This window comes from Thamnophis elegans, chromosome 14 (assembly GCF_009769535.1).
Source record: "Thamnophis elegans isolate rThaEle1 chromosome 14, rThaEle1.pri, whole genome shotgun sequence".
Taxonomy (NCBI): Eukaryota; Metazoa; Chordata; class Lepidosauria; order Squamata; family Colubridae; genus Thamnophis; species Thamnophis elegans.
Window position 1 is genome coordinate 2,872,276 of NC_045554.1, and position 70,881 is coordinate 2,943,156.

At 46.6% G+C, this 70,881-nt stretch overlaps 1 protein-coding gene across 1 annotated transcript; it reads left to right on the plus strand.

Moving 5' to 3' along the window:
* Positions 1-28,014: 28,014 nt before the first annotated feature.
* On the plus strand, positions 28,015-60,689 carry LOC116517814 (mitotic spindle assembly checkpoint protein MAD1-like). Its single transcript, XM_032230990.1, has 3 exons — positions 28,015-28,234; positions 59,498-59,638; positions 60,612-60,689. The coding sequence occupies exons 1-3, from the start codon at positions 28,028-28,030 to the stop codon at positions 60,687-60,689; spliced, it is 426 nt and encodes a 141-aa protein (XP_032086881.1). The 5' UTR covers positions 28,015-28,027.
* Positions 60,690-70,881: the final 10,192 nt, after the last annotated feature.

Here is a 70,881-nt window from a genome sequence, read left to right on the forward strand (position 1 = left end):
CTATTCTATTCTATTCTATTCTATTCTATTTATTAAATTTACAGGCCGCCCAATCCCAGAGGACTCCGGGCGGCTTACAGAATGTCATCAAAGGGGATTGTGTCACACACACACACACACACACACACACACACACACACACACACACAAGCACCCCAGGGACATGACAACATCATAAGTACGAAAGAGTTTTGCCAAGCATCTAAATTTTGATCACACGATCAGGGTTCCTTTAGTGACGGTTCAGAATTACGATGACACTGGGGGAAAAGTGACTTATGGCCATTTTTTCCACAGTTACGACCTTCATCGCATCCCCGTGGCAAGTAGTTCATACTTACGACCGTTGCTGTGTCCCCAGGATTCTGTGATCCCCTTTTGCAAGATTGATGGGGAAGCCAGATTCACTTAACAACTCGGTGACTAATCTATTGGCAGCAGGGACTCACTTAACAACTGCAGGAAGAAAGGTCGTAAAATAAGCCAAAACTCACTTGACTGTCTCACTTAACAACAGAAATTTTGGGGGCCCAATTGTGGTCATAAGTTGAGGACTACCTGTATATATTTCTTAAGGATTGTGGGTGTTTCTCTCAGCTGCGTTAGCAACATCGTAAGTCTGTTTATAACCAAATAAAACCGATGAATAAATAAAGATTAGGCTTATAACTTAGAATGGGCAGGGAGAACTTTTTAAGAAATTCCTTTGCGAGCAATTCCCGATGAAAAATGTTTCTTCATAAGCAGGGGGAGGCGTTTTTTTCAGACCTCTGCATCACTGATGGAGAAGAAATAGTGTTATATCTATTATTCTGTCATCATAAAAGCATGCAATATTTCATTTTCACTATCCTAATAGTTCTCATACTCTGCTTCCAGCATTCAAAAGAACCCCAAAGCACCTGGAACTCTGTCTGTCTGTCTGTCTGTCTATCATCTACCAGTATCTTATTTTATCTTGTCTTGTCTTGTCTTGTCTTGTCTTGTCTTGTCTATCTATCTATCTATCTATCTATCTATCTATCTATCTATCTATCATCTATCATCTATCATCTATCTATATCTATCTATCTATCCACCCACCCACCTACCCATCTACCCATCAATCCACCTCTATTTTTCTCTATCATCTATCTCTATTTCTCTCTCATCTATTTCTATCCATCCACCCATCCACCTCTATTTTTCTCTCTCTGTCAACTATCTCTATTTCTTTCTCTCTATCTATCAGATTGATAGAAATACATAATTTATATCCATCCATCCGTCTATCTCTATTTTTCTTTCTATAGCAACTATCTATTTCTCTCTATCATCTCTATCTCTATCATTCATCTGTCTGTCTGTCTGTCTGTCTGTCTGTCTATCTATATCATCTATATCTATCTATCTATCTATCTATCTATCTATCTATCTATCTATCATCTGTCTATCTATCTATCTATCTATCTATCTATCTATCTATCTATCTATCTATCTATCATCTATCTATATCTATCTATCCACCCACCCACCTACCCATCTACCCATCAATCCACCTCTATTTTTCTCTATCATCTATCCCTATTTCTCTCTCATCTATATCTATTTCTATCCATCCACCTCTATTTTTCTCTCTCTGTCAACTATCTCTATTTCTTTCTCTCTATTTATCAGATTGATAGAAATACATAATTTATATCCATCTATCTATCCTCTATCTATCTGTCTATCTCTATTTTTCTTTCTATATCAACTATTTCTATCATCTCTATGTCTGTCATTCGTCTGTCTGTCTGCCTGCCTGCCTGCCTGCCTGCCTGCCTACCTACCTACCTACCTACCTACCTACCTACCTACCTACCTACCTACCTACCTACCTATCTATCTATCTAACCTACCTAAAGGAAAAGGGGGGAAAAATCCAATACAGTGCATTCAATTCCTGGAAATACATGTTAAAAGTCATCAAAGGCAGAGTGTCACATACGGTACAAATAATCCGCGGGAAAAGCGATGCCCTTAATGAAGAGTTTTCACCATGCATATTGCTCGACCTGAAGAAATAATCAAGTGGCTACAGAACAAAACAGTCTCAAAATCGATGAGTCGGCAGACTATGGCAGTCACTTACTCAGGGCAAAGAATATTGACTAAGCTTTTCAAGAATAAAGTGACTTAAACCCAGCAGGGCTTCAGGCACTTTAAAAACCCGAGTAGTAAGGGAATAAGTGAAGGTGATCTCAAAGTTCCTTTTCTAAAGGTGCGGGTGGGAAGCATCAAACCGTTTGCACTGCATTTCTTTTGTAACACAACACACTTAGCTAACACTTGATTCCCACAATCAACCAGTCATTAATTACATCAACAACAGTGCATACAATTTTAGAATGCCATGCAGTCGGTGGAAGCCTTTATCTCTGATTTGACAGTAGCAGAATTGGAAGGGACCTTGTAGGTCAACCGGCCTGTCCACGCAGGAGACCCCACTACACCATTTCTAACAAATGGGCAGTCCAGTCTCCTCCTGAAAGCCTCCAGGGATGAATAGCAATAGCAGTTAAGACTTATATACCGCTTCATAGGGCTTTCAGCCCCCTCTAAGCCGTTTACAGAGTCAGCATATCGCCCCCAACAATCCGGGTCCTCATTTCACCCACCTCGGAAGGATGGAAGGCTGAGTCAACCTTGAGCCGGTGAGATTAGAACCGCTGAACTGCAGAACTAGCAGTCAGCTGAAGTGGCCTGTAGTACTGCACCCTAACCACTGCGCCACCTCGGCTCTGGGTGAGGTCCAAAGGATTGAGGCCAGGAGCTCCTGTGAGGAGGGTTGGGGAGGAAGATGGGCCAGTCCTGGAGTCTGGGGAAGTCTTGGATGAGGGCTCTGTGTCGGAGGCAGAAGGGGGGCCAGGGTCGTCTGACAGTTATCAGCTGCCTTCAGAGACAGACATCAGTGAGGCAGAAGAACAGCTGGAGCCTGTTCCCAGTGTGCGCATGCGCAGAGTTGCCGGATGAAGGGAAGAGCTAAAGAACAAGGGTTGACTTGGGAGTAAGGCCACAGGTGGACGGTGAATGGCCCCTCCCAGAGGAAATAAAAGAGGAGCGAAAGGGGAGTGGAGTTTGCAGGAGACCATTAGTTCACAACTAAAACGATTCGCCATCACTGGCCTAGGAAATAGAAAGAAAAACCAGTGTTTAAATCAACTGTCCTAATTTGTTTTGGAACGCAAATGGAAAATATAGCTCTATAAATCACAGTAGAGTCATTTATTATCTTCAGAAAAGCAACTTATCTTGCAAAGGTCAAGTTTGTAAAACCTTGGGTGCTCCTGAGGGGAAGGTTGAGTTTTTGCAGAATTAATATCTCTTGTCCTTGGTGAAATCTGACACATCTCGCTGGGCCCTCATATCTCACAGCTGACCATGTGCTCATTGCAAAGATTTCCGTAGGTATTTTTTGAAGAGTATGGATGACATACTCCTAAATCAACATTAAGAAAACTAAGACCATGGCATCCAGCCCTCTCAATTCCTGGCAAATAGATGGGAAAGAAATGGAGGAAGTGACAGATTTTATTTTTCCTGGGCTCCAAGATCACTGCAGATGGGGACTGCAGCCAAGATATTAAAAGAGGCTTGTTCCTGGGGAGGAAAGCTATGGCAAATCTAGACAGCAGACTAAAAAGCAGAGGCATCACTCTGCCAACAAAAGTGCGTCTAGTCAAGGCTGTGGTTTTCCCAGTTGCAATGAATGGCGGTGAAAGTTGGACCATAAGGAAGGCTGAGCACCAAAGAATGGAGGCCTTTGAACTCTGGTGCTGGAGAAGACTCCTGCGAGTCCCTTGGACTGTAAATCCATCCAACTGGTCAGTCCTGGAGGAGATCAACCCTGACTGCTCTTTAGAAGGCCAAATCCTGAAGAGGAAACTCAAAGACTTTGGCCACCTGATGAGAAGGAAGAAGGACTCCCTGGAGAAGAGCCTCATGCTGGGAACGATGGAGGGCAAAAGAAGAAGAAGAAGGAGACTTCTACCTACCTACCTATCTATCTCCTGAGTCCCTTGGACTGCAAGGCCATCCAACTGGTCAGTCCTAGAGGAGATCAACCCTGGCTGCTCTTTAGAAGGCCAGATCCTGAAGAGGAAACTCAAATTCTTTGGCCACCTAATGAGAAGGAAGAAGGACTCCATAGAGAAGAGCCTCATCTGGGAAGGATGGAGGGCAAAAGAAGAAGGACTACAAGGCCATCCAACCGGTCAGTCCTAGAGGAGATCCACCCTGGTTGCTCTTTAGAAGGCCGGATCCTGAAGAGGAAACTCAAAGACTTTGGCCACCTGATGAGAAGGAAGAAGGACTCCCTGGAGAAGAGCCTCATGCTGGGAAGGATGGAGGGCAAAAGAAGAAGAAGAAAGAAGAAGAAGAAGAAGAAGAAGAAGAAGAAGAAGAAGAAGAAGAAGAAGAAGAAGAAGAAGAAGAAAAAGGAGGAGGGGACTTCTACCTACCTACCTATCTATCTGTCTATCTGCCTGCCTGCCTACCTACCTATCTATCTATCTCCTGAGTCCCTGGGACAGCAATGCCATCCAACCGGTCAGTCCTAGAGGAGATCCACCCTGGCTGCTCTTTAGAAGGCCAGATCCTGAAGAGGAAACTCAAAGACTTTGGCCACCTGATGAGAAGGAAGAAGGACTCCCTGGAGAAGAGCCTCATGCTGGGAAGGATGGAGGGCAAAAGAAGAAGAAGAAAGAAGAAGAAGAAGAAGAAGAAGAAGAAGAAGAAGAAGAAGAAGAAGAAGAAGAAGAAGAAGGAGGAGGGGACTTCTACCTACCTACCTATCTATCTGTCTATCTGCCTGCCTGCCTACCTACCTATCTATCTATCTCCTGAGTCCCTGGGACAGCAAGGCCATCCAACCGGTCAGTCCTAGAGGAGATCCACCCTGGCTGCTCTTTAGAAGGCCAGATCCTGAAGAGGAAACTCAAAGACTTTGGCCACCTGATGAGAAGGAAGAAGGACTCCCTGGAGAAGAGCCTCATGCTGGGAACGATGGAGGGCAAAAGAAGAAGAAGGGGACGGCAGAGAATGAAGCGCAGCCGATGATCCATGAGTCCCTTTTTTGGCCATTTATGACGAGGGTCTGATGGGCGAGAGAACTCACAGGCTGGAGGTCCCAATTCAATACCAGGGAGAAGCCTCAGATACCCCAGGACAGACAGATGTAAAGAACCCATCCCGCGTTTTTGACTTTCAGAAGAGAAAAGGGGGAAAAAAATGCTCGCCCTTTCGATATAAAACCACGTTTGGAAGACAAACAACTTCAATATTGCAAGCTGGGGAACTGGTGGTTATTGCTGCAATTCCCCTCGTCCCTGTGACTGCTGTTCGGTGACCAAAATTAGTGTGTTTACTTGTTTCGCTTTGCCGGAAGTTCTGGCAGCCGGGCCATTAATAACCTATATCGAATATCAATTACTTGAGCGAAAAGATGCAACTCTCGCCGGAGCGGCTGCAAACGAAGTCCAGGCCTTTCAACGGAATCGTTTCCTAATTTAAAAGGAGGAGGAAAGGAAAGGAGGGGAGTGGGGGAAAAAAGAGGATGATTCGAAGTCAGCCTGGTAGAGATCAGGGTAATTAGAAAATGATTCCTACAGCTCGTATCTGACAGGGAGCTGTAAATCTCTCACCTTCAGAGGGGAAGGGTTGGAAAAGAAGGGGATAAATTGGCAGCCCACCGCCCTCCCTTTTTTCCCCCCCCCTCCTCCTCCTCCTCCTCCTCCTCCTCCTCCTCCTCCTCCCGGGGGAAGCAGTTAATTAGGTGATTTTTCTCTCCCTCTGACACGTGTAAATGAGAATCGGTTAATAACCCAGCTGTAACATCAATGATAAAAAATTTAAGCGAAGGAGTCCACTTGTCAAGGCGGTTCAGAGTGAAGGGATGTCTCTGGAGACCTTGGCTACAATTGTTGTCTAAATAAAACACACACACACACACACACACACCTTTCCCACGGAAGGTCTTTGCCATAAATCAGGAACGCAGCGGGAGACGACGTAGAATTAGCCACAGGGACTATCTTCCCACATTACTGCTCCTTAGCCTTTAAGACGGCTAATTTGAATTTGCATCGTATTTCAAGGGAGTTTACTCAACAGCTCTTGGGCGAGACGGCTTCCGAGAGTGGCTGTTTCCATGGAGGAGGCAATGGAGAGAAAGAGGCAGCCTCTTCCCACAAGGGTTTGCCTTGGTGGGAGGGCGGGATTTGAACTCTAGACTCTGGAAGCTGAAACTGAGGAAGAGGCAGTATCTTTCTGCCTCCTCTGTGAGGTGGGCTGGGTTGAAAGAAAGAGAGGCTGGCCCAAAAATCACCCAGTTGGTTTTCGTATTTAAGGCAGGACTAGAACTCACCGTCTCCTGGTGAGTGGCCCAAAGTCGCCCAGCGGGTTTTCATGCCTAAGTCTGGACTAGAACTCACCGTCTCCTGGTGATTGGACCAAAGTCGCCCATCTGGCTTTCATGCCTAAGGCTGGACTAGAACTCACCGTCTCCTGGTGAGTGGCCCAAAGTCACCCAGTTGCCTTTCATGGCCAAGGCGGGACTAGAATTCACTGTCTCCTGGTGATTGGCCCAAAGTCAACCAGTCGGCTTTCATGGCTAAGCTGGGACTACAACTCACCGTCTCCCTCACTTTCTACCCTGGTGCCTTGACCACTAGACCAAGGGTCAGCAACCCGCGGCTCTGGAGCCGCATGTGGCTCTTTCATCCCTCTGCTGCGGCTCCCTGTCCCCGATCGGCTCCACCATTGATAGGGCTTTAGGTTAGGACAGGTAGAGTAAAAAGGACGCCATGCTAGGAGGAGACTCTATGGTGATGGTGTTGGGAAACCGGACTTCCGGTTGGCTCCAGAATTGAACGGGGTGGGGGTGGGGGCTTTCCGGTTAGGACCTTTGTGTCTCTTTGAGTGTTTAAGGTTGCCGACCCCTACAATACACCAAACTGTCCCTTTCCCGTTAATCTGTTGGAGACTTGTTGAATTCACCAAATGGTCCGTCATCCTTCCAAGGAATTTCAGCGCTTAACGGCCTTCTCCTGTATGTCGAAACTTTCCCGGAGCGTCTTCAGTTAAAATGAATTCTTTTAGAGCTCACACTGTTTACATGTAAAAGGAGGAAAAAAATAAATTGTTATCGCCATTAAGCCCAAAACTCAAAGAAATCCCCGGAGGAGCACTGGAAAAAAAAATGCAATGAAAATTCGGCACTGTTTAGTCGTTGGAAAGGTTTCCAGTAATGATATGCAAATGGTGAATTTCATTTCGGTTCTCCTCGGCTGAGTCTCCGTTTATCAATCTATTTGCTTATATTGTTACCCATAAAGAAGATCCGTTATATCTCCCTTGTAAGGGCAGGGGGCGATTTCACTCTGCCTTTTATCCTGATGTTATTTCAGTTTTATTAAAAGCCTTCAGTTTTATTTCAAAAAAGGTCCATCGCTTGCTTTCGGATTAACTTCGTGCCCACGAGCCAAACTTTGACGCGGGTTAAATGAAACAGACTTTGCATGGGGAAAACAGGAGGGGGGGGGGGAGAAGAAACCATGTAGTCCTCGACTTACGACCATGATTAAACCCAAAATTTACACTGCTAAGCGAGACATTTGTTAAGGGAGTTTTGCCCCATTTTTTTACACCCTTTTTTTTGCCCCAGAGAGTGAATCGCTGTTAAGTTAGAAACTTGGTTGTTAAGCGAATCGGGCTTCCCCATTGACTGCTCGCCAGAAAGTCGCAAAAGACGACATTGCAACCGTCGTAGATGTGAGTCATTTGGCAAGAGGTTGAATTTTGATGCGGCGACTGTCGTAAGTGTGAAAAGCGGTCGTAGGTCATAAATTTTTTCAGTTCTGTTGCAACTTTAGTCATTAAACAAGCTGTCATAAGTTGAGGACTACTTGTAATGATTAAGGTGTTGGTCCAAATCCTGGTTCGTTCTCAAACCGAAAAAATGGACGGCTTTGGACAAGTCCTTTCTCAGCCCAACCCACCGTATTTTTAGATGACGTACGTAGCTGCGTAATTTATGGCGATTTTATCTGGAGAAACTTTAATTGAAGCCTATGGAGATTCTCCGTCCTCCGTCCTCCAGGTCACGGTTGTTCTTGTTATTCTTTATTTTTTTTAATATTTTTTTATTATTTTTTTTCTGTGTAAATGTGTTTTTATTTTCCATTTTCATTTTCGTACAGTCACATATATACTGTGCAGAACCGGGGCCATACAACATTAAACAATAAACACAGCCATTCCTCTTGTCAGTAATACCCCCCAAAATAGAAACCCAATGTACCTCTTCGACCCTCCATACACCTCTTTCTTTCGCCCCCCTCCAACTTTCCATCTTCCCTCCATCTTCCCCTCTATCCTACTTCCCCTCCCCCTCTACGACTCCTCTCTCCCGGTACACTCCCTCCCTTCCTTCTCCCCCTCCCTCCAGTCCTCTCTCTCACCCTCTCTACCCCTCTTTCTTCTTTCCCTCTACTCCTCCCTTCGGTGTATTTCTACTATCTATTAGTATATTCAGCTTGCCCTATTTTTACACCGGAATTAAAGAGCAACAGTATACAAGTGCAATCGCGTTATTTTGAAATCTAACACATACTATATATCCCCCCTCCCCCCTAAGACCCCACCTCCCTTCCCCCCCGACTTCCCAGAGCCTGTACACGGTGTAGATTTTTAACAAACACAGTCTAAAATATATTAAGACAAAGGAAATAAAAAAAAAGAAAGTCAATAACATCTTTCTTGACTTTCGATGTTATTGACTTGTTATTCTTTGAAGATGTTTCGTTTCTCATCCAAGAAGCTTCTTCAGCTCTGACTTGGGATGGTGGGGAACGGAAGGATTTATATTCCTTGCAGACAGAGCTGGTCATTTGCATCCTTTTAGAGGGTCGTTGAGGCCACTTGGAGGTTCATCTGTGTCCTCAGGGTCACCTGAGTTGTGCAAATAGGGGTGGAGCCTTCTTGGCTATAGGATGTTTTCCGCCCTGTGTCCTTTCACTGTTGAACACAAGCGCAGGCTGTTGTGTTGTGTCTGCATCTCAAACTGAAGCGCGAATGGCTCCCGTAGCCTGCAATTTTCCTGGACATCCGTTCATACTCTTGCATCCTTCCAAGGGTCTTCATCCCAAATTGCATAGCTAAAAGTCTATAGAGATCTTCCCTCCTCCAGGTCACGGTTGTCCCACCACCGCTTTTCACACTTACGACAGTCGCCGCATCAAAATTCAACCACTTGCCAAATGACTCACATCTACGACGGTTGCAGTGTCCCTGGGTCCCTTTTGCGACTTTCTGGCGAGCAGTCAATGGGGAAGCCCGATTCGCTTAACAACCAAGTTTCTAACTTAACAGCGATTCACTCCTTGGGGCAAAAAAGGGTGTAAAAAAATGGGGCAAAACTCCCTTAACAAATGTCTCACTTAGCAGTGTAAAGTCTTTTCCTTTTCTTTTTCAGAACATTTTTATTTTTTTTATTCTCTTACATATCATTTTAAGTATACAGTCACGTAATTCTTCTTCTTTACATTTATCATTCTTATACATTTGTTATTCCATTTTATAGGTTATAATATAGGTATGCAGTTTGAGTTGCTTTATTTACCGTCCCTTCCTACTGTTGCAACGCCACCTTAAATTCCTTTTATTTCCCCCTCCCTCCTCTACTTTCCTCCTTCCTCCTCTCCTTTCCCTTCCTTCTTCCCTTCCTTTTCTCCTACTCCTGCTCTTCTCCTTCCTACCATCCTCCGCTCCTTGCCTCTTTCTTCTTTCCCCAAAGGGGCTTTTTTCAGGAGGCAACTGGACCTTCCTTGTTTTTTCTTTTGAAGACGTTTCGTTTCTCATCCAAGAAGCTTCTTCAGCTCTGACTTGGGATGGTGGGGAATGGAAGGATTTAGCAATAACAGTTAGACTTATATACCGCTTCATAAGGCTTTCAGCCCTCTCTAAGCGGTTTACAGAGTCAGCATATCGCCCCCAACAACAACCCGGGTCCTCATTTATATTCCTTGCAGACAGAGCTGGTCATTTGCATCCTTTTAGAAGGTCATTGAGGCCACTTGGAGGTTTCTCTGTGTCCTCAGGGTCACCTGAGCGGTGCAAATGGTTCCTGTAGTCTGCAATTTTTCCCTCTGGAAATCCATCCCTGCTCCCACACCATTCCAAGGGTCTTCATCCCAAATTGTACAGCTAAAACTCTGTCAAGATTCTCAGTCCTCCAGATCACGGTTGGCCCAAAGGCGCTTTTTCAAGACTTTCTTTTGTTTTATTCTTCGAAGACCTTTCTCCTTCCTCGTTTTATCGAAGCCTCGTTGCTATGAACTGGCCCAACGGGCAGCATGCAAAGGTTTCTGTGCTTGCGTTCCATTGTTGTGGCTTCTTCTTTGCTCCACAGTCGCGTTAAAATTTTGCAAGCCGTCCCACGAAGCTGCTCAGGGGGCTTAAGATAAATCGGGCAGATAAACATTCAGCAAGTAAAGCAAATAATGGGAATGGCATTCTGGTCCATCCAGAATAATTGCTGTGTGTGTGTGTGTGGATCAGACAGATGCAAAATAATCATTCTTGTCTTGCAAACGAATAGCTGCTACATCCGCTCCCTGCTGCTCTCGCCAATTTCTGCCTTCCTTCCTCGCTAACAAATCGCCCCATTCTCGCAGAAATTCCGGTGTGAGGGCGAGCGCCTCGCTCCTTAATTCGTAACTTTGGACCATCAGTAACTTCTTTCGAAGTTTACCTTCATTAAACTGCATTTCGACGCCTTCTTCCAGCCGGCTGCCAGCATCTCACGGGGTCTTCCCATTTGTCTATCCTAAGTTGATGCTGGGTTGGCAAATATTAATTTTTTTCTTAAAGCCTCCGTGCCCGCCTAGCTGTCCCTGCCGCAGCCTGGCATTTCACATTATGTCAGGAAGGAGGAAGATTGAAAGACATCCCAGTCCTACTCTCTCTCCTTCTCTTTTTTTCTCCCTCCCTCCCTCCTCTCCTCCTCTTACTCTCCCTTCTACCCACCTTTCCTTATCTCTTTCTTCTTCCCTTACCTCTCCTCCACTCTTCCTCTTCCTTCCCTACTATCTCCCCTTCTCTTTCTCTCCCTTCCATCCTCCTCTCCTTTCCCTTCTTTCTTCCCTCTTTTCACTACTTCCTTCCTCCTCTCCTTCCTTCTTCCCTCCCTTTCTTTTTCCATTATTATAGGTGTCTCTTTCAAAGAGTAGGAGAGAGGTAAGGGAAGAAAGAAGGGGAAGGAGAGGAGGTAGGAAGGAAGTAGAGAAGGAAGGGAGAGAGGAAAGAAAAGAAAGAGAAGATAAGATGATGTCACAATAGATGCTTGGGATGGTAAATAATAGAAGCCAAACTGTACTCTATAATCTCTTAAAGAGAATAACGATAGTATAGGATTGGCAAAGAAAAAGAATAACCATGTGAATGTTTACCTGGAATTGTAAGTATATATTGCACATTATAGATAAACAATATTTGGTTATAAATAGCTAATTATAGGGAAGGGAAAACACTAACTGCAAAGAAACCGATACGGAACTGCCGTATGATACACGATGGAACGTATTGTTCCTATGTTGTCTTAAGTCATGGGTTTGTTCTTGTTGATGTGTTCTTGTTGATGTGTTTATGTTTGTAAAATAAAATTTTTTAAAAAAACAGAAAAAAGAAAGACATCCCAGTACTCTTCTCCCTACGCAGAAGACCGAAAATGTTGAAAAGCGAGCAGGTTAAGGAGATGGATTGCAAGTCAAACCCCTTGGGGTTTTGGCTGAGCCACTTAATTGGAGTGCTAGCTTTCCCCTTCTTACTTTGTTTTGATATCCAAAGAGGAATGTGAGCATGGAGTTCTTGGGTTCCCAAAATGTGTTCCTTCGCCTTTAAATACGTTTTAAAGCACCCATACCTGGATTTAGAATAGCAGAGTTGGAAGGGACCTTGGAGGTCTTCCAGTCCAACCCCCTGCTCAGGCAGGAAACCCTACACCACTTCAGACAAAAGGCTATCCAACATCATCTTAAAAATGTCCAGTGTTGGAGCATTCACAACTTCTGTTCCACTGATTAATTGTTCTCACTGTCAGGAAATTTCTCCTCAGTTCTAAGTTGCTTCTCTCCTTGATTAGTTTCCACCCATTGCTTCTTGTCCTGCCCTCAGGTGCTTTGGAGAATAGCTTGACTCCCTCTTCTTTGGGGCAGCCCCTGAGATATTGGAAGATGCTATCATGTCTCCCCTAGTCCTTCTTTTCATTAAACTAGACGTACCCAGTTCCTGCAACCGTTCTTCTTATGCTTTAGCTTCTTAAACTTATTATTTAAAAACTCCAATGTTGGAGCATTCGCAACTTCTGGAGGCAACTTCTGTCCTACTTATTAATTGTTCTCACTGTCAGGAAATTTCTCCTCAGTTCTAAGTTGCTTCTCTCCTTGATTAGTTTCCACCCATTGCTTCTTGTCCTGCCCTCAGGTGCTTTGGAGATGAGTTTGACTTGGAGAATAGTTTGACCTACGCATACTTCCTTGCTTAATTACTTCTGGAAATTGCTCATTAAATGCTTTTTGGAGATTAAGAATCTTCCGAAAGGAAGTGTTATTACATGGGGTGAACTGCTAAACCTGCGTCCTTCTAAACGATCCCAATCGCAGCTGGGGCAAAAATGGCTTTTTCTTGGCTTCCGGAGCTGTAAAACCACTAGAGACCTATGGAGTTCCTATAGGGAACCACCGTATGGAGCACTTGTGCGCAATCCTGGGTCCTTCTCCTTGTCCAGAGACGAATTCCGAGGACCGGTTCCTTGTTCTGCTGTGGGCATCAGTTCCACTCTCAGTAACTTTTTGAGAATGAAGATCTGTCTATCTGTGTGTCACTTTTTGAGATCTCTTGTTCTTAGCAATAGCAATAGCAGTTAGACTTATATACCACTTCATAGGGCTTTCAGCCCTCTCTAAGCGGTTTACAGAGTCAGCATATCGCCCCCACAGTCTGGGTCCTCATTTCACCCACCTCGGAAGGATGGAAGGCTGAGTCAACCTTGACCCGGTGAGATTAGAACCGCTGAACTGCAGATAACAGTCAGCTGAAGTGGCCTGCAGTACTGCACCCTAACCACTGCGCCACCTCGGTTCTTGCCTTCTGTCCGTCCGTCCGTCCATCCATCCATCCATCCATCCATCCATCCATCCATCCATCCATATAATCTATGTGTCAGAGTGTGCACAGTGTGACTACTATTTTGAGGCAACCTAGGAGCAAAATACAGTGGTTTATCTACAAGGCATGCACACACACACGCACGCACGCACGGACACACACAAACACAAACACACACTTACTTACTTACTAGGCAAAGCCAGGCAATCAATCAATCTTCAACTATAACACGGAAGCACACACAGAGAGAGAATAACTGCCCTCACAGGGCCTCTCTTATATAGACAGCCTCTTAAAGTGGCAGTAACCCTTCTGATTCATTCTCATTGCACCATCTCGGTTTACAGCCTTACAGCAGCTGGTCAGCTCTCAAATCATCATTACCTTACCACAATGTATCTTGTCTGTTCACTTTTTGAGAATCGTCCGTCCGTCCGCCCATCCATCCATCGTATCTATCCTTTCCTTTAGAAAGAGAGAGACTAGGATGGCTTAGCCTATAAGCAAAGTTGTGCCTCCGTGGAACTATTCCACTTTTATTACTTTACTCCACTACAACAGTAGCTAGACACCCCTCCACGGAGTATTGGAATTGGAATTGGAATTTATTCGATTTGTAAGCCGCCCTATTCCCCGAAGGGACTCAGGGCGGCTGAACAAAAGCCAAGGGAGGGGGAACAAATACAAAAAAGTAAGACAAAAACAGGACAACGATACAAACGATTTAAAAAACACAGCAAGCACAGCCAATTCGAGTAGGTGGGGGGGAACTCAACCCCAGGCTTGCTGGGACAGCCAGGACTTAACGGCTGTCCAGAAGGCCTGAAGGGTGGTGAGGGTCCGAATCTCCACGGGGAGCTCATTCCAAAGTGGGGACAAACAGAAACAGATGAAAAAAAAAACCCTCAACCTTTTCACAAGAACAAAAGAGCAAGGAAAAGAGAACGCAGTTCAGCTCCGTGCAAACTAAGTAGAAGTTGGCTTTTTTTGGGAGGGCGGGGGGGAGGGGGACGAAGATAAATTGCCCTGCGCACTATCAAAAGTCATGCAAGAGTCGAAGAGAGAGAGAGAGAGAGAGAGAGAGAGAGAGAGAGAGAGCAATTCTTTTCAAGTTATTGTTCCCAGGTTCAAAAAGACTGCGTGCGCACTTAGATAATGAAGGATTTTATCATCCTGTAGGAATATTTGTTTGAAAATGCAGGAGCTAAGCCCCTCTACCCACCCTCCCCCTTGCCTAGAAAGTAGCTTTCCACTCAAAAGTTTCCCGGTCTCCTTGTTCGGATCCCATTAGTGTTTTAAAAACTGTTGAAAATAACAGCAAATTAAAGGAGGCAAAATCAATGCCTCTGTTTGCACATTGCAGCAGGGGAGGGGGGGGGGGGGCTCATGAAAGTGACTACAGATCACTCAAGGTACTGTATTGAGCCTGCTCCTTCCTTCCGCACGCCGCCTGTCCCCCTCCCTCTTTTCTCCTTTCCCTGCTGGTCCAAACATTTCTCTGAAGTCCTTCATTGGCTGTATAGAATAGAATAAACAGAGTTGGAAAGGACCTTGGAGGTCTTCTAGTCCAACCCCCTGGCTAGGCAGGAAACCCTTCGCCACTTCAGACAAATGGCTATCCAACATCTTCTTAAAGACTTCCAGTGTTGGGCCATTCACAACTTCTGGAGGCAACTTCTGTTCCACTGATTGATTGTTCTAACTGTCAGGAAATTTCTCCTCAGTTCTCAGTTGCTTCTCTCCTTGATTAATTTCCACCCATTGCTTCTTGTTCTATACTCAGGTGCCTTGGAGAATGACTTGACTCCCTCTGCTTTGAATATCCCCTGAGATATTGGGAGATTGCTATCATGTCTCCCCATGTCCTTCTTTTCATCAAACTAGACATACCCAGTTCCTGCAACCGTTCTTCATATCTTTTATCTTCCAGTCCCCCAATCCTCTTTCTTCCTCTTCTCTGCCCTCTTTCCAGAGTCTCCACATCTTTTCTACATCGTGGCGACCAAAACTGGATGCAAATATTCCAAGTGTGGCCTTTCCAAGGCCTTATAAAGTGGTATGAACACTTCACGTGTTCTTGATTCTATCCCTCTTGTGTACAATGAGGAACAGTCTTGGTTCCCTTGTTTTTGACAATTTTACTCCTTTAATATCAGGGCAGGTGTGCTAACGAACTTGTTTTAATAGCACTTTTCCCTTTCGCCTTCTGTTGGAATCGATCGGTGAGGCCTCTTAATGCAAGGTAGCTGCATCCGGAGTGAACTTTTTCCCCAAAATACAATATTCCGTCTGTTTTCAGTATTGGCTCTGGATGATGGGGGGGTGGGCGTGGGATATCTACTCTCGCAGGGGGGGGGAGGAATTTGTGGCGGGTCTCTGGTTGCCTTTTCACTTAAAAGCTTGTGTTGTCCGCGAGCGTTTATCTTTAAAAGCCCTCTGCTAATGCTTTATTTAAAAGTTCTCATGCGAAGAAAGGAGGGAAGGAAGGAGGGAAGGAAGGAGAGAAGGAGAGAAGGAAGGAGGGAAGGAAGGAGGGAAGGAAGCAGGGAAGGAGGAGGAGGGAGGGAAGGAAGGAGAGTAGGAGAGAAGAAAGGAGGGAAGGAAGGAGGGAAGGAAGGAAGAAGAAGTAGGAATGTTGTAAGATAAGATGGAGTTATGGGATGGTAAGAAGCAATTTCAAGTATATTGTCAACTGCAGGGGAAAAAATTGTTATAAATACATATTATTAATAACAGTTATGAGATCATATAATTGTGAATGTATATATGAAATTAATAAAATTTTCAAAAAAAATAAAAATAAAAGTTCTCATGCGGTCTCTCAGATCTTTCTCCATTAAGGGATGGATTTCTGGCTCAACGTGGGAAGCTGAAGGGATGCCAAGCCAATAGAAATGTCACGTAGAATCGGTTGATTGGGGATCATAAGGGATCCCCCAGTTCGTGGTATCTTCACCGCAGCAAAGTAATACATTTCCCCCCCCGTATTCATCCTTTGTTTTACTTCCTACACGGGTATGTTGTGCCAAGGTTTAAAAGCCATCTGGATCCCTTCTCCTTGTCTCTTGTTTTACTTCCAAGAGCAGGGAGGTCCAACTCGATTTCTTTCTTTTAAAAAAAAAAAATTAATTAGATAAACATTAAAAACATTGGACATAAAAAGTACGTTAAAAATGGACGTTAAAAGTAACAAACTTAGCAGAGATGGCTAAAATATCAGCATACATCAAGGACTATTCAGATGAGAAATATAAGCTGGAATGGAGAAGATGGATTGATTACATTCAAAATAAATATGGGACTAAGAAACTCCAGATAGCTTATGAATGAATGAACAAGGAATGTTACAACTCATCTAAAGTTAGCTTTGCAAAAGGGGAGTTAAAGTACAAGTGAGGGATAATACTAAAATTAGTTAGTGTATTTTAGTCTATGATTGTTAAATGTTTATACCCTTTATTTGCTCTGGGAGGTTGGGGGGGGGGGGAAGGGATGTGGGATTGGGTGGGAGGGAGGGAAGGGGAAAGGTAAACAATTGTAAAATTTATTAAAACTTTTTAATTAAAAAAACAAACATTGGACATAATGCGACATTTCTGGCATAAAAGTTTTCCATATAGTGATTAGATCTTACAACGATTACATTTTCTATCCATTACATAGGTAGGTGTAGTCAGTCAGATGACCCGTCAGTTGGTCCTTTCTTTTATATATTTACTAATCATACAAATACATATCCGATTCCTACCTATCACACATTCTTAACACCATCTTTTCCAATTCTTAACTTGCCTGTGTTTTTCTGTCCCGTCCTTTTCCCAAGGCCGGGAAAACTCGATTTCATAGCACGGCGTCCTTTTTCCTCTACCTGTCCTAACCGAAAACCCTATCAATTGTGGAGCCGATCGGCGAAAGGGAGCCGCAGCAGTGGAATGAAAGAGCCACATGCAGCTCTGGAGCCACACCTAACTGAAAAGCCCTATCGATTGAGGAGCCAACTGGCGACAAGGAGCTGCAGCAGCCACATGCGGCTTCAGAGCCACGGGTTGCCGACCCCTGGCCTAGAGTTTGGGATTAAAATCCCATCACCCCCATTTTTGGTTCAGGTAGATTTGGATAAAGCTCCTTGTCCAAGTTTAACAAGCATTGCCTAGTTACCTTCCGTGATGAGTTTTAAAATCATTACCGCTAATTGCGTGGCTGCATCGGCGCTGATTAAAGAGGAAGGCTTAAAAAAAAATAATCGGAGGGACTCGGGATTTGCAGAGTTTAAGCAGGTTCTTTTAAGTGATTCCTCCCTCCTCAAAAAAATAAATAAATTCCCGGCTTTCATGAGACAATTAGTTTCCGATGTGTCTTGCTCAGTATGCATCCATCTGGCCCAACACACATTAAAAGTTTGTCTGAAATAAATGCTTCTCTTCACCTTTGTTTATTACGAATATACGGGTTGTGTAGAGGGATCTGTGATGCCTACAGTGTTTGAATGATAATCCTGCAGACAGATGGAGGCAGCTTAAAAGACATTTCCTTCAAAGAAATTATCTGCATAGGAAATTTCTCCTCTCCAATTAGCATGATTTGCGTGCTAGATTCAAATAAATTTTTTCCTCTCTCTTTTTTTGTTACTCTGCAATCCAGAGTAAAGCATTATTTGCTGGGATTCACAGGTAGTCCTCAACTTAACGATGAGAATTGAGCCCAAAACTCCTGTGCTAAGCGAGTTCTGCCCCATTTTATGGCCTTTCTTGAATCCCTAAGTTAAGTCATGCGGTCGTTAAGCGAATCTGGCTTCCCCATTGAATTTGCTCTTCAGAAGATCCCCAAAGGGGGATCACGTGACACCCCCCCTCCCCATTGAAACAATCCAACCGTCATAAATACGAGTCAGTTCCCAAGCGTCTGGATTTTTGAACACGTGTGATCTGCAACGATCATAAGGGTGAAAAACTAGTCACTTTTTCCAGCCCTTGCCGTTTCAGTGACTAAACTGCGAAGGCCGGGTTAGCATTTAACAAATGCCTTGCTTAACAACCGAAACGTTGGTGCTGATTGCGGCCACAGGCCGAGGACATAGCTGCATTCAACTCCGGCGGCATTCTGAAGAGATCATAAATTTTCATGACAAAATTGGAAATCGACTCCATGTTCTTTAAAAAAAAAAACAATTTGGTTTGTCACCCCTTCAAAAAAAAAGAAAATAAAGAACTTTATTCCCCCAGCTGGTTAGTTTTAATTGACAGGCCCGCAAACCGACAATCGGCAATTAATGTGAAGCTTGTAATGAAATCCCTACCAGCCAACGGCTCTAATTAAATCACCAAGGGAATCATCCAAAAGAGAGTATCAAAATCTCCCCATGGGAAGCCGTCCCATTTTATGGCAACTTTTAATTGCCTCGGTTCTTCTGATGTGGCTAAAGGAAGACAGTTGTCTAAGGAGACCTTTGGTGATGGAACGGCACTTCCATCTGGGGGGAATGTAATATTTTGGAAAACCAGGGGTGTCCAAGCTTGGAAACTTTTAAGACTTACGGACTTCAAGCCTTATTAAGTCAACAGTTCTTCAGCTGTTCAACTCTTCACTTCTTGGAACAGTTTGCAAAGGGATGGTGTTGAGTTGAGCTTAACGGAGATGAGTTTAATAAGTTGAGTTTGATGAAAAGAAGGTCTAGGGATGATATGATCGCAATCTTCCAATATTTGAGGGGCTGCCCCAAAGAAGAGGGAGTCAAACTATTCTTCAAGGCATCTGAGTGTAGAACAAGAAGCAATGGGTGGAAACTAATCAAAGAGAGAAGCAACTTAGAACTAAGGAGAAATTCCCTGAGAGTTTGAACAATGAATCAGTGGAACATAAGTTGCCTCCAGAAGTTGTGAATGCCCCAACACTGGAAGTCTTTAAGAAGATGTTGGATAGCCAGTTGTCTGAATGTCAGGGTTTCAAAAAAACACCCCCCAACCAAATAAAACTCCGAGCCTTGTATTTCAGGGCACCGTCGGATGGTGAGACCCACCAAGATTGCTTGGCAATCCCCGCCCGCATTGACGTCTCTTCCCAAGAGGAGGGACAGCAAAATCAATAGGGAAATAAACGAGAAGAATGGGCTTTTATTAATCAAGTCCATTGGAAGCAGAAAGGAAGATGATAACGTGTCGATCGAAGAGCGTGGGGTGCTTAAGCTATCTCCCGGCTGGCTGCTGAAGTGTCGGTATTGATCGGAGGAGATGTGGGGCACGGGGAGATGGGGGGCCGCTAATTGGGAGGTTGGGCTACCATCGCAAGAGGAAAGAAACATGGGCCTTTCCAGACTTTTCCTCCGTATCCTGGCGGCGAAGGCGTTATGGCAATGCTGGCATTGTTGAAGTGCGTCAAGAGTCCTCCAGCCTCTTGTGTGATGACCCTGGGGGTATGGCACAGAGGTAACACAAACAGCTGGCAGTTCAAACTGGCCCTTTTATTGCTCCAAATTTCCCCGAACGCTCCCACGTTTCTGGCAGGTCACAGAGCAAAGTGACCCTTACACACACACACACACACACACACACACACACACACACACACACACACACCTCAAGCAGTCTCTGGCTGCAAATAGTCCAGCCCAGCGCTGTGAACACCAAGGCCGCACAGCAATAAATCCATCAGGGCAAATCAAGGAGTTCAGGAAGCAAAGAATCCAGGTAATGCGTCCAGAAAGAATGCAAGAACTCTTGGGAAATTCAAAAGTCGGCACTCCACACTTCAGGAACTCAGCATTTGTCCCCGACAAAGTCCCCCTCCCCACAGCGTCTCCTCAAGTCTCAGTCCCCAAGTGTGCCTTGTGAAGATGGGCGGGGCACTCTTCTCCCCCAGTAAGCCTGTTCAGTCTGCTCTGTTCTCGCTTTCTCTCCACTCTCCATGCTCTCGGATCAGGAGTGGGAGGTCCTTGCTCCATGCCTGAGCTCTGTCTCTCGTGTTCCTCCTGCCCCTGTTCCTCCCTGCCTACAAGCTGTCCTAATCCTGAAAGGCCCCGCCCTTCCCCATTTTCCTCTGAAGCCAAACTAGAATCCTACAGCCACATATTATGAACACCGACATCTCTACAAAGATGGCCTCAAGCAGACCCAATCGTACGTGAGCACGGCCAGGGTTACCCAGTGGCCTTAACACTTCAAGGTCTTCCCAGCTGAAGGTACCTTCGTTTAGCATCCCGCAGTTTTGTTAAGCCGAAATATGGGATTTGCAATGTTGGCGATCCCAACCTTGCGTTAGATACCCTTGAGGGCGGTACCACTTAATTATTAGACTCGCCATCCTGAAAGTCAACGCCGGAGTGTGTTTAAAGTTAAAACTTCCCCTCACACGTATGTACTAGCCGTTCCCGAGTCTAGATGCCCTGAGTCTTTCGGGAATAGGGCGGCATACAAGTCAAAAAACCTAAACCTAGCGCTCATCTCTGTTACAAAGCCGAGGAGCCGGCGCTGTCCGAAGACGTCTCCGTGGCCATGTGGCCGGCATGACTCAACGGAACGCTGTTCCTTTGCCACCAAAGGTGGTTCCTATTTTTCTACTTGCATTTCCTACGTGCTTTCGAACTGCTAGGTGGGCAGAAGCTGGGGACAAGTCACGGGAGCTCACTCCGTTACGCGTCGCTAGGGATTCGAACCGGCGAACCGCCGGCCTTTCTGATCGACACGCTCAGCGTCTTAGCCACTGAGCCACTTTTGGGAGTTTGTTTACTCGAGTTTAAAGCCTTCTCGTCTGGTATTCAGAACCGGGAAAGGAAATTCCTCGGAGAGCGGTGTTTAATCCGCAAGGCTCTTTCAGAAAATTCTAATTGCGAGGAGTAGCCGGCAGGGTGATGAGAAGCAAAACAAAAGAAATAATAACGAAGGCACGCGGATAAACAAGGCGATGCTAATATCCTGCAAAAGGTCCATAATATGCATTGAAGATGAAGACCGATTATGAAAAGGTCAGCCTGGACCATCCTGTGGAGCGTTTAGTAGCAGCCACGAGTGGCAACCCGGGGAGGACTTTCCGGCCCAGAGGTGGAATGCTGGTTTTTAAAAGGTTTCTTCTTTCTTTTTGTCCTAGTGTGTTTATTTTCCCAATTATTTCTGATTACATTCAAATAGGGCATCGTCCCGCGGTTAACAGCATTTGCAACCGGCTTGTTAGCTCAGCCTTGTGCGATGCCGTCTGCGTTTAATTTTGGGCAAGTTTGTTTTCCCATTAAATGCCTGGCGCTCAATTAAAGCGTGCCACTCGCCCTCCTTCGTTTTCACAAAAAGGTGTGGTTTCTTTTGCCGGGAACCAAAATGGTGTGCCTCAGATTTAAGAGGGTGTAAGAGTTGGGATGCGATGGCTCAGTGGCTGAGCTTGTCAGTCAGAAAATTCGGCAGTTCGGCAGTTCGAATCCCTAGCGCCGCGTAACGGAGTGAGCTCCCGTGACTCGTCCCAGTTTCTGCCAACCTAGCAGTTCGAAAGCACGTAAAAAATGCAAGTAGAAAAATAGGATCCACCTTTGGTGGGAAGGGAACGGCGTTCCGTGCGCCTTCGGTGTTGAGTCATGCCGGCCACATGACCACGGAGACGTCTTCGGACAGCGCTGGCTCTTCGGCTTTGAAACGGAGATGAGCACCGCCCCCTAGAGTCGGGAACAACTAGCACCTATGCTAGTCACCTTCTGCTGAGCCTGACAGTGAGGACAATTATCCAAAGGAATGTCTTGTGGATGCTCTGAAGGTTTTTAAGAAGAGATTGGACAAACACTTGACCCAGATGGTATATACGATCTCCTACTCCAGCAGGGGGCTGGACTAGAAGACCTCCAAGGTCCCTTCCAACTCTGTTATTCTGTTCTGTTGGAATTCAAGACTGAATTCAAGACTGAATTCCAACAGAACAGAATAACAGACTGAACCATGGAAACAATGCATCGGGGCAACCCTCAGTCTTCCTAACCATTCCTAGATTCTACAATCTTTGTTTTTCTAAGAAATGATTTAAATAGACTTTTGTCGCCAGGATTTATTTTGGGTTTTTCCCCAACCCATGAACACAACTTTTATCTGCCGCATTTGGAGGCAACAATGTGAAGAGATTGGCTTGTTGCGCCCAAGCAACAAAACTCATTTTGGGGAGTAAAGAAAATATGATTACAGGTTGAGATCTGATGTGGCAAATTTGATTATTCATCACGGCTTGGACCGAGTTGAAATTTGTGGAAGATAAGATTTCTTCTCCGTGACTTCCAAGGTCAAACGAGAGTATTTACCATTCTCTCTCTCCTCTGTTTATCTTCGGATGCAAATTGAATTTGGTGACTCAAATTGATGAAATGTAAGGAATCTAAAACTCATCAGAAGCAACATGGAGAAAAATTACCGGGTAGGGATAGCTGGTAGCTCCACCAGTCCATGTCCTGGACTTTCTTCTGATTAGTAATTATTTCAATCTTTGTTATTTATTTTCTTTCTTCATTCTCAATTTTGTTTAAGTTGTTTTGATTTCTGTTATTATTATTTTTTGGAAAGCAAAGCGTAATTATGTTCCGAAGCATTTAGAATTGGAATTAGATGGTTGAAATAGCCAGCTGCAGGCAAACAGCTCCTGCTGCAACTTGGGGGGAACCAGCATTTCCCCCTCCTCCTCCTCCTCCCCATTGCAAACACCCACTCCCTTCTAGTACTGATGATGTTACTTAGTTAGGTCATGAAACGTCTGCAGAAAAACAATCAAGCTCAGAGAGCACCAGGGAGTCGTCCTCTTCTTCATCTTCCTCTCTCTCTCCTCCACCACCTCCTCCTCCCTCCTCCTCCTCCTCCTCCTCTTCCTCCAGCTCCTAAAGTTTTCCTAAGATCTGACACCCTAATCAGGTAGCCTCAACAAGAGATTCTCCGTCTCTTATATTTCCAAGGCCACCTATTTCTCTTATATATCCAAGGCCACCTATTTCTATCTATCTCTCAGAATACAGCTGGAAGGGGCCTTGGAGGTCTTCTAGTCCAGCCCCCCCCCCGCTCAAGCAGGCGGCCCTATACCAGACCCATGGTTGTTCAATCTCTTCTTAAAAACTTCCAGCGTGACATTTCTGGCATAAACATTTCCATATCGTTTTTGGATCTTACAATGATTACGTTTGATATCCATTACAAAGGTAGGTGTAGTCCCTCAGATGACCTGTCCATTAATCCCTTCTTTTGCCTGATTACTAACCCTGCAAATACATATCCGATTCCTACCTCTCACACAATCTTAATGCCATATTTTCCCATTCTTAACTGGTCTGCGTTTTCCTGCCCTGATCTCTCTCCCCCTCCCCATTTCTAATCAACGGTACCATTTGTCCCAGAATTCGTGATATTACATCCCATCCTTGTCTTTGAGCTCTGGAGTCAGCCCATCCATCTCTGCACACGTCAGTATCTTCTTTATTATTTCTTGCTCCGAGGGAGTGTCTCTCTTATTTTTCCATTTTTGTGCAAAAACCAGTTTTGCCGCCCTTAAAATACGCAGCATTAAATATAGTCAAACTTTCCCATATTATTTTTCTTCTTGTGTGATCCCTAATAAAAATAATTCTGCCCTCAACTCCATCCTTTGATTTAGCATCTCTTCCAAATACTTCCTTATTTCCTAGCTTTTGGGCATCTTCCTTATCATGTTGATGAAGCTGCGTCCTGTTGGGACGCCAGAATCTCTCTGCCCCCTCAATACCGTCCCCCAGTTTTTCTGTCATTTTACAATAATACAATAGCAGAGTTGGAAGGGACCTTGGAGGTCTTCTAGTCCAACCCCCTGCCCAGGCAGGAAACCCTATACCGTTTCAGACAAATGGCTATCCAACGTTTTCCAACACGGTAGTTAAAGCAGAGCAGACTTTTTAAAATCAAATGCTCTCTCTATCTTCAGGGTGGTCGAATTGCTTCCTAAAAGAAATCCTTGTCGAAGATAAATGAAATTTTGAATATACAGGAGCAAGGGTTTTTTTTTTGGGGGGGGGGGAGAAAGAAGCTATTAAAATGCATGTTAGTGCCTCTCTATTCATTGTGTTCTCTCGTACTTGGCAAGGCTAACAACATTTTTCTTTTAAAAAAAATGGGAGTTTTATCCTCAAAATTATTCCGAAGAAAAAGGAAAAGGGGGAATAAAAATGGACCGCAAGACATTTGCCAGCGACTTAAAAAAAATTCCAAAGTTTCTTCCCCTTGGTTCGATTTTACAGCATCCAAGGACGTTATTGAGGCGATAAACAGGAATGGGGCTTTCCCCCCCTTCCTCTCTCTGTTTTTTTTTTTTTAAGGCCAGAAAAATATACTTTGAATTCACAAAGCCCGCTGAAAATGCCACCAAGGCCATGGTTCAACCGAGCTATCAGATGTAGGGTTTAATTTTTTATGAGTTTCGAAAAAAACAGAAACAAAATGAAGAGTTCAGAGCGTGTGGCCTTTAATGAGTGGGACATTTATCCGGCCCAATAAATGGGTTTCTTCTGTAGCTGTTGACATCCTGTTTTTCGAGCTTTTATATCCAACTCTCTAATGGTTGAATCAAAGAGCATAGAATTCTAGATTTCCCGTCACTTTTGGGGCAGTTTTTAGCCTACATTATGGGACCGAAGGCCAAAAACGCCTGCAGAGGGCTTAGCTAATTACAGAACATTATTTTATCAAAAGTAGAAGTTTCTCACCTCCATCCCGTTGTTTGGTTTGGTTTTTTTTTTAAAAAAAACTTGTTTAATCTCAGTTTAAGGGATGCGGTGGCTCAGTGGCCAAGACGCTGAGCTTGTCAGTCTGAAAGGTTTGGCAGTTCGAATCCCCAGCGCCGCATAATGGAGTGAGCTCCCGTGACTTGTCCCAGCTTCTGCCAACCTAGCAGTTCGAAAGCACATAAAAAATGCAAGTAGAAAAATAGGATCCACCTTTGGTGGGAAGGGAACAGTGTTCCATGCGCCTTCGGCGTTGAGTCCTGCCGGCCACGTGACCACGGAGACGTCTTCGGACGGCGCTGGCTCTTTGGCTTTGAAACAGAGATGAGCACCGCCCCCTAGAGTCAGGAACGACTAGCACAGAGGTGCGAGGGGAAGCTTTACCTTTCACTCAAAAGAGATGCATACCCCAATCCGGACTTTTTCAGATCCTGGCTGTGAAACCTGTTTATTTTTGAAAGTTTTAAATATTTACATTCTTGGGGGAAAAAAAATAAGAACAGCAAGCAATTTCAAAACTTTCAGCGGGATGACAAAATCCGAACAAGGAGTTCTAGTTGGGGCTTCTGCCAGTTCGGGATGCTCAGCTAATCCGCTTCAGCGTCCCGACGAAAATTCCCTGCAAATCCTATTTTGCGTCTGCCGCACACCCGCTCTCTCCCTCCTCTCTCTCCCTATGCTCGGCGGTGTCGTTCCCAGCTAGTTTACCCAGGAATAATCATGCATAAAATTGGGTTCTTCCATCTGTGTTCTGAAATCTTTGCAAGGAAAGTTGAGAAGGAAACGGGTCCAAGGCACCAGCCTGCCTGAAATCCTGCCTTTCATAATAATCTTTAACACAACCCTTACATGCTACTCGGTGGCAAAAGGTTCCATTCTCCGTGTAACTAATTAATTAAAACAGGAGGGGGAGGGGAGAAAGGGGGGAGGGGAGGGACAGAGGCCCGGTCGCGTTGCGGTTATTGAATTAGTCATTTTTCACAGTAGATTTATAGCCTTCGCGATTAGCTTCCCCACCTGACTACAACAGTGGAAAGAATCTATTTTACAGACTATTAAATTGGTGTATGAATGGCTTCCAATTGAGCTGGCGCTTACGCAGAGACCTTTCATTTCATTGAAAGATTTAAGGTGCTTGTACGGAGCAGTTAGCAGAGGGTGGGGGGGAAAGGATTGGATGGACTACCTGCAGGGAGAGCTTTTAGAAATCATCGGGGGGGGGGGGAAGAGAAATTTGGCAAATGGAAGGACAGTTTTTCAGGTATGCATATCAATGCAAAGGACCTGTATAAGCAGAGGGGGGAGGGCGTCCCATAATTTAACAACCGGCTTGCCTAGTGCAGAACTGAAAATGTGAGCACTCACGCCGTTTCCATGCTTGTACGCAGGGCTTCCGGCACACTTTCTCGAGCAGGTGAGTAGGGCAGGCGAGGCGCGGAAGTCAGCTGGGCTGTGAGCCAGAGAGTGAGATACTCTGTTTTCCCGAAAATAAGACCTCCCCCAAAATAAGGCCAAGCGCTTTTTTCGGGGGGGGGGAGAAAATAAGGCCCTGTCTTATTTTCTGGGAAACACGGTTTATAGGATGGGATAGTACTGTGGTGAGTGGGCGTGGCCAGCCGGTGGTCGGAATTGCCATTCGCCTTGCTCTAAAATATATATATATATATTGCCAATTTTTTAAATTTATTTTTTATTCTCTTAAATACCATTTTAAGTCTACATTCACCTAATTGTTGTTCTGCTTTACATTTGTCACTCTTCTACATTTGTCATTCCGTTTAGTAGTTTATTATATACAGTTTGAGTTGCTTTATTTACCATCCCTGTTGTAACACCACTTTATTTTCCCTTTCTTTTCTCCCTCCCTCCCTTCTCTACTTCCTTCCTTCCTCCTCACCTTCCCCTTCCTTCTTCCCTTACCTCTCCCCTACTCCTATTCTTCCTCTTCCCATTCCTACCCTCTCTCCTTCTCCCTTTCATCTTCCTCTCCTCTATCTTCCTTCCCTCCTCTTCTCCTCTCCTCCTCTCTCCCTTTCTTTTCTATTGTTATAGATCCTTTCTTTCTCCCTCCCTTCTCTACTTCCTTTCTTCTTCCTCTCCTTCCTCTTCCTTCTTCCCTTACCTCTCCCCTACTCCTATTCTTCCTCTTCCCATTCCTACCCTCTCTCCTTCTCCCTTCCATCTTCCTCTCCTCTATCTTCCTTCCCTCCTCTTCTCCTCTCCTCCTCTCTCCCTTTCTTTTCTATTGTTATAGATCCTTTCTTTTCTCCCTCCCTTCTCTACTTCCTTTCTTCTTCCTCTCCTTCCTCTTCCTTCTTCCCTTACCTCTCCCCTACTCCTATTCTTCCTCTTCCCATTCCTACCCTCTCTCCTTCTCCCTTCCATCTTCCTCTCCTCTATCTTCCTTCCCTCCTCTTCTCCTCTCCTCCTCTCTCCCTTTCTTTTCTATTGTTATAGATCCTTTCTTTTCTCCCTCCCTTCTCTACTTCCTTCCTTCTTCCTCTCCTTCCTCTTCCTTCTTCCCTTATCTCTCCCCTACTCCTATTCTTCCTCTTCCCATTCCTACCCTCTCTCCTTCTCCCTTCCATCTTCCTCTCCTCTATCTTCCTTCCCTCCTCTTCTCCTCCTCTCCTCCTCTCTCCCTTTCTTTTCTATTGTTATAAGTCCTTTTCTCCCTCCCTTCTCTACTTCCTTCCTTCTTCCTCCTCTCCTTCCCCTTCCTTCTTCCCTTACCTCTCCCCTACTCTTCCTCTTCCGCTTTCTACCCTCTCTCCTCCTCTCCCTTCCACCCTCCTCTCCTTACCTCTTCCTTCTTTCCCTCCTCTTCCTCTCGTCCTCTTCTCCTTCCTGTCTTTCGCTCTAAAGATATTTTTTGTGTGGCGTTTGAGAAGACCTCCTTTATTTATTTTATTTAGCACATAAGAGCTCATGCAATTATGCAAATTTAGGCTCAACATTTCAGCCCTAAAACCAAGAACTCCCATTAGGGGTGCATGAAAACCACCTTACACCCATGTTCAAACCTGAAACACAAAGCATCCGTCAGATGCAACCACTACTATATTCCCAACAGAGCAAGTAAGAGAGGATATTGGGAACAAATAGCAACCATTTCTCACTTCTGGATGCTTTTATCTCCTATGCTCCATGCAAAAAAACAAAACGACTCTACTTTTCCTTCCTTCAGTTTCTCTTCTTCCTTTCTTTAGCGCCCGGCTGTTGGAGAATTCACGGAAACAACTGCAAGAAGAGTTGTTGAAGGTTCAAAGCCAGCTCCTGGATGAGAAGAAAAAACGCGAGCAGCAAGAAACGATGGTTAAATATCTCCAGAAACACATGCAGCTTCTCATCAAGGTAAGCCTCCTGGGTGGATGAACCCAATCAATCAATCAATCAATCAATCAATCAATCAATGCAGATAGAGCTGGAAGGGACCTTGGAGGTTTTCTAGTCCAGCCCCCTGCTCAAGCAGGAGACCGTACGACATCTCAGACAAGTCTTTTTTTTAAAAAAAAAAAGCCTCAAGTGATGAAGCAGCCACAATTTCTGGTGGCAAGCTGTTCCACTGGTTAATTGTTTTCACAAATCAGGAAATTCCTCTTTATTTTGAGTATGGGTCTCGGAATACAGTCTAACAAGAGTTGGAAGGGACCTTAGAGGTCTTCTAGTCCACCCAGGAGGTGATGCTTCTCCTGCCCTCCTCTTCGTGGGAAATCTAGTTGAATTTCTTACTTCCTAGGTGTTCCAGGTGGGAATATGGACGTTAGCCTTCTAACCATCTCTTATTGTTTGTTACCTGTTCTGTCCCCGCTTCACGGCTCTTAACAAACGGCAAGACGAATAAACTTAAAAGGAACTTTCTTTATCAGTTCTCAGTTCAAACTGGCTTCGAGCCCAAAAATAACATAAATATAGTCTCTTAACGAGATAACAGAATACAAAACAACTCTTACAAGCAATGCACTTCTCCAAGTGTAGCATTGAATCAGGGTTACAAGAAACAGAAAGCACTTATCCAAGTGTATCTTCCATAAATCACGATTGATGAGCAAGCAATGTTGCACCAAACAAGGAACGCACGAAGGAACGTTGACTCCTGCGACTAGGGCGTGGCAGCATCCGTCCTTTTATCTCCAAACCTGCCTCTAACAAGCCCCAGCTGCATAATGAATCTTGTATCCCGAAAAGACTCACAGCAGACATCTGCTGAGTCACAACAGTTACCTAATGTAACTGTGTGCCTATGTTTCCCTCTGCCACTTATGGGTAGAGCCTCTTCAGGATGGCTTCCATATTTATTTCTCAACTTGCGACGGGTTTTTCCGGCAAGCGGAGACGTCTAGCCCAGTTCTCTCGTCGAAAGCTTTCCCCCCCCCCCCCCAACCTAGGACAAAAGGTTTTGCTTTAATTAAACGGAGACGGTCGCGTAACCTAATATTAAATTGAGCAAACATATTACCTGTTTAAAAATAATAACTTTGCCCTGGAAGCGTTGGAAGCGAGACGGATATTTAATGATCTAATTAGCATGTCCTACGGCTGGAGCAGTTGATGTAAGTATCGCTAAAAAGAGGGGAGAAGGGAGGGGAAGGCAGGTTGGAAAGCCTCGAGTGTTTTTTTTAGAGACGGTGATATAGCTTGTAAACAATTTCTTTTTTTAAAGAAAAACGTTCTCACAACCTACAACGAATCCGCACTTTCTCCAAATCGCAGCCAAACCGAAGAGCCGAGGTGGCGCAGTGGTTAAATGCAGCACTGCAGGCTACTTCAGCTGACTGCAGTTCTGCAGTTCGGCGGTTCAAATCTCACCGGCTCAAGGTTGACTCAGCCTTCCATCCTTCCGAGGTGGGTAAAATGAGGACCCGGATTGTTGTTGGGGGCGATATGCTGACTCTGTAAACCGCTTAGAGAGGGCTGAAAGCCCTATGAAGCGGTATATAAGTCTAACTGCTATTGCTAACTGCTATTTGAGTCCCACTTCCTTGTCCAAAGGGCTTGTCCCACTACAGTTAGTGAGGTTTCCAGTGGTTGATGGACTTCTGGGAGATATTTGGTTGTGGGAACGAGGATGGTAAAAGGCTTATTTGCCAGGAAGTCAAATCTACTCCACTAGTGAAAAGAGGGACCAGGGGAGACACGATAGCAGCCTTCCAATATCTCAGGGGTTGCCCCAAGGAACAGGGAGTCAAGCTATTCTCCAAAGCACCTGAGGGTAGAACAAGAAGCAATGGGTGGAAACTAATCAAGGAGAGAAGCAACCTAGAACTGAGGAGAAATTTCCTGACAGTGAGAACAATTAACCAGTGGAACAGAAGTTGCCTCCAGAAGTTGTGGGTGCTCCATCACTGGAGCTTTTGAAGAAGAGAGGGGACAACCATTTGACTAGGATGGTATAAGTCTCCTTCCCTGATCGTCTGGATTCTTCTGGAGAACGTCCATGGATAGACACACAGAAAGGTCTTTGAGGATTTCTACAGTCCTCCAGAAATTCAGCCTAGAAATAAGAAGGAATGTCCTCAGTGAGAACAATTAAGCAGCGGAACGTCTTGACTCCAGAAGTTGTGGGTGCTCCATCAATGGAGGATTTCAAGAAGAGACTGGACAGCAGAAGATGTTGGGCAACCATTTGTCTGAAGTGGTATCGGCAGTGATGGCGAACATTTTCGGCACCAAGTGCTCAAACTGTGTGCATGTGTGCGCGTGCCAGAGCTTCAGAAACTCAGCTGGCCAGCTCACATGTGCCTGTTTTTGGGACGTTTTCCAGGACGTTTTTGGGACGTTTTTGAGGCCAAAACCACCCGGAAAAATGGCCTATTTTGGGGGGCAGTTCTGGCTGTTTTTCGGGATCATTTTCAGGCTGTTTTCCAGCATTCCAGCACCCCCGAAGACCGGAAATCAGAAGAGCAGCTAGCAACAGCGCCCACGCCCACTGAGAGGTCTGTGCGTGCCACATCTGGCACGCATGCCATAGGTTTGCCATCACGGGTACAGGGTCTCCTGCTTGAACAAGGGGTTGGACTAGAAGATCTCCAAGGTCCCTTCCAACTCTTGTTATTCTGTAGGCATCAAGCAGCATTTGGGATAAGAAACAGATTCATCCGTAACCATTAACACAACCCACCCAGGATAACTAATATGAGAGATTCTCCATGCATTAATTTTTTTAACAATTATTCTGTTATTTGGGTTCTGGTCTTCTGATGAGCTGGCAAGTTCTCAGGATCCCATTCCAGTCCATTCTCCTTGCAGAATGGCCTCCTGCTTTTAACTCAAGGCCACCAACTCCAGAACGGTTGATAAGTTAGTCACACGGTCATTAAGTGAATCCCCATTGACTTTGCTTGTCAGAAGGTCGCAAAACAGGATCAAATGACCCCGGGAAACCGCCACCGTCATGAACACGAAGCAGTCGCCGAGCGGGTGAATCGTGGGGAGGTTGCAGAGGCCGCCAGTCCCATTTTTCAGTGCCGTCGTAATTTCGAATGGTCACTAAGCGAACCGTTGCAACTACTTGCACCCCAGTAGCTTCTGACTCATTCCTGTAAACCGAGCCAGTTAACATTTTAAGATGTTTGCTTTTGACAATTATGGCTCTTCTTTAAAGGAAAGAAAGAAAGAAAGGAAATGATTGTTATATCATCAGGGAAATGCCCCGTTCGATAGAATCTCTTTTGGTGAAAAGACCTTATGTGTCTCTTGCGCCTTTCAGCGCCTTGTTGCCATAACTCTGGAAGACAGTCAATGGCTTTTTTTTAATTGTACTCCGGGCCGGTGGTGGTTGTGTGTTTGTTTCCTCTCCCGTGTGGTCTCGGTCACTCTCTCTCCCTCTTGGTCCCTCCCTCTCTCCCTCTCCCTTCTCTCTCCTCTCTCTCACTCTCTCTCTCCAGCCCTCCCTCTCTCCCCTCCCTCTCTCGGTCTCTCCCTCCCTCTCTCCTCTCTCTCTTTCCCTCTCTCCTCTCTCTCTCCCCCTCCCTCCCTCTCCTCTCTCCCTCCCTCCTTCTCTCCTCTCTCTCTCCCTTTCTCTTCTCTCTCTCCTTCCTTCTCTCCTCTCTCTCTCTCTCCCTCCCTCCCTTTCTCCTCTTTCCCTCCCTCCCTCTCTCCTCTCCCCTCTCTCCTCTCTCTCTCCTTCCCTCTCTCTCTCCTCTCTCCCTCCCTCCCTCTCTCCCCTCTCTCCCCTCTCTCTCCCTCTCCCTCCCTCCCTCTCTCCTCTCTCTTTCTCTCCCTCCCTCTCTCTCTCTCCCTCCCTCTCTCCCCTCTCTCTCCCTCTCTCCTCTCTCTCTCCCTCCCTCTCTCTCTCTCCCTCCCTCTCTCCCCTCTCTCTCCCTCTCTCCTCTCTCTCTACCTCCCCCCCTCCTCTCTCTCTCCTCCCTCTCTCTCCTCTCTCTCCTCCCTCTCTCCTCTCTCTCTTCTCCCTCCCTCTCTTTCTCTCTCTCTCTCTCTCCTCTCTCTCTCTTACGGTCTCTCCCCCCTCCCTCCCTCCTCTCTCTCCCCCTCTCCTCTCTCTTTCTCTCCCTCCCTCTCCTCCTCTCTCCTCTCTCCCTCCCTCCCTCTCTTTCTCTCTCTCTCTCTCTCCTCTCTCTCTCTTACGGTCTCTCTCCCCCTCCCTCCCTCCTCTCTCTCCCCCTCTCCTCTCTCCCTCCCTCCTCTCTCTCTCCTTCCCTCTCTCCTCTCCTCTCTCCCTCCCTCTCTCCCTCCCTCCCTCTCTCTCTCTCCCCCCTCTCTCCCTCCCTCTGTCTCTCTCTAGGTGAAAATCTACCTGTCAGAATCGTAGAAATGGGCTCTGGAATTAAGGGGCGGCTGGAATGCGGCTGTCCATCCTCTTCTTAAAAACCTCCCTTCTCCCTTCCTTTCTTCCTCCTCCCTCCCTCCCTTCCTTTTCTCCCTCCCTCCTTCCTTCCTTCCTCCCTCCCCCTTCCTCCTTCCTATCAAAGGAAGCCACACCCTCACATTCTCATCCCATGGCTCTTCTCTGCGATCATGAGGACTAGAACCTTTTTCTTTTTAAACGCAAGGAACCCCAACCCAGCCCCCTTCTTTGCTGGCTTCCGTGTCTTATTCATCTGTCTGTTCGGGAGAGCCGGGCGAAACGCCCAGGGAGTCTCTTTCTTTGCAAATGACATTATTTTCCCAAAACGAAATGCACCAGTTCCCAGGTTCATTCTTCGATGTCTTTTTTCTTTCTTTCTCCTTCGTCTGCAATCTCCCATTCTTGCTAATACCTTTTCTATTAAAGCGATGATGAGGCTTCCTTCGCACTTCAAATGTAATATTCCTGTCACTTTCTATCAAAGGGGAATAACTTAGGCTGCCGGATGGCTCATTTCATCATTATATTCATCAGAAAACATTACCTGCCTCCTTGACATTTAAAAGCCTCCTGTTCAAAATGTGCAACAGATATATATGTATATATATATATTTATTCCAGGAGACCTTTATTAAACAACTCCAAGTATAAGTATAATTGTTACTGATAGCTAAGGGTATAATTACCATGGTGAAATATCATGACTATATTAAGCAAATGGAAATTGGCTGCCAGAATTAGGTGAGGACAAAACCATTTTGATCGGGACTGTTTGGAGAGAGGGGGGAAGAGAGAGAGAGAGAGAAGGGAGAAAAGGGGAGAGGGAAGAGAGGGGGAAAAGAGAAGAGAGGAGAGAGAAGGGAGTGAGGGAGAGGAGAGATGGAGAGAGAAGGGAGAGAGAAGAGAGGGAGAGAGGAAAGAGAAGGGAGTGGGGGAGAGGAGAGAAGGAAGAGAGAGGGAAGAGAACAAGAGAAGAGTGGGAGAGAGAAGAGAGGGAGAGGGGGGGAGGAGAAGAGAGGGGAAAGAGAAGGGAGTGAGGGAGAGGAGAGATGGAGAGAGAAGAGAGGGGGGAAAGAGAGAAGAGAGACGGGAGAGAGAAGGGAGTAGGGGAGAGGAGAGAGGGAGAGAGAGAAGGGAGGAAAGGAGAGAGAAGAGTTGGAGAGAGAAGAGAGGAAGAGAGAGGGGGAAAAGAGAAGAGAGGGGGTAGAGAGAAGGGAGTGAGGGAGAGGAGAGATGGAGAGAGAAGGGAGAGAGAAGAGAGGGAGAGAGGAGAGTGGGGAAAGAGAAGGGAGTGGGGGAGAGGAGAGAGAAGAGAGAGAGGGAAGAGAACAAGAGAGAAGAGAGGGAGAGGGGGAAAGAGAAGAGAGGGGAAAGAGAAGGGAGTGGGGGAGAGGAGAGAGAAGAGAGAGAGGGAAGAGAACAAGAGAGAAGAGAGGGAGAGAGAAGAGAGGGGGGAAAGAGAAGAGAGACGGGAGAGAGAAGGGAGTAGGGGAGAGGAGAGAGGGAGAGAAGGGAGGAAAGGAGAGAGAAGAGGGGGAGAGAGGAAGAGAGAGGGGGAAGAGAGAGGACAGAGAGGGGGGAGACAGAGAAGAGAGGCGAGAGAGAAAAAGAAAGAATGAAGAGAAAGAGAAAGAATGAAAGAAAGAACACATTTTTGTTTTTTTTGCAGCATCTCTTTAAGGAAAATGAGCCCTGAGGCACAAATCCTTTTTCCTTCCAAAAGAGGAAGTGGTTTGTTCTTTGAATCCACTTGCAAAGTTTACAAAGCTAAACGCAATTGTGGGTCCATTTCCTCCCGTGGGAAAACAAGACATTCCCACCCGTGGCGGAGAAAACCAACACCCGGAAAGTGGATCTAGAAATGCTATTATTCTGGGAGGAAAAGCCGATTCATTTGGTTGGTAATAGAGGCGAAGCCGTCATTTACTCAGTTCTGTCCCCATGACCTTATCCGGGCGTTGTGCGTAGTAACACTCCAGCTAAGACTATAAAATCCATTTGCTCAGGTCCTGCTGGTGTCCGAGGTTAACAGGGAGGCCTTATTAATAGCAGTGGCGGATCTGAGCTTTAGAAAAGCTCTTGTTTTCCTGGGTGTCTTCTAGAAACACCAACTTTTCTTCCAAAAACCCGTTTAATTTAAATCAGAATAATCACTCCAGTCCACCTCGCAGGGATTTTTTTTTGGGGTCCAAGCCCCACGTTCAAGTTTTGCCTCCCCGACAGATTCTGTTTTGAGCGAAAAGAACATGAATATTTGAGTGTCTAGAAATTATAAGCAAACAAGAGAGAGAGAAGGAGAGAAAGAGAGAAAGAAAGGAGAGAAGAAGAGGATAAAAGGAGAGAAAGTGTGAGAGAAGAAGAGAGGGAGAAAGGAAAAAAGAGAGAGATAGAAAGAGGCGTGACAGTGGGAGAGGGAGAGAGAAAAAAGGAGAGAAAGAGTGAGAAAGGGAGAGAAAGGATGTGTGTGTGTGTGTCTGTCTGTCTGTCTGAATGTTACGTCAAAGCACCTGTTATGCCCAAATATGGGAGGAAGCATACTGCTTCCCTCCTCCCATATTTGGCCATACCAGGTGCTTTGACGTAACACTTAATCATTTCCTTGGCTCAGCTGATAAGGGAGGAGAGCTTGTGGCTTAGAGGCTAATACAACTGCCTAACATGTAAAAACAGCCCAGGTTCGAATCCCAGCGAAGGGTACGGCTAGCTGATGAGAGCTAAATAGCTTGAAATAGATCTATACTAGCCTCCCTTTACTTATTTATCAGCACAAATGCAACATTACACACACAAACACACACACACACACACTGCATTTGTCTATATATAGATATTTATAGTCTTCCCTTATCTACGCCTCTCCTGGGAGACCTCCTCCTCTTCTAAGGTTGAAAAAAGAGAAGAAGTTTTTACATTCGGTGAAAAGAAGAGGAGGATTAATCCAGGGTTACGGCTGACAATTGCAACGCTCCCAGATCAGGTAATTCGGAGGCCGAGCTTTCTCCGAGACTAGTAAGCCGCTTGATGGATCTGTTCTGCTTGGTGGCGAGCCACAGTGGAACAGTCACGCTTTAAGCTCCTCCGCCTTGGACTCGGGTGGCTGCAGGCGGGGATAAGGCTGAGATTTCAAGGCTGAAAAAGATGGAGGGCTGAGGCAGTCAGGACCCCCGAGGAAAGGGAGAGGGTGCTTCAAGGGCCATTGTTCGTGGTGGGAGCTGTGCAGGAGAAAGCTGTTGGTGGGATGCCCAACATCCATCCATCCATCCGTCCGTCTGTCTCCTTCCTCCCTCCCTCTTGCTCTCCCCTTTCACACCTCTTTCCTTTCTTCCTTCACTTCTTTCCTCTGTTCCCATCTCTTTCCTCCCTCCCTCCCTCCTATCCAGCCAGCTGATCGTCGGGCACGCATGCGCACTAGAACCCGGAAGTTCAGCTTTTCCAGAGCGTAAGCACACTGAGCGTGCACGCACATGTGCGAGACATTTCCCCTCGACCTTTTCAGCCCTTCCTTCCTTCCTTTCTTCTTCCCTCCCTCCCTCTTCTTTCCTTCCTCTCATTTCCATCTCCTTCATCCCTCCCTCCTCTTTCCATCTCTAGCTTTCCTTCCTTCCTTCCTCCCTTCCTCCCTTCCTCCCTTCCTGTCCTTTCCATCACCTGCCTGCCTGCCTGCCTGCCTGCCTTCCTTCCTTCCATCCTTCCTTCCTTCCTTCCTTCCTTCCTTCCTTCCTTCCTTCCTTCTTGTCCTTTCCATCTCCTGCCTTCCTTCGTTCCTTCCATCCATCCATCCATCCTTCCTTCCTTTCTTCCTTCTTGTCCTTTCCATCTTATGCCTGCCTGCCTGCCTGCCTGCCTGCCTGCCTGCCTTCCTTCCTTCCTTCCTTCCTTCCTTCCATCCTTCCTTCCTTCCTTCCTTCCTTCCTTCCTTCCTTCCTTCTTGTCCTTTCCATCTCCTGCCTTCCTTCGTTCCTTCCATCCATCCATCCATCCTTCCTTCCTTTCTTCCTTCTTGTCCTTTCCATCTTATGCCTGCCTGCCTGCCTGCCTGCCTGCCTGCCTGCCTTCCTTCCTTCCTTCCTTCCTTCCTTCCTTCCTTCCTTCCTTCCTTCCTTCCTTCCTTCCTTCCTTCCATCCTTCCTTCCTTCCTTCCTTCCTTCCTTCCTTCCTTCTTTCCTTCTTTCCTTCTTGTCCTTTCCATCGCCTTCCTTCCTTCCTTCCTTCCTTCGTCCCTCCCTCCCTCCTTCCCTTCCCTTCCCTTTCTTCCTTTCCCTGCAAAGGAACATTAAAAGAAATGAAGCTAACCTAACTGTGCAGTGTGTGTGTGTGTGTGTGTGTGTGTGTGTGTGCGTTCGTGTAAATGTTCCATAAGAATAATCCATAAGTATTTTGCGGCCCCATCAATGTCGCTTTTGTGCAACACTCTTCTTTTCTAAAACAAATATCCGATTGCGGCCTTCGTTGTTGTCACCCAGGCAGAGATCTTGTCACCATTAGTCAAGATCAGCGTGTTGGGCCCAAATCTAGCACACTTAATTTGTCACACGCGTCCCTTTGTGATAAAGTTGTATTGATTTATTGAAACGGTTGTTGAGCAGGGATGATTCTCCGGTTGCCTTTACGGATATTGATGCGAAGTCATAGCCCAAAAGCCCTTAAATTAAACGACGGTTTGATGGAGCTGGTGGTGGTGGTGCTGGTGGGGCCATCCCTCCATTGCTGGCTTCCCGTAGCATCCCCTGATGCAGGCTTAGCATCTCTGTTTAAGAAACAAGCCAAAGAGAAACACACAACAATATAATAACAATTAAGGCCGCCCACCCCCCCAGAAAGTTCCTGGTTTCATTGTGGGGGAAATGCCATTTGCGAAGTTATTACCCCGATGTTGGAAATATGACTGCATTATCCGTCTTGGAGAGCAACTCGTAACTCAACAGCAGGGGAAGAAAAACTAATTTCAGGATTGCAGTAGAAACAAAACACCTTTTTAAATGCCCTGCTTTAAAAAAAAAAAAAAAGGTAAATAAAGATGCTTATTAAGATAAAGCCTGTGAAAGGGAGGGACAGAGAAGAGGCTATATTTTTCTCAATTTGATTTTGAAGGGGGAATTGGCTCTGACTACATATTCAGAGCCCTTCCTTCCTTCCTTCCTCCCCCCTCCCTCCCTCCCTCCTTCCTTCCTTCCTCCCCCCTCCCTCCCTCCCTCCCTCCCTCCTTCCTTCCTTCCTTCCTCTTCCCATCTTCGGCCTTCCTTCCTTCCTTCCTTCCTTCCTTCCTTCCTTCCTTCTTTCCTTCCTCTCATTTTCATTCCCTTCCTTCCTTCCTTTCTCTTCCCATCTCCAGCCTCCCTCCCTCCCTTCCTTTCTCTTCCCATCTCCGGCCTGCCTGCTTTCCTTCCTTCCTTCCTTCCTTCCTTCCTTCCTTCCTTCTTTCCTTCCTCTCATTTTCATCCCCTTCCTTCCTTTCTCTTCCCATCTCCGGCCTTCCTTCCTTCTTTCCTCCCTCCCTCCCTCCCTCCCTCCCTCCCTTTCTCTTCCCATCTCCGGCCTGCCTGCTTTCCTTCCTTCCTCCTTCCCTCTTTCTTTCTTTCTTTCTTTCTTTCCTTCCTTCCTTCCTTCTTTCCTTCCTCTCATTTTCATCCCCTTCCTTCCTTCCTTTCTCTTCCCATCTCCGGCCTGCTTGCTTTCCTTCCTTCCTTCCTTCCTTCCTTCCTTCCTTCCTTCCTTCCTTCCTTCCTTCCTTCCTTCCTCTCATTTTCATCTCCTTCCTTCTTTCCTTCCTTCCTTCCTTCCATCCATCCATCCATCCATCCATCCATCCACGGAGGCACTCCCTTCCTCTTTCAAAACGCAGGATTTTCAGCTTCCTCTAAAAAGAGAAAAAGTTATTTTTCCTCAGCAACCAAACCTGATTTCTATGGCAACCTTCCTGCTCCTCCGAAGCCCGGGTCTCAGAACAAGATGGCTGCCGTGGCGGGGGGGGGGGGGGGCGCATTTCTCGAAGACCAGCCGGCCTGTGGCCCCACGGCTGTGTCTTCTCTCACCTCTGATGTTTATGTATGCAGGCTTATTATTTTTTTCTGCGGTCTACAGTGAGGAGGCTCAGTTTCCCTGCCTCTGAAACATACCTGGATACAAGGGGGGTCAGAAAAACAACTTGAAAAGGGCCATTTATCTGCAGGATACATTGATGGTAACAAGAAACAGCCACGCTCGGCTGATCTGCTATCCGCGCACCTTGCTGGAGAAGCTGCGGCTGCCATAAATGGGCTTGTTTACCAGCCATCATGTTCCTTTAGACACTTCTCCCCGCTAAGACCAGAGGAATTTTCTGGAAAAAAAAACAAAACGCATTCAGCCGTCCCGGCTAACTTTTTTTTTTTTCTCACCGGTCAACCTGTCCGTCTCCTGCCCACAATCAAAACGAATCCAGCATTATTCCCCCGGGTTGCAACAAGCACGAACGCATTCAGGCAGCATCCCGAAAAATAAATAAATCACAATTGGGGAAAGGGATGGCTTTCCCCACCTCTTTCTCCGGGAAATGCCGGATGGTCTGCGAGCCGCTGGGTGAAGAGCGTGTTCAGATCTAGGCTTCCCAAATAGCAGTAGACTTATCTACCGCTTCATAGGGCTTTCAGCCCTCTCTAAGCGGTTTACAGAGTCAGCATATTGCCCCCAACAACAATCCGGGTCCTCATTTTACCCACCTCGGAAGGATGGAAGGCTGAGTCAACCCTGAGCCGGTGAGATTTGAACAGCCGAACTGCAGAACTGCAGTCAGCTGAAGTAGCCTGCAGTGCTGCACTCTAACCACTGCGCCACCTCGGCTCCTGAATTAAACTAATAAACTCCAATGAATTGAACTATTTGTCTCCTGCAAACTCCACTCCCCTTTTGCTCTTCTTTATTCCCTATGGGAGGGGCCATTCACCGTCCACCTGTGGCTTTACTCCTAAGTCGACCCTTGTTCCTTAGCTGTTCCCTTCTCTTGCCAGCTCTGCGCATTCGCACACTGGGAACAGGCTCCAGCTGTTCTTCTGCCTCACTGATGTCTGACTCTGAAGGCAGCTGATAACTGGCATACAGCCCTGGCCCCCTCTCTGCCTCCGACACAGAGCCCTCATTGGAGCCTTCCCCAGACTCCAGGACTGGCCCAGGTTCCTCCCCAACCTCCTCACTGTCTGAATATGCTGCCAGCTCCACTGGCCACTGGCGGGCCACAACAGAGAGAACTGGTACGGTTTGAGTCCACCGTTGAGGGTCTTTCCCTTTGCGATGGGACGTGAGAAGAACCTTGGGAGACAGAAGGCAGAGCTTACAGGCAGGACGAAGGACAGCGAAATCTCAACCCACAACAGGCTTTGCTGTTTTGAGTTGTTCCCCCTTCTGGCACTGATGTTATTACCTAGTCGGGTAATGAAACGTCCGCCAGAAGACAACCAAGCTCAGAGAGCACCAAGGACCTCACCGTCCTCCTTCTCATAAGTCAGTTTTTCAGTGCCGTTGTTGCTTTCAATGGTCACTAAATAAACTGTCGTAAATGGGGGACTTCCGGTGTCACTTTTGAAGTCCATTGTACATTTTCGCTGATAATTATGCGTGAGAATTTATGTCCTTGTGGCAGCTCTTTTTAAGGTAATTCTTAATATTTGCCTTGCAGACAAGGGGCAGTGGACCGAGAGTCGGGTGTGTGTGTGTGTGTGTCTCCTCTATTAAATTCGAGCGGCTTTATCCCCGACTCAGCATATTTTAAAAAATCCCTTCTATGCTTCGTTATGGCCTAAATCCATTTTCGTTCGTTGCGTTTTTCAAACCAATTTTCCTAATGATCCGGTAAAACATATTGGAAATGGCTTATGGCCAGCTTTTATTTAAATGATGGTAATTGGGTAATTGTAGCCTCCCAATTATTTTGATATAGCTGTTTTATTTAACGTTCAATTGCATCTTTCGTTGGCTTCTCGGCGAACGTAAATCTTCAGTCCCTTTAGAGTTGTCAAATGAAAAGGTTTATCTGTTGCTACCGCTTAATTTCTCAGGGAGGTCTGTGGCTTTTATCTTCTAATGCCCTTTTAATAAGCTCCTATCGGTTTGGGTTCGGCAATGGAACGCCCCCAATGAGATAGCTATTAGTATAGTTTCTGTTAGGGGTTTCCCTCCCCCTTTAAAAAAACAAAACAGAAAATTGTGTCACAAACCCTGAAAGGATAAGAAGATGTTGTTCACCACATACTTGATTTGTTGATTAAGATGTCCAAAGTGTTCATGATACGTTGAACTGTACATTTAACTGAACTTTCATTCATTCTTTCAGTTCATAAAATGTACTAATACCAAGAAACTCAACTTAACAGAATCTTCCCTTTTCCTCCTTCCTTCCTTCCATTCTCCTTCATCTTCCTTCCTTCTTTCCTTCCTTCTCCTTCATCTTCCTTCCTTCCTTCCTTCCTTCCTTCCTTCCTATCTTCCTTCTCCTTCATCTTCCTTCCTACCTACCTTCCTACCTTCCTTCCTTCCTTCTCCTTCATCTTCCTTCCTACCTTCCTTCCTTCCTTCCTTCTCCTTCATCTTCCTTCCTTCCTTCCTACCTTCCTTCCTTCTCCTTCATCTTCCTTCCTCCTTCCTTTTCCTTCATCTTCCTTCCTTTCCTTCCTTCCTACCTACCTTCCTTCCTTCCTTCTCCTTCATCTTCCTTCCTTCCTTCCTTCCTTCCTTCATCTTCCTTCCTCCTTCCTTTTGCTTCATCTCCCTTCTCCTTCATCTACTTCCTTCCTTCCTTCCTTCTCCTTCATCTTCCTTCTTCCTTCCTTCTCCTTCATCTTCCTTCCTCCTTCCTTCTCCTTCATCTTCCTTCCTTCTTCTCTTCCCTTTCTGTTTTCCCCATTCCATTCTTTTCCTTCCTTTTCCCTCCCCTCCTCCTTCCCCTTCCCCCCTTCCTTTCCTCTCCCCCCCTCCTTCCCTCTTCCGCCTTTCCTTTTCATACTGCTTTCTATATTCATATTTGGTGGTTTTCTTGCCAACGTTTCATGACCCAGCTAGGCAACATCATCAGTGCTAGAAGGGAGTGGGCATTCACCCAAGCTCAAGAGAGCAATCCACCGTTCAACCCTAAGCTACAAATACTCCCTCCCATCGATCGTCTTCCTTCTCCGTCAGACTCGGCTACAGGTTTGATCCGACCGGTTGGCAGTCAAGGCTGGCATCGCCTAGAACAGGGGTCGCCAACCTTTCGGACCTCAGAGACCACCTCATTCATAATTTTAAATCCCGCCGACCACTAATAGGATCTGCCTTACGACCGGCTGTGTGGGTGTGGCTAGGTGGTCATGTGACTGGTTGGGCGTGGCCTCTACTTGCCACTCCTCTCCTGCCCACCCGGGCTCCTTAGGGCCCCAACAGGAAGCAGTTGCTGGAGCTAAGCAGCCCCCAGGAGAAAGAGGTGGCAAAACATCTCAGTTCAAATTGGATCTAACCGAGAAGGAGGCTCAGCAGAAGCACCTCACTGAGGACTAGGAGCATAGGCTTTCCAAGCAGAGGGAAGACCTGCGGGAGTGCAAGGCCAGGTGCCGGTGCCTGGAGGCTCAGCGGGCTGTGATGGTCAGCCAATTCCAGGCCAGGATGCAGTCCCACTGGAACGAAGCCCTCCAGCTCTTCGCCACCAGCAATGCTTCCCTCCAACTTTCACCCAAAGCCCCCCACCAGGAGGCCGAAGCAGACCCCAAGTCAGAATTTCTGCCCCCCTCCAACCCCCACCAAAAGACCCCGAAGGGGGAGACTCTCTGCAGCAACACAAGTGTTCATTGCACTTATCCATCCCAGGGGGCCGTAGTTTGAGGACCCTGGATTTCGTGCAATATAAAAAATGCAAATAGTTTTTCTGCGGACCACCAACATTTTCTCACAGACCCCCAGTGGTCCATAGACCCCAGTTGGTGACCTCTGACTTAGAAGGTCCCAACCCTTGCTTTTCCCCCTCCTTTTCCTCCTAAAGCGGAGAGATTTCCTAAGAAAATCTTGCCTGTGGGGCGAAAGGGGGAAAAAAAAAAGAGCAGATTGCAGTATATGGATTTACGAAGGATTAAAGTTAATTAAAGAGCTCTTAGTGGTTCCTATTTCCTTCTATCTGCCAGCTATTTAGATGCTAATATGTGGCCTGCCAGGAAGGAGAGGACAGATGTCAGCGAGTGGGCACCTTCCCCTACCAGGGAGCGCTAAAAAATTAATGAGATTATTTATTTATACACACAGACGCACACACACACACAAAATATAGATATTGCTTCTTTTCAGAAGTAGCGTGCGATCTGACCGGATATAATTCACATCATTAAGGTAGCATCTCGCGCCGCATAATAATTTCCTGCATTATCACGTTTTAATGCATAAATAAAGAAAGGGAGCAACCCAAAACGGAAATAAATATGAATGCTAAGAAAAATAACTATTCTTCTCCCTCCCCCCTTCATTTTTTTTATTATTTTTATTTTATTTTTTACAATTGCCTAATTTACTGCTGGAAACTGACACCCTGTTCGGACTAGAATCGTTATTAGATATCGTACAGGAAAAGGAAGGAAAAGTAAATATCAAAGGAGAAAGTTGTGGGGGTTTTTTTCCCCCCAGCTCTTCTGCCCAAGAGGATTGAAAACGACAAAACGCGGAAATATTCGCCTTGTTCACTTTTCTGTTTGAATAATCCCGAGTAAGATTTCCCCGTGAAAAGGAATACAGGTAATCCTTGAGTTACAGCCACAATTGAGGGCCCCCCCCATTTATGTTGCTAAGTGAGATGGTTGTTAAGTGAGTTTGCCCCCCTTTTTACGATCTTTCTTGACACAGCTGTTAAGCAAATCAATGCGGTTTTTAATTTTTATCCTTTTTAGAGTTGTATTCTGTAAGCCGCCCGGAGTCCTTCGGGATTGGGTGGCATATAAATTCATTAAAATTTGAATTTGAAATTTGAATAGTAACCTGATTGTTAAGTGAATCTGATTTCTCCCACTGGCTCTGTTGACCAGAAAGTTGGCAGAAAGTTGATTACCAGGAGCCTGGGAGTTCTAGTCCTGCCTTTAGGCATGAAAGCCAGATGGGTGACTTTGGGCCAATTACCAGGAGCCTGTGAATTCTAGTCCCACCTTAGACGTGAGAGAGAGCTGGGTGGCCTTGGGCCAGTCGCTAGGGAATGATGAGTTCTAGTCCTGCCTTGGCCATGAAAGCCAGCTAGGGTGACTTTGAGCCAATCCCCAGGCCCCTGTGAGTTCTAGTCCCACCTTAGATGTGAGAGAGAGCTGGGTGACCTTGGGCCAGTCGCTAGGGAATGATGAGTTCTAGTCCTGCCTTGGCCATGAAAGCCAGCTAGGGTGACTTTGAGCCAATCCCCAGGCGCCTGTGAGTTCTAGTCCCACCTTAGATGTGAGAGAGAGCTGGGTGACCTTGGGCCAGTCACCAGGTGATGATGAGTTCTAGTCCTGCCTTAGCCATGAAAGCCAGCTAGAGTGACTTTGAGCCAATCACCAGGCGCCTGTGAGTTCTAGTCCCACCTTAGACGTGAGAGAGAGCTGGGTGACCTTGGGCCAGTCACCGGGTGATGATGAGTTCTAGTCCTGCCTTGGCCATGAAAGCCAGCTAGGGTGACTTTGAGCCAATCCCCAGGAGCCTGTGAGTTCTAGTCCCACCTTAGACATGAAAGCGAAGCTGGTTGACTTTGGGTCAATCACACTCTGTCAGCCCGACTCACCTCACCTGGTGGTTGTTGTGGGAAATATAGGAGAAGGAAGGTGTGTTCGGATATGTTTGGCACCTTGAGTTATTTGTAAAAAAATAATAAAGGCAGGACGCAAATTAAATAAGCACGTTTCAGAGGCATTGGTAAATACTACTCTGAATTGCAAAGGACAATTCCGGTAGATGAGAAAAGGCGGATATTATCAAATCCGCAGAAGACGCATCAGTTACCACCTTGAATTTCATTTCCCTGGCTGGTTGCCACAGGCGATCCTCTGCACCCTCCTAGAACTCCCCGTGGGCAAAAGAGCAAGCGAGCAAGAAAATGCAGATGAGGTCTCATGTGCTTCGGCCGTATCTTTCGTGATTATGCGGGGCAAGGAGTGACAGACAAGAGCGCCGCTGTGTTGCGCGTTACCCTTGCAAAAAAACATTTACCCATCCCCTCTGCAATTCTACCGTCCCCCCTTGTGTGCATGGAGAAGCATCTCGCTCATCTAAAATTTTAATTTCGCGAATGTGGTTTTGGTTTGGACATCATAAATTAGAGGGGGAAAGCAGCGGCTTCTGCCGTGCGAAACTTCTGGGCTAAGCTAGAACCGTGGGAACTACCGTATTTTTCAGAGTATAAGACGCTCCGAAGTATAAGATGCACCTAGCTTTTGGGGAGGGAAACAAAGGGGGAAAAATCTGCCTCTTCCTCCCAGCAATTTGCCTCCTTGCAGCAAACAGCAAACAGTACAGACAATACACACTGTAGTGTTACATTTCAGACTATACCTGTACAGATGCTGTTAAAATTGATGTGCTTTTCTGGAAGTCTAGTTATTCTCTGCTATTTAAAAGGAGATAGCAATAGCAATAGCAGTTAGACTTATCTACCGCTTCATAGAGCTTTCAGCCCTCTCTAAGCGGTTTACAGAGTCAGCATATATTGCCCCCAACAATCTGGGTCCTCATTTTACCCACCTCGGAAGGATGGAAGGCTGAGTCAACCTTGAGCCGGTGAGATTTGAACCGCCGAACTAGCAGTCAGCTGAAGTTTAAGGTTGAGAATAGAATATTCTTGGATTGCCAAGTGTTTCTTCCTTCTCTGACCCACGCAAAATGTAATCGTTTTACTGTGGTTCCTAAACTTACTTATTTCTATTTTGGTTTCCTCAGACCTCTAGGCCACCTCTCCTCGTAAGTGATTTTTTCACAGCGTTTTTTCCCCCCCAGAACAGCCCAAGAAACTCTTTGTATTTAATATGCCAGAAATCATTCTGCCTATAATTAACTGCTGGTACAATGAAACACACCTGGATAATAAATTACCAAGCCTTTTCAACTGTATCTGAAACAGAAACACTTCATTTTCTCTTTGCTATTCACACACCTCCAGTTAATTATTTGGGATGGGTTATAAGCAGCGGTGGGCTTCAAAATTTTTAGCAAGGGGTTCTCTTCCCAGTTGATGGGTGGGCGTGGTTATGTTGGGTGTGGCCTAGTCAGCCTCCTGCTCCACAGAGGGGGGCGGGGGGCATTTTTGCCCTCCCGGGGCTCTGGAGACTCTCCACGAGCCTCCGGGAGGGTGAAAACGGTCTCCCCAGGATCCAGAGGCCCTCTGGAGGCGGGAAACGGGCCTGAACGTCCAATAGGCCCGTTTTCTGCCCTACCCGAACCTCCACGCACGCCCTGCACTTATCTGCATCCGAAACGGGCCTCGTGGGGACTTCTGAGAGTGGCGGGGCGGTGTGGGCAGGGCCAGCCAGGAGTGGGATTTGAGGGTTCTTGAAACTGCACAGAAACTTAGCTAGAGGTTCTCCCGAACCCCTGCGTACCCCCAGCAGCCGACTCCACAAGCCTCTTGCAAGCCCTGATCTCTAGCAGGTTTGGGGCAAGCCCCTTTGGGACAACCATGACCTGGACGACTGAGGACCTCCATACACCTTGAAGAAGAAGTTCTGAAGAAGCTTCTTGGATGAGAAGCAAAATGTGTTCAAAAGAAAAAAAAACAAGGAAATCTAGTTGCCTTCCGAAAAAGAACCTTTGGGACAACCATGGCCTGGATGATTGAGAACTTCCATAGACCTTGAAGAAGAAGTTTTGAAGAAACTTCTTGGATGAGAAGCAAAATGTCTTCAAAAGAAAAAAAAACAAGGAAGTCCAGTTGCCTTCTGAAAAAGCCCCTTTGGGACAACCATGGCCTGGATGATTGAGAACCTCCATAGACCTTGAAGAAGAAGTTCTGAAGAAGCTTCTTGGATGAGAAGAGAAACGTCTTCAAAAGAAAAAACAAGGAAGTCCAGTTGCCTTCTGAAAAAGCCTCTTTGGGACAACCATGCCCTGGACAACTGAGGACCTGCATAAACCTTGAAGAAGAAGTTCTGAAGAAGCTGCTTGGATGAGAAGCAAAATGTCTTCAAAAGAAAAAAACAAGGAAGTCTAGTTGCCTTCTGAAAAAGAATCTTTGGGACAACCACGACCTGGATGACTGAGGACCTCCCTACACCTTGAAGTTCAAGAAGTTTGAAAGAAGCTTCTTGGATGAGAAGCGAAACGTCTTCCAAATAAAAACCAGAAAGTCCAGTTGCCTCTTGAAGAAATCACCTTTGGGACAACCAGGACCTGGAGGACCGAGAAGTCAGGTGGACCTTTCTCGATCGTTTCTACAGCATGAGAACCTGCTTCCTCCCCATTCCCTGCCTTACACCCCCATCCTCTGCCTGCCTCACCCATTCATCCAAGCAACCCGATGCCGCCCAATAACATCATCCATCTCTGGCAGCCGACCCACCGCCACAAATTCAACCGTTAATTAACAATTCTCAGCTTGCGCGCCCTCTGCCTGGGCGAAGCGTCCTGTTCTGAAACCTCTCCTTCTATCTTGGAGCAGGCATGCAGAAATATCCCATTTTCAGCTGTACGTATTTCTCCCCCTCCCTCCCCACCCACCCACCCCCCCAGGAAAAAAAAATCACTTACCGTGCCGGCACTCGAAATATGGCTTTTGCGATAAGCTTTAAAAACGTTTATTAAGCATTTGAAATTGGCAGACGGTGTTTGGCTCTCCAAAATTCCTCTCGCAGGAAAGGAGGAGGAGGAGGAGGAGGAGGAGGAGGAGGAGGAGGAGGAAGGGATGGGCCCATCTTCATTGGCGCCATCTTGGCAATGTGTTTGCCACGACCTCACCATGCTCAACCGGTGAGTCTCTTTTACCTAGATGTTCTGACCTAGGTTTCCCCAGCAGTACGAAACCAAATCCTCGTCCCAATAAACCCCTTTTATTTAATTGACAGTGAATTCTTCTCCATCAAAGTCTTTCCTCTCCCACAGTCTTCCACGATAGTTCACAATTACCAACCTTTATCAGGCTTGGAGAAGTGCCAGGCCGATATCTTTCAGACGCTGCAATGCTTGGCAAGAATGCAGGAATGAACTAATTGTCTCCTGCAAACTCCACTCCCCTTTCGCTCCTCTTTATTCCCTCTGGGAGGGGCCATTCATCATCCACCTGTAGCCTTACTCCCAAGTTGACTCCTGTTCTTTAGATGTTCCCTTCGTCTGGCAATTCTTGGTACTCTCTGAGCTTAGTTGTTTCCTTGCAGACGTCTCATTACCCAACTGGGGAACATCATCAGTGCTATAAGGGAGTGGTGATGTATGGAGGGAATGCTGTGGTGTCCTCGGAGCTTTCTGATAAGTTTTGCAGACATTACGTTACCTGTTGTGACTCAGCAGAAGTTTGCTGTGAGTTGAGTCGGGACGCAGGACTATTGCTCCAGCTGTTGCTCGTTAGTGTCGTCTTCTGGAGATAAAAGGACTGATGGTGCCACGCCCTGGTTGCAGAAGTCAACGTTCGTTCGTGGTTCGTTGTTCATCAGTCGTGGTTTGTTTGTGAGAGGCACTTGGATAAGTGATTTGCTTTCTGTAACCCTGAATCAAAGAGACACTTGGAGAAGTGATTTGCTTTCTTTCCGTAAACCTGGTTTTGCTGTAAGAGCTCTTTGTTTTTGCATTCTGCTGCGTAACCTTTTTGCCAGAGACTTTATTTATGTTTATTTTGGGCTCGCAGCCAGCGTGAGCCAGGACTGATAAAGTTATTTCCTTTTAAGTCTGTCTGACTGTCGTCTGTGAACGAGCGAAGAAGGGGGGGTCAGAACAGTTACCCAACTGGCTAACACCATCCCTGCACATCCTCAGGAGAAGGAGGTGTTCCTTGAATCGCATTTCATACCATCCCAGCACCCTAGAATACGAAGGACCACAGCAGCTCCCTTCCCTCTTTTTTTCTTCCAGCCCCTCAGAAAGGTTTGGCTTGTACCCCCAACTTCCTCCCTGCTTCCTCCTCCCCCGGGTGACGGCCGTGAGCCGCACCGCAGCATCCATGTCTCCGTTTTCATCTGTCCCAGCGTGCAGGAACAGCATCATTAGTGGGATAATGTGACGGCGGTAATCAGTGTGGGATTTGCAGGCGGTGGTGATGCCTTATTTCATTGTGGCAACACCCCCCCCCCCCGTTCCCGTTCATGGGCGCCTGGCCATCTGCTTCGTTTCTTAACTAAAAGTTGCGCCGTTCGGAGCGGGTTAATTAAGAGCATCCTTCCGAACTCCACCGTTGCCAGAATCTGCCTCGAGATGACACCCTGGAGGGAGATTTCGTCCTCCTGCTTTAGTGACATTTCGGGGGAAGAACGATTTCGTCTTTTGCGGCAGCTTTTTTTTGGGGGGGGGGGTGTTTGGGGGGGGGGAAGAGCTTTTAAATCACCCGATCCATCAGGCTGCTGCAGCAGGACCCACCGTTCTTAATTAACACGCGCAGGAGGTCCTCGTCTTATGACGCCGGTGGAGCCCGCCGTTTTTGTTTTGCTTTGCGAAGCGGGACGGTTGCTGAGTGAGTCCTGCAGACTCTTCCTCGCCGCAGCGGTTCAGGGAATCCCTGCGGTTGCTAAGTTGGTAATGTAGTTGTTAAGTGAACCAAGCTTCCCCGTGAGCTTCGCTGGTCAGGAGGTTGCAAAAAGGGATCAGGTAATGCAGGGACGCCGCCACCGTTGTAAATGTGAGTCAGTTGCCAAGTGTCTGAATTTCGATCCGTGACATGACAGTTGTTCATGCTTACGACCATTGTAGCGTCTCCACCGTCATTTGATCAAAATTCCTCCTCCTCCTCCCTGCAAACTCCACTCCCCTCTAGCACTGATGATGTTACCTAGTTGGGTTATGAAACGTCTGCAAGGAAACAGCCAAGCTCAGAGAGCATCAAAGACCCCACAGTTGTTCTTCCTCTTCCTCCTCCTCCTCTTCCTCCCCCCTCTTCCTCCTCTCTGCCAACTCCACTCTCTTCTAGCACTGATGATGTTACCTAGTTGGGTCATGAAATGTTTGCAAGAAAACAACCAAGCTCAGATTGCACCAAAGACCCCACAGTCCCTCCCCCTCCTCCCCCTTCATAACCGCCCCGTATTTATGACGGTTGCAGTGTCCAGGGGTGACTGGATCCCTCTGACAAGCAAAAGTCAACCAGGAAGCCAGATCCACTGAACAGCTGGGTGACTAACTTAACGACGGCCGTGTTTCACTCAACGACTGCGGCAAGAAAATTCGTAAAAGGGTGTGTGTGTGTGTGCAAAATTCACTCCACTGCACGCTCACTTAGCAGAAATAATTTGGAGCTCAGTTGTCGCCGTAAGCTGAGAACCTCCTGCCTTTGCAGGTGGCGAGTGGTTAAAGGTGGCACAGTGGTTAGAGTGCAGTACTGCAGGCCACTTCAACTGACTGTTATCTGCAGTTCAGCGGTTCTAATCTCACCGGCTCAGGGTTGACTCAGCCTTTCATCCTTCCGAGGTGGGTGAAATGAGGACCCGGATTGTTGTTGGGGGCGATATGCTGACTCTGTAAACCGCTTAGAGAGGGCTGAAAGCCCTATGAAGCGGTATATAAGTCTAACTGCTATTGCTATTGCTATTTGCAGAAGTTTTCTTTGACGGGTCAGGATGGAGGCTGACTCATCACATCCCTGAGCAGGCTGTAAGCCGAAAGGACAATCTGGAACATATTTGAGTCCATTAACCAGACGTCTTTATCGCTACAAAGTGCCCTGCTGGTGTCTTCTCTTCGAACACCGTGGTGTGAATGATCTTGAACCTCCCCATTAACCATGGAGGCAGAGAAGAGGCCGTGTGGATGCATATTCATAAGCACATAAACACAGTTTGCTTTATTCCCTCAGCCTGATTTATAGCAAATCAGGTGGGCCAGCCGAGGGCCGTAGAGTCTCACTGGGGTTTTTCTGTGTGTAGAATAGGATAGGATAAGAAGGCAGAATAGAATAGAATTAGAATGGAAAGGAACAGAAAGAGGAATAGGGGTAGGGTAGGATAGAAATAGAATAGAATAGAATAGAATAGAATAGAATTAGAGTGGAGTGGAATGGAATGGAATGGAATAGAATTAGAGTAGAATAGAAAAGAGTAGAGTAGAATAATAGAATAATGGAATGGAATAGAATTGGAATTGGAATGGAATGGAATGGAACAGAAAGAGGGTAGAATAGAAATAGAATAGAATTAGAGTGGAGTGGAATGGAATAGAATTAGAGTAGAATAGAGAAGAGTAGAGTAGAATAATAGAATGGAGTAGAATAGAATAGAATTGGAATGGAATGGAATGGAAAAGAAAAAGAAAGAGGAATAGGGGTAGGGTAGAATAGAAATAGAATAGAATTAGAGTAGAGTAGAGTAGAATAATAGAATAGAGTAGAATAGAATAGAATTGGAATGGAACAGAATGGAATGGAACAGAAAGAGGAATAGGGGTAGGGTAGGATAGAGAATAGAATTAGAGTGGAGTGGAATGGAATGGAATAGAATTAGAGTAGAATAGAGAAGAGTAGAGTAGAGTAGAATAATAGAATAATAGAATGGAGTAGAATAGAATAGAATTGGAATGGAATGGAATGGAAAAGAAAGAGGAATAGGGGTAGGGTAGAATAGAAAGAAAGAAAAGGGGGAAGGGGGAAAAAAAACCAAACCAATATTGCTCTAATGCAGTGGTTCCCAAACTTGGCAACTTTAAGACTTGTGGACTTCAACTCCCAGAATTCTCCAGCCAGCTGGATTATTGCTCTGCATTAGAGCAATATTGGTTTGGTTTGTTTTTTTTTTCCTTCCCCCTTTTCTTTCTTCTTGAATGAAAAGGACAAAAAAAAAACCTTTACACAAAGCAACAGCAAAGCTTGTTTTAATTATAAACATAATACCAAGATCATGAATAAATGATTCGGGGAAGGAATTCTTCCGTTCTTCGGTGGCCGTAATGAGAATTCCAAAAGAATCAATAGCTTTGGAGTGGGGGTTTTTTCCCCCCCCATGTTTGCACATTCAAACGCAGTAAGGTGTTGCTGAATGACAGAGACGCTTATGGGTTTCCTGAACTGAGTAGAGGGGTGGACTAGGTGACCTCCAAGGTCCCTTCCAACTCTGCTACTGTTGTTAAGTTGCAAAGACGCACGTGCACCAAAACAGGCAATGACTCTACGAGACTTGGTTGGGACTACCGGATTTGCTCTGAATCAGGGCGGGGGAATAAAGTATATTGTGTTTATGTGCTTATGAATATTCATCCGCACAGCCTCTTTCCCGGCTCCGTGGTCCAAGGGGAGACTCAAGACAATTTGTAGAATGATTTGAATCAAAACCACGTGAAGGATCCATACCACTTTATAAATCCTTAATGAGGCCACACCTGGAATACTGTAATGAGAAGTCTTAAAAGTTGCCAAGTTTGGGAACCACTGCTCTAATGGAAACAGATTCTCCTTCACTTTTTCAGCTTTGCTGGGTGTTGCTAACCGCTTAATGAAGCTACACTTGAGCGGTCTTTAAACACAGACCGGTGACGTCCACTGGTTCCATTGTTCGAAAGAAAAGAAAAAAGCTCTTTTAGAAGTTAAAAGGTAAAATCTGCCTGGCTGGTTTTTGTGTGTGTGTGTGAGCATTTTGGGGGCTAAACGCTCGGCTGGTCTTTATTGTCGTGGCTCACACAAGCCACCCATCCTGATTAATTGTAATTACTGAAGTTCTTTCTCTGGCCTAACAATTGGCAACGGGTCCAACATTGTCTCTTCGTAATTGGAGTATTACTTGGACATTAGCTACAATTAAAATCTCTTATCTGCCTGGTTAACTCTGCTGCTCTTTGGCGCCCAGATGCCATAGCTGTTCAATATGCCCGTTCGGTCTTGGGCAGCGTGTGATTGTCAGGAAGGTTGGGTATGCATGGCTGCCAGGTCTAGGTGCCAAGGGGAAAGCCAGTTTGGTCTCGTGGAGAAGGCAGCAGCCTAGAAGAGTGGGAAGATGGGGAGTTCTAGTCCTGCCTTGGGCATGAAAGCCAACCGGGCCAATCAGCAGGAAGTGGTGAGTTCTAGTTCTGCCTTGGGCATGAAAGCCAACTGGGCGACTTTGGGCCAGTCAGCAGGAAGTGGTGAGTTCTAGTCCTGCCTTAGGTATGAAAGCCAACTGGGCGACTTTGGGCCAATCAGCAGGAAGTGGTGAGTTCTAGTCCTGCCTTAGGCATGAAAGCCAACTGGGCGACTTTGGGCCAATCAGCAGGAAGTGGTGAGTTCTAGTCCTGCCTTAGGCATGAAAGCCGACTGGGTGACTTTGGGCCAGTCAGCAGGAAGTGGTGAGTTCTAGTCCTGCCTTGGGCATGAAAGCCAACTGGGCGACTTTGGGCCAGTCAGCAGGAAGTGGTGAGTTCTAGTTCTGCCTTGGGCATGAAAGCCAACTGGGCGACTTTGGGCCAGTCAGCAGGAAGTGGTGAGTTCTAGTCCTGCCTTAGGCATGAAAGCCAACTGGGTGACTTTGGGCCAATCAGCAGGAAGTGGTGAGTTCTAGTTCTGCCTTGGGCATGAAAGCCAACTGGGCGACTTTGGGCCAGTCAGCAGGAAGTGGTGAGTTCTAGTCCTGCCTTAGGTATGAAAGCCGACTGGGTGACTTTGGGCCAATCAGCAGGAAGTGGTGAGTTCTAGTCCTGCCTTAGGCATGAAAGCCGACTGGGCGACTTCCAAATGCAAGCAACATCACCCAATTTATCGAAATCTGCAGATGAGAGACTTTCTAACACAAGGCTGGTTTCCCCTTGTCGGTTTTCTACTTTTGCAAGGGTTTTGCGTTCAGCACACTTTGGAATGGAGGTTTTTTTAAAAAAAAAACACGTATTTTTAAAAAAGGGCCTAGATAAGCAATTTTATTAGATTCCTCTTCTTACAAAATGTACTTTTTTTGAAGCTTCCCCCTCCCTCCCTCCCCTCACCCCCAAATGAGATTTGAGCCATGAGTCATTCCATATTGGGGCAGTTCTGATATCAAAGGTGTTTCTCATTTAATCGCAGGAGCCGACAATTTTTTTATTTTTGGCTTTGTCTGAATGCCACTCTAAAAACCCCAGGAGTTGGCTCCTTTCAGCATTCACTCCCACAAGTTTACTTCCTCTTCTCCTTATACCTGTTTTTCTAAAGTAAAGGTAAAGGTTCTCCTCGCATACATGTGCCAGTCGTTCCCGACTCTAGGGGGCTCTGTTTCAAAGCCGAAGAGCCAGCGCTGTCCGAAGACGTCTCCGTGGTCATGTGGCCGGCATGACTCAACACCGAAGGCGCACGGAACGCTGTTCCCTTCCCACCAAAGGTGGCTCCTATTTTTCTACTTGCATTTTTTACCTGCTTTCGAACTGCTAGGTTGGCAGAAGCTGGGACGAGTCACGGGAGCTCACTCCGTTATGCCTCACTAGGGATTCGAACCGCCGAACTGCCATGATTGACAAGCTCAGCATCTCAGCCACTCAGCTCCCTCCCTCATGCTCTCCTTCATCTCTCTCAGTTCCTCCCTCCCTCCTTTCTCATTTAGCACTTAGACATATACCGCTTCAAAGTGCTTTACAGCCCTCTCTAAGCCGTTTACAGAGTCATCCTCTCTTGCCCCCCCCCAACAATCAAACAAGTGTGAAAAAGATCGTGTCACTTTTTTCCAATGCCATTTTGACTTTGAATTGTCACTGAATGAACGGTTTTAAGTCAAAGACTGGTGAATTTGTGAACGCCGATGGGGACCTCTGTTCTCCCCAGCTTCACAGTGGTGTAAAATTTGATAATAAAACCAGTGCTTTCAAACCCTCTTTGCATTTACAGAAACCCAAAAAAAATAAGCGTCATAATTTTGTCATGTGAGACCGAAGAATTTTGCAGGGCTTTTGATGCATGGAGATCATAAATACGATTGTGTAAAAATGTTAATTGCCAAACACATTTTGAGCCGAAATTAAATGAAGCCGCCTTTGGAAGGAAACATTGGGGAGGGAGGGGGGCTGCTTATATTCAATGCTTTTGGGAGCCGCTGATGGTTTTATAGATTAAGTTAAATTTCCCCCATTCTTTGCAACTGGCACCCAGAAATATCAAGATTCATTGCACTAATTTTTCTGAAAGCCGTTTTTATGCTCAAGTTAAAAATACAGATGCTGTGCTAAAAATATTTCTTATCGTACAACTAAATATCTTAACTCATCACAAGAGGCAGATTTTTTCCCCCCCCTTCGCTAAGTTTTCCAATAACGAGAACGATATATTAATCTTCTCCTTAAATCATTGCCAATTAATCAAAGTATGAATTCGGTTTTTCAGGAGCAAAAAAGAGCTTCTGTGATCTTACTTTCAACCACTTGGCTGAAAACATAATCGTAGTTGTGTTTTCCAACACGGTGTTTTTAGCCTGTTCGTTTCGCTAATGTCAAAAATAAAATAAAAATGAACGAGCTGTAGTTTTGCTTTTAAATTAACAGCTGAAGTGCACTCGGCTGGAAAGAGAGCAAATTTAACTGTGACTAGAATTTGTCATTAAAAAGTTATTACGAAAGAAAGACCAGTCCATGTTCTTCCTCTTTTGCCGTTAATGACAAAACAATTTCTCTAAAAACAAAATAAATTAAATAAAACAGGGAGAGGCTGTATTTTCACTTCGGAAAATAGTAATGTAATGGAACTGTAGTGAAGGGAGTCAGCTTAGAGATTTATGGGTCAATAAAGAAGACAATTACAGCTTGTTTATAAAAGGAAAAGTCCATTTTTTTTTGACCTGCAAGCAACACCAAGACTCTAATAATGATAATTCCAGCATCTCGCTTGAAACAATAAAAGTCAATAGGAAGATATAGGATTTCAATAAAATTATGACACTATATAAACTTTCTCCCTGGAACAAGTTTTCCCCACAGATATCTGATTGACTTTAGTTAGATTTGTAACTTTAATTTTGTTTCCATTGATTTTTTGTGTGGCCAACAACTAATTAGACACTCACTGTCAAATAGCCTGGATCGTGGAAGGAAACGATAAAAGCAAAACAGCATAAGGGGCAATAATGCTAGGAAAGTCCAAATGAACTGTATGAATAAGTATACAATTAATACGCAAATTTAGGCTTCTTCTTTTTTTTTACTCGTTTGGGGCCCACTTTTGCAAAGAGAGAACAATCTGGAAGTGTCACTGAAATCAGAAGTCGAGAGAAGAGCTGTAACTGATTTTTATTGTACTCTTTCTTTTCAATAGAAAATCGCAAAGCAATTGATAGAATTAATAGAAAATGCGAAGTAATCAATGCACAGCGAGTCTCTCCTATTAGTTATCTTGGGTGGGTTGTATTAATTGTTGCTGGTGGGTCTGTTTGATCCCGAATGCTGTTTGATATCTAGACAATAACAAGAGTTGGAAGGGACTTTGGAGGTCTTCTAGTCCAACCCCCTGCTCAAGCGGGAGATACAATTTCGGACAAATTGCTGTCCAGTCTTTTCTTGAAATCCTCCATTGATGGAGCACCCACAACTTCTGGAGGCAAGATGTTCCACTGCTTAATTGTTCTCACTGAGGACAGTCCTTCTTATTATAGAGCCGAGGTGGCGCAGTGGTTAGGGTGCAGTACTGCAAGGCCACTTCAGCTGACTGCTAGCTGCAGTTCGGCGGTTCAAATCTCACCGGCTCAAGGTTGACTCAGCCTTCCATCCTTCCGAGGTGGATGAAATGAGGACCCAGACTGTGGGGGTGATATATGCTGACTCTGTAAACCGCTTAGAGAGGGCTGAAAGCCCTATGAAGCGGTATATAAGTCTAACTGCTATTGCTATTGCTATTTCTAGGCTGAATTTCTGGAGGACTGTAGAAATCCTCAAAGACCTTTCTGTGTGTCTATCCATGGACGTTCTCCAGAAGAATCCAGACGATCAGGGAAGGAGACTTATACCATCCTAGTCAAATGGTTGTCCCTTCTCTTCTTCAAAAGCTCCAGTGATGGAGCACCTACAACCTCTGGTGGCAAGCAGTTCCACTGGTTAATTGTCCTCACTGTTAGGAAGTCCCTCCTTAATTCCAGGTTGCTTCTCTCCTTGGTTAGTTTCCATCCGTTGCTTCTTGTCCTGCCTTCCGGTGCTTTGGAGGATAGCTTGACCCCCCTCTTCTCTGTGACGGCCCCTCAAAATATTAGAGGATGCCATCACGTCACCCTGATGTGTGATTGCTGACCTTCTGAGTAGGCTACTCATCCCTGCAAGCTTGAGATGGTAGGAGCATTTGGTGAGAATGGAGATGAAAGATGAAAGTGATCTCATAGGACTTTCCTCCCCCCATATTCATAATTCACACCTGAAGATGCTTTGAAAAATGTCCTTCATATGTTCTTTGTGTCAAACCCCCTGCTGTCAGGCCTGCAGCCATCTTTCCTTTTGGATCTTTGGCCTGCCACACTTTCTATTATTCTACTCTACATTTTCTATTGTGGGAAAATGGGAGGGGGAGATTGTACGGAGTTAGATGCTATGCAGCCATAACAACATTCTTTCTAGAAAGCCAAGGTCATCCTTTGTCTATGCAGCTCTGCACCTGACTGAATGGGTGGAAGCTGCCAGCGTGGCAGTGGGAGATTGGACCATGTGATGGACCTGTGGGTGTAGGGGGCAAGATCATGAACTTTCAACTGGGTGGGGAATAGCAATAGCAGTTAGACTTATATACCGCTTCATAGGGCTTTCAGCCCTCTCTAAGCGGTTTACAGAGTCAGTATATTGCCCCCAACAATCCGGGTCCTCATTTTACCCACCTCGGAAGGATGGGAAGGCTGAGTCAACCCTGAGCCGGTGAGATTTGAACAGCCGAACTGCAGAACTGCAGTCAGCTGAAGTAGCCTGCAGTGCTGCATTTAACCACTGTGCCACCTCGGCACCTCGGGAAGCTTTCAGATTCGGGTTTCCCCAGATGTGCCAACATGTCTCTCTTCATAAATTGGAACTTTGAGGAATGCTTTGTCTTGGACTCCGATTTAATTTGGAACCCTGACAACGGCATGGTGAAAATGTCCTCCTTGCGTTGCCCTCAAGCTCCTCTGTGATCTGAACTCCCTCTGCCCACCGATTTGTCATCTGAATTCTGGAGACCCGAGTGTAGCCGGTTGTTTGCTAAGCTAACATCGCAAACTGCGTCTCCTGGAAGTCACAGCCGCTGAGACGGGAGGGAGTTGCCAAGGCGCTTTGATTACTCAGCTTCCTCTCGTCAAGGGATGACTGATGGGGAGGGTTGCACATCAGACACTGTCGCTTTTGGGGAAACCGGTCTCCGCTTTTCCACCTGGATTCCAAGCAGGCTTCAAGATGGGCTGTCAAGCCTCAAGTGCTTCCTAATTGTTTATCTGAGGAGGACAGAGGAGGGGGAGGCTATAAATTCAGGATGGCCTGAAAAGCCAAAACGGTTAAAGAACATCTCCGGGTAAAAACGTTATGGAGGTGTGCAAACTCCAGAACAGCGAGAGCAAACTTGTTCGGCACTGAGTGCTCAAACCAGAACGTGTGTGCATGTGCATGCCTGGAAACCCGAAGACCAGCTGGCTGGCGTGCACATACATCTGTTTTTGGCTGCTTTGGGGGGCTGTTTTTTTTGTGCTGTTTTCCAGCTGGTTTTGGGGCCAAAAACAGCTCAAAAAAACGGCCTGGAATTTCCCTGGAAAACAGCCCCAAAACAGCCCATTTTCAGGGACGTTTTTCAGGGAATTTTCAGGCCTTTTTTTGAGCCTGTTTTTGACCCCAAAAACGGCCAGAAAATTCCCAGGAAAATGGCCTGAAAACAGACCCAAAACAGACCATTTTCTGGGCTGTTTTTCAGGGAATTTTCAGGCCTTTTTTCGAGCCTGTTTTTGACCCCAAAAACGGCCAGAAAATTCCCTGGAAAACGGCGTGACAACAGACCCAAAACAGACCATTTTCAGGGAAGTTTTTCAGGGAATTTTCAGGCCTTTTTTCGAGCCTGTTTTTGACCCCAAAAACGGCCAGAAAATTCCCTGAAAAACGGCCTGAAAACAGACCCAAAACAGACCGTTTTCAGGGACGTTTTTCAGGGAATTTTCAGGCCTTTTTTCGAGCCTGTTTTTGACCCAAAAAACGGCCAGAAAATTCCCTGGAAAATGGCCTAAAAACAGTCCCAAAACAGACCATTTTCTGGGCCGTTTTTCAGGGAATTTTCAGACCTTTTTTCGAGCCTGTTTTTGACCCAAAAACGGCCTGGAAAACAGCCCAAAAACGGCCACATGCATGCTGTAAACCAGAAGACCAGCTGGCGATGGCCCACGTGCCCACAGAGAGGGCTTTGAGTGCTACCTCTGGCACGCTTTGCTAGAAGTTCACCATCACGGCTCTAGAGCCTGGTTGGCCCAAAAGACGAAGCTAGATTCTCGCAGAAGAGGTTAACGGAACGACAGAATTGGAAGGGACCTTGGAGGTCATCTAGTCCAACTTCCCCGCTCCAAACCCCTACTTACCCTTTCAGGCGAATGGCGGTCCAATTTTCCTTCTTGAAAAAGCTCCAGGAATGGAGCGCTCACAACCTCCGAAGGCAAGTCGTCCCGCTGATGAATTGTTCTCACGGTCGGGAAATCTGCACTTAGAACCAAAGAACCGCGGGAAAAGTGTCCGGGGGGGGGGGGGGAATGGAAGCGTCCCTTGTGTGGCCAAAGTGCATTGAATGGAAACTGAACAGTTTTTTTCCCCCTTCCTGTTTGTTCTTCCTTCCTTCTACTCTTTCCTAGGCCCGTGATGGCATGAGATCCATTCTGGAATTCTACGACAGCGAGCTGAACCCGTCGGAGCACTCCCCACAGCTCAGCTTCCGCGTGCGGGAGGCCGAGGAGTTGGTGCAGAAGGTGGAAGCCCACTGCATGGAAATGGAGGTAATTGAGGGGTGGGTGGGGGGGAAATTGGAGGGGAGGGGGGTTGTACAGATAAAGGAGAATAATTGCAGGTCACGGTTGACCTGACGGGGTCCTTGGTGCTTCTCGTAGCTTGGTGGTTTTCTTGCAGACGTTTCGTGACCCAGCTAGGTAACATCATCAGTGCTAGAAGGGAGTGGGGGGTTTGGAGAAGAACAGGAGGAGGAGGACTGTGGAATCCTTGGTGCTTCTCGGAGCTTGCTTGTTTTCTTGCAGACATTTCATTACCCAACTAGGTAACACCATCAGTGCTAGTAAGGAGTGCAGTTTGCTGTGAGTTTATATTTTGGTGTCTTGCCTGTCAGGCCTTGGAGTGACTTGGTTTCTGATTTCTGCTGGAGAAGGGCTCCTTCCTTCCTTCCCTCCCTCCCTCCCACTTAGCACTTAGACTTATATACCACTTCACAGTGCTTGCTCCCTCCTTCCTTCCTTCCTTCCTTCCTTCCTTCCTTCCTTCCTTCCTTCCCTCCCTCCCTCCTTCCTGCCTTCCTGCCTTCCTGCCTTCCCACTTAGCACTTAGACTTATATACCACTTCGCGGTGCTTTAACAGCCTCCTCTAAGCGGCTTACAGAGTCAGCCTCTTGCCCCCCCAACAATCTGGCTCCTCATTTTACCCACCTCGGAAGGATGGAAGGCTGAATCAACCTGGAGCCTGGTGAGATTCGAACTGACAAACTGCAGGCAGCCGGCAGCCGGCAAAAGTAGCCTGCAGTACTGCACTCCCACCACTGCGCCACCACGGCTCATATGTAGCTCCATACATCCACTTTCGGAGAGGATCGATTCCATTGTTAGTCCTCTCTAAGTTTCAGTCTCAACTTTCTCACTCCATCCTTCCATGCCGCCCCATCACAGCCATCGCATCCTTCCAAAAACATTTCAAAGAGTAAATAATTTGTTTTGGTTAAAAAAATCCTCTTAATTTGGCTCCAGGTTGCAGCTGTTGTGGGCTACGCAGTACAGTGTCAAGCCATCGTTAGCTGCTGCTCTTTGAAGGAGAAGGAAGACTGATTAAGGAGTGGGATTTTCAACCCCCCCCCCTTATCTAACTACCTCTAAAAGGCACCCCAGGACAGACAGGAGGAAAAGCCCCAAAGGAATAAATTAAGACATTCCCCAAATGTCTTAATTTATTTCCGAGAGGCAGTTTGATGTTCTCAGCTACACCTAATGATGACTCAGTGCCTCTTTCGTCACAACACGCAGCTAGGAAATAGAGATTTATAGAGTCGGAAGGGACCTTGTAGGTCATCTAGTCCAACCCGCAGCCCAAGCAGGAGACCCTTCACCATTTCTGACAGACGGCAGTCCAGTCTCTTCTTGAAAACCTCCAGGGATGAAGCTCCCACAACTTCCGAAGGCAACTCCTGTTCCATGGGTTGATTGTTCTCCCTGACAGAAAATTCCTCCTTATTTCCAGGTTGAATCTCTCCTTGTTCAGTTTTCATCCATTATTCCTTGTCTGGCCTTTGAATGTCGTCTTCTTCTTCTTCTTCTTCTTCTCCTCCTCCTCCTCCTCCTCCTCCTCTTCTTCCTCCTCTTCCTCCTCCTTTTCCTCTTCTTCCTCCTCCTCTTCCTCCTCTTCCTCCTCCTCCTCTTCCTCTTCCTCTTCTTCCTCCTCTCTTCCTCCTCCACTCCTACTCCTCCTCCTCCTCCCCTCCTCCTCCTCCTCCTCCCCTCCTCCTCCTCCTCCTCCTCCTTATTTCCAGGTTGAATCTCTCCTTGTTCAGTTTCCATCCATTATTCCTTGTCTGGCCTTTGAATTTCTTCTTCTTCTTCTTCTTCTTCTTCTTCTTCTTCTTCTTCTTCTTCTTCTTCTTCTTCTTCTTCTTCTTCTTCTTCTTCTTCTTCTTCTTCTTCTCCTCCTCCTCCTCCTCCTCCTCCTCCTCCTCCTCCTTCTCCTTCTCCTTCTCCTTCTCCTTCTCCCCCCCCTCCTCCTCCTCCTCATTTCCAGGTTGAATCTCTCCTTGTTCAGTTTCCATCCATTATTCCTTGCCTGGCCTTCGTGTGCTTTGGAGAATAGCTTGACCCCTTCCTCCTCTCTGTGGTACCCCTCGAATATTGGAAGGCTGCTCTCCTGTCTCCCCTGGTCCTTCTCTACACTAGACTAGCCAGGCCCAGTTCCTGCAACCATCCATCGTATGTTTTAGCCTCCAGTCCCCTCATCATCTCAGTCGCTCTTCTCTGCACTTTTTCTAGAGTCTCAACCTCTTTTTTATAGCGTGGTGACCAAAACCGGATGCCGTATTCTAGGTGTGGCCTTACTAAGGCTTTATAGAGTGGTATTAATACCTCACTTGATCTTGATTGCATCCCTCTGTTGACGCAACTTAGGATTGCATTGCACTTTTGATTGTTCCTGTTTCTTTGTGGCTAATTCCAACAACTTTTGAGAATGTCTTGTTCCTTCAGCGTGCAGACAAAAATCCTGGCTTAAAGGAATGTACGGACCAGGATTTAGAGACGGGTCCCTGGGTAGTTAATCCGTCTTGTGTATTTGGAAGCTCTTCTGTTGTCTCTTTGCCAGCAGCCACGACGCACTCCCGGCTCACCCTCTGATCTAAATTTACGACCGTTGCTTTGAGAGAGCCACGGCGATGCTAAATATAGGCTCGGTGAAGGTGAAGGCCATCAAACATAGCGCCATTAATGTACCTTTCGTTTCATGGCATTTGGCTCGGTCTGAAACATTCAGAGCACAAAAAGAGATGGGCACTCATGCTGGCCCCATCCGGAGTTCATGGATTCCTTACCGGGAGAGGTGGATGCTTTTAGCAATAGCAATAGCAGTTAGACTTATATACCGCTTCATAGGGCTTTCAGCCCTCTCTAAGCGGTTTACAGAGTCAGCATATCGCCCCCACAGTCTGGGTCCTCATTTCACCCACCTCGGAAAGATGGAAGGCTGAGTCAACCTTGAACCGGTGAGATTTGAACCACCGAACTGCAGCTAGCAGTCAGCTGAAGTGGCCTGCAGTACTGCACCCTAACCACTGCGCCACCTCGGCTTTCCACACGTCCTTTTTGATTGGTTCATTATGAACCCGGACGTTTTTACTCATCAAATGCCATGCGTTCTCATTCTCTACTCCCAAGAGTTGGGTTGGGTGGCGTCCGCTGTTGGTGTCAGGCCCAAACCACCAGAGACTCACCCGCGTAGAGTTCAAACTAGCTACTTTATCGTTTTAAGCCTCTAATACAGGAATCCTCCCAGACTGGCAACAATCTTTTAAGCCGGTCAAAATCCATCTCCTGGCAGTGGGCAGAGTCTGCCTGCAATATTGCATTCTAGCCACTGCGCCACCGTGACTCTCTATGCTGTTGGCTTCCCACCAAAGTGGGTACCTATTTATCTATTCGCATTTGCATGCATTTGAACTGCTCGGTGAGCAGGAGCTGAAGCAAGAACAGGAGCCCAGGTCTCGAAACCCGGGTCTCAGTTCTCCATGCTCAGTGTTTTTAACCGCCAGGCTAATTCCCTGCTTAACCCCCCCCCTCCCATTTCGGGCAGCTGCTCTCCAATATCAGGTAACTTGTAAGTCTACCCTTTGAGGAATCTTTCTTCCCTTCCTGCTGAAATGGGTATCCAGGCAATTCTTTTTTTTAATTTTATTTTATTTTATCAATTTCATATATACATTCACAATTATATGATCTCATAACTATTAATAATATGTATTTATAACAATTTTCCCCTACTGTTAACAATATACTTGAAGATTGCTTTTTTACCATCCCATAGATCCATCTTATCTTACAACGGTCCTACTTCTTCTTCCCTCCCTCCCTCTTTCCTTCCCTCGTTTCTTCTCTCCTACTCCCCTTCCTTCCCTCCCTCCTTCCCCTTCCCTCCTTCTCTCCTTCCCTCCTTCTCTCCTTCCCTCCTTCCTTCCTTCCCTCCTTTCTTTTCTCCTTCTCTCCTTCCTTTCCCCCTTCCTTTCCCCCTTCCTTCCCCCCTTCCTTCTCTCCTGCATTCCCTCCTTCCTTCCCTCCTTCCTTCCCTCCTTTCTTCTCTCCTTCCCTCCTTCCTTCCCTCCTTTCCTTCCTTCCCTCCTTCCTTCCCTCCTTCCCTCCCTCCTTCCTACCCACCTTTCTTCTCTTTCTTCTCTCCTTCCTTCCTTCCTCCTCTCCTTTCCCTTCTCTCCTTCCCCTTCCTCCCCTTTACCCTTCCCCTCTTCTTCCCATTCCTCCCCTCTTTCCTACTCTTACATTCCCTCCCATTCTTCCTCTGCCTTTCCCTTTCTCCTATTCCTCTCCTTTCTCCTCCTTGCCTCCTAATAGAAGGCAATTCTATTAACATGCCCTGTTTTCCCCAAAAATAAGACCTCCCCGGATAATAAGCCCAATCGGGCTTTGGAGCGCATGCGCTAAAATAAGCCCTCCCCGAAAACATTGCAACATAGCAGCAGCCATGAGGTGACCACGCTCGCCGCCTCCTGCACCTCAAAAATAATAAGGCCTCCCCGAAAATAAGACCAAGCGCTTATTTCGGGGGTCGAAAGAAAATAAGACACGGTAGAATTATAGAATCGTCAGATTATTGGCCAAGAACGGTTGGGCGCACAAGGAATTATTTGCAAGGATCGAGCTAAAACAGATCTCTGGGAAAACCTGAGCTCCCTGCCCTTCCGACAGTCCGAGTTGAAGCCATAAAATATTGATCGCAGCCATTATGGTCCTAGCTCCTTCCTCCCCTGCGCCTCCATTCCTCATCGGTTCCATTTCTTAAGCTTTCCTTCCCCGGAAAACCTTCGGATAAATCAAAGGAGCAGGGCAGAATCTCCTGGGAAGACCCGCATTGGCTGGGAGGGAGGATTTATAGCTTTGTCCTTTGCCTTGACCAGGCTGTTGACGAGCTTTTGTGTCCATAAAACAGCCCCCCAGTTGCAGGCATTAACCCAGCCTCTCTTTAGAAAGAGAAATCATAGGGCTATCAGGCTGGGAAGGGACCTCAGAGGCCTTCTAGTCCAACCCCCGGCTCAAGGCAAGCCATCTTATAGACCCGGGATGGCGAACCGGTGGCACGCAAGGCACACGGAGCCCCTCTCTGTGGGCACATGAGCTGTCGCCCCAGCTCAGCTCAGCACCACGCATACATGCGCACCTCCCATTGGCCAGCTGGGTTTCGGGTCTCTGCCACGCGTGTGCGGGGGGGCTAGGCGCATGTGGGAGATTTGTGCACATGGATGGGGGTGGAGGAGAATGTGTGTGTGTGGGGGGGTGGAGCACCCCCTTGCTGGCCTGTTTTTGGTCCTGGGGGGTCCCCTGCTACGCCCAGAAGGGGGCAGGGGGAGTTGTGAGCGCATGTGTAGAGGAGTGGGGGGAGAGCGCATGCATTGTGTTATGGGTGTTGACACGCCTGCATGCGCTTTCAGCATGCAATGACAGAAATGTTAGCCATCCACTCTTATATACCTTCCCAGACAAAGAGGCTCCAACCTTTGCTGGAGGGGAATGGAGCACCTGCGACTTCTGAAAGCAAATCCCTTCCGATTGATTCAAATGTCTCCTTAATTCTAGATAACTCGGCTGCCGCTCCCTTGAAATTATGTCTTCCCAGTTTCCTGTTTCTTCCCCCCCCCCCCAAAGGGGTACGATGTTGGCCTGCATCTCTCCCTGGCCCCATTTATAGTGGGCTGCTGGCCTTCAAATCAATAATAGAGTAACATTTGGAAGGGACCTTGGAGGTCTTCTAGTCCAACCCCCTTACGCCACTTCAGACAAATGGTTATCCAACATCATCTTAAAAACGTCCAGTGTTGGGGCATTCACAACTTCTGGAGGCAGGTTGTTCCACTGATTAATTGTTCTCACTGTCAGAAAATGTCTCCTTAGTTCTAAGTTGCTTCTCTCCTTGATTAGTTTCCACCCATTGCTTCTTGTCCTGCCCTCGGGTGCTTTGGAGAATAGCTTGACTCCCTCTTCTTTGTGGCAGCCCCTGAGATATTGGAAGGCTGCTATCATGTCTCCCCTCGTCCTTTTTTTCATTAAACTAGACCTACCCAGTTCCTGCAACCGTCCTTCATCTGTTTTAGTCTCCAGTCCCCTAATCTTCTTTCTTGCTCTTCTCTGCACTCTTTCCAGAGTCTCCACATCTTTTCTACATCGTGGCGACCAAAACTGGTTGCAGGATCCCAAGTGTGGCCTTACCAAGGCCTTATAAAGTAGTATTAACACTTCACGTGATCTTCATTCCACCCCTCTACAAGTCGTAGAAATTCCTTCTGCCCGTCCAGCCCTCCACTTTAGCTAGCGTGGTTAAAAAACCGTTGATTTAAGAGCATTTCAGGAAGCAAGATAATCAGAAATTATATCAGCGCAGGTTTAAAACCACACCAGCCGTGATCCTCTTGAAATAAAATTGATTTTCCCCTGGAAGGGTTATTCCAACACTTTCAGAAAAGGTGGGGGGGGCTTCTCCCATAAGACCCCCGTCTTTTCTGCACCCCTTCCTCTTCGTAGTCCAGATATACCTCTGGGATAGGCTACACTTTTCTAAATCCACCTGGGCTTGGCTTGCCCAGATGGGGTTTTCTTTTAAATACATTTGCAGGCAAATTTTATCTGCTTTCCTTGCCGTGCATCAGAAATAGGTAATTATAACTTTCCCTGCAGACCCCTTCCTAAGCGTTGGAAGGGTCCTGTTGCTGTATTTTGACGCACGGACGACATGTGGAAGAGAATTAACCTGGGCAAGATCTATGGCTTCTTCCTTCGCGGGCTCCCCGTTGCTAATTAATTGGTCTGTTTGTTTGTTTGTTTTTAACCCGTGAACACAGATAGTATGGCTTAAAAGCATAGCACAGGTTTGAAAATAGGTTTAAATTCTGTTTTGTTTTTTAAATTCCGTTGCGCGCTAACTAGCAATGCAATTCCCCTCTGGCTGCCTATTGGTCTCCGGATACGCTTCAAGGCGCTAGTCGTCACTTATAAAGCCCTTCATGGTATTGGACCTGGGTACTTGAGAGACCGCCTGCTGCCAATCACCTCCACCAGACCGATTAGATCCCACAGACTAGGCCTCCTCCGAATTCCATCCGCCGGCCAGTGCCGACTGGCGACTACCCGGAGGAGAGCCTTCTCTGTGGCTGCTCCGGCCCTCTGGAACGAGCTCCCCGTGGAGATTCGAACCCTCACCACCCTCCAGGCCTTCCGCAAAGCCCTTAAAACCTGGCTGTTCCGACAGGCCTGGGGCTAAAGAACCGTTGCCCCCACCTCGAATGGTATGACTGCTGTGTGTTTTAAACCATGTATTGTTTTGTGTCGTGTTTTTAACTTTGTCTGTAACCCCCCTTTCCCTGGTTTTGAGTTGTGAGCCGCCCTGAGTCCCCTTCGGGGGGAAAAGGGCGGCATATAAATAAAATCAACGTTCAACATTCAACATTAAAGAAGCCAGGAAACCGAGATTGTGAGTTTTCTCAAGACGGTGCTTCCTCTGGGTACGTGTGTGTTTGTCTCTCTGTGTGTGTGTGTGTGCAGGTGTTTGCATGCGTGCGTGCCGAATCCATTTCAGAAATAGGAAAAGTGCTTTGGAAACCCCCCCACGCCCTTGAAGGAATTGAAACCGGTGGAATAATGGGAGGTCTGGCGGGGGATTGAAGTTGCGCTATAAAGGCAATTTAATTAAAAATTATAGCGCCGTGTGGCATAGAAACCGTCTTCCGTCGCTGTTTCTCTGGCTTAGTGCTTAGCAGCCGCTTGTCTGAATTAAAACAGAGACGCTTCTAAATTCCGAGGAGAGAGAAGGCCTTCAACCCAGATGCCCAACGTCTTTCTGGGTAAGCTCATGGGTGACCAACCTTGGCAACTTTGTGGGCTTCGATTCCCAGAATTTCCCCAGCCACCATAAATAAGAAGAGTTCCTTCGTTATGCAAACGCTGCCACGACCAGGAAGGAAATAAGACACCTGTAATTACAGGTCATGGCAGACCCACTTGCTAAGCAAGGCCCTGTGAAGATTAGAACACGGTAGATAATACCCCGTTTTCCTGAAAATAAGCCCTCCCCCTAAAATAAGCCCTCCCTGAAAATATTGCCACACAGCAGCAGCCATGAGATGACCACGCTCGCCACCTCCAGCACCTCAAAAATAATAAGACTTCCCCGAAAACAAGGCCAAGTGCTTATTTTGGGGGTCAAAAGAAAATAAGACCCTGTCTTATTTTCGGGAAAACACGGTAGCAACAGCACTTAGACTTATATACTGCTTTACAGTGCTTCTACAGCCCTCTCTAAGTGGTTTACAGAGTCAGCCTCTTGCCTCCCCCAACAATCTGGGTCTTCATTTTACCTACCCCGGAAAGATGGGAGGCTGAGTCAGCCTTGAGCCTAGTGAGCCTAGTGAGATTCGAACTGCCAAATTGCAGGCAGCCATCAGTCAGCAGAAGTAGCCTGCAGTACTGCACTCTGACCAGACCTTCTCTGGCTTGCAGAGCTGACAAGCCGATCTCTGCAAAATTTGGCAAGGCGTCTCGGAGAGTCACGAACCAATGAAGCGAACTAATTTGTCTCCTGCAAACTCCACTCCCCTTTCGCTCCTCTTTTATGTCCTCTGGGAGGGGCCATTCACCGTCGACCTGCGGCCTTCCTCCCAAGTCGACCCCTGTTCTTTAGTTCTTCTCTTCGTCCGGCAACTCTGTGCATGCGCACACTGGGAACAGGCTCCAGCTGTTCCTCTGCCTCACTGATGTCTGACTCCGAAGGCAGCTGATAACTGTCATACGGCCCTGGCCCCCTCTCTGCCTCCGACACAGAGCCCTCCTCAGAGCCTTCCCCAGACTCCAGGACTGGCCCATCTTCCTCCCCAACCTCCTCACTGTCCGAATCTGCCGTCAGCTCCGCACGCTGGCGGGCCACAAGACAATGTAGATTAGAGTAGCAAAGCTGGCTGGGGGATTCTGGGAGTTGTAGTCCCCACATCTTCAAACACTGATCTAGAGAGCCCCTTACTACCTACCCCGTTCTAATCATCACAGGGCCTTCCTTAACAAATGGGCCTGCCATTAACCTGTAATTGCAGATGTCTTGTTTGCTCTTCTGGTCGGTTGTGGCCGCGTTTGTGTACCGAAAGACCTCTTTATTTATTTAGAGAATTTGCATGATGCCTTAATGGCTCAGAGCACTCAAGAAATACAATTAAAACCAGAGAGTGTTTTAAAGCAAATCATAAACATTACTTAATAAAAACAGTACACTATATAAAAACGATGCATATTAAAACGGATGAAACCTAATTAAAAGGCCTGGGTAAACAAATAGTTTTCGAGGCCACTTCTAAATTGGAGTGCCTATCCGGAGTCCCCGCCCTTTATTATTTATTATTATTTATTTGTCTTGTATGCCGCCCCCGCCCTTAATCCAGACTCCCTATCCACAGTCCTGTGTACCCCTCATCCTGGGTGGGACCTCATCCCAGCCCATTCCCCGCACACCTTGTTCTTTGAACAACCTGAGATTTAACCATGATTATCCAGAGAAGAGGTTGGCAACCTTAAACACTCAAAGAGCCACAAAGGTCCTAACCAGAAGTCCCCCCTCCCAATTCAATTCTGCAGCCGATCGGAAGTCCGGTATCCCCCCCCCACCATAGAGTCTCCTCCTAGCGCGGCATTCTTTTCCCCCCACCTGTCCTAACTGAAAGCCCTACCCACTGTGGAACCGATCGGGGACAGGGAGCCGCAGAAGAGGGATGAAAGAGCCACATGCGGCTCCGGAGCCATGGGTTGCTGAACTCCCTGCCCAGAGGATCGAAGGGGATACCAAAGACGGAGTGAGGGGTCATTAGCAGCCAATCAAATCCTACCAGCCCCTGATCATCTGCTCCATCTCTCTGGGAGGCTTTCCAGGAAAGATTGGATTTGTCCCGGATGGAATAAGGAGGTGGTTGGACTAGAAGACCTCCAAGGTCTCTTCCAGCGTTTACTTATTCCATGGTCCCTCACTCTCCCGTCCAAGTTAGTCATTGTCTAGGTAGAAGTGGGAGCATGGAAAACTATTTCTCCCAAATTGTTCCAAGCAGTTGTTCGCGGATGGTTTTCATCCAACGTAAAACATCGACGCTTGGCCCAGATATAGAAAAAAAGAGGCCTGTTTTGCTGCAGACGAGGATCGAACCATCCTTGTTCTGGTCAGAAGGGTTTCCAGGGAGGATTAAGAAGAGGAAAAAGCCAAGGATATTAGCAGAGGAGGGGTTGGACTAGATGACCAGCAAGGTCCCTTCCAACTCTGTTAATCGGTTAATACCATCTTCTCCCCACCCTTAACAACTTCAACACCATCTATCCCGTCACCGCCCTGAAGGGGAAATATCAGGGCGGTGATGGGATAGGTAGTGTTGTAGGTGTTAAGGGGGGGAGAAGATGGTATTAACCGATTAAGAGTTGGAAGGGACCTTGTAGGTCATCTAGTCCATCCCCCCTGTCCAAGCAGCAGACCCTACATTTGCCTCTACCTAGAATCGAACCTCCCTGATTGTGAGGCGAGATCTCCACCTCTGGACCACAGCAGCCCACCAGCCTCGACTTGATACCCCCCTTAAATTGTTCCAGGATCCCCCTGGATTTTTTTATCAAACCAAACCCTCTTTCTTTGATTTGATTTCATTTTTATGAAACAGAAGAGATAATTCATTACGTCACAAGAAGAAAAGAATTAATACACAAAGCCACACTTCTCTTATATGTATTCATGTTGTGTTATTCAATTAAATGATTAACCAAGTTATTAACTTTCGCGTTGCTTAACAGGAAGAGAACCATAAAAAAATATTAATGGGTTATGTATATTCCATATTTCTAAATGGCTCTCAAGACGGATCTGCTGGGGGTGGGGTGGGTAAAATGCTTCTTTAAATATAAATCCCAGGTCCCGCTCCATTCAGAAATCCCAATCAAAATAGGTCCAGCAGATACTCTGTTATCAGATCTTATTATAAGAAATGGTTCTTAACCATTCTTAGTGAATGGTGCTTTTGGGGCAAATTGCTGCTACCACTGAGATATTTTTTCATATGGGAATTTGTCCCTGTCCTTTAAAATCTCTAGAGAAGACTTGGATCTTCTGTGGATACCCATTCAGGTCCTTGAAAAGGACTAGCAGGTGCCTCCACAATCATCTCGAGATGTTTTTTCTCCAAGATAAACCTTCCTAAATGTCTATGGAGGTTCTCGGTTCTCCAGGTCATGGTTGTCCCAGAGGTGTTTT

What these genes read in the sequence shown, in the direction of transcription:
- LOC116517814 (XM_032230990.1), top strand. Translation starts at nt 28,028, where the DNA reads ATGCAAAAAAACAAAACGACTCTACTTTTCCTTCCTTCAGTTTCTCTT. An exon ending in ACATGCAGCTTCTCATCAAG is followed by an intron (nt 28,235 to 59,497) that starts GTAAGCCTCCTG and finishes ACTCTTTCCTAG; the next exon opens with GCCCGTGATGGCATGAGATC. An exon ending in CCCACTGCATGGAAATGGAG is followed by an intron (nt 59,639 to 60,611) that starts GTAATTGAGGGG and finishes ATTTGGCTCCAG; the next exon opens with GTTGCAGCTGTTGTGGGCTA.